General features: G+C 39.1%; 8 gene segments (V, D, J or C); all 8 read right to left on the bottom strand.

Annotated features, from left to right (window-relative positions):
* Positions 1-17,618: 17,618 nt before the first annotated feature.
* Positions 17,619-18,303, bottom strand: LOC122704634. The segment is given in 2 exon segments: positions 17,619-18,054; positions 18,213-18,303. Coding segments are annotated over 2 exon segments (399 nt in total).
* A 3,519-nt stretch (positions 18,304-21,822) lies between these two features.
* Positions 21,823-22,335, bottom strand: LOC122705826. The segment is given in 2 exon segments: positions 21,823-22,124; positions 22,284-22,335. Coding segments are annotated over 2 exon segments (354 nt in total).
* A 12,229-nt stretch (positions 22,336-34,564) lies between these two features.
* On the bottom strand, positions 34,565-35,917 carry LOC122704614. The segment is given in 2 exon segments: positions 34,565-35,001; positions 35,735-35,917. Coding segments are annotated over 2 exon segments (462 nt in total).
* A 5,206-nt stretch (positions 35,918-41,123) lies between these two features.
* On the bottom strand, positions 41,124-41,757 carry LOC122705825. The segment is given in 2 exon segments: positions 41,124-41,458; positions 41,627-41,757. Coding segments are annotated over 2 exon segments (399 nt in total).
* Positions 41,758-45,381: 3,624 nt separating this feature from the next.
* Positions 45,382-45,687, bottom strand: LOC122705824. The segment is given in 1 exon segment: positions 45,382-45,687. A coding segment is annotated over 1 exon segment (306 nt).
* Positions 45,688-54,290: 8,603 nt separating this feature from the next.
* Positions 54,291-54,862, bottom strand: LOC122705823. The segment is given in 2 exon segments: positions 54,291-54,610; positions 54,776-54,862. Coding segments are annotated over 2 exon segments (369 nt in total).
* A 5,519-nt stretch (positions 54,863-60,381) lies between these two features.
* LOC122704624 lies at positions 60,382-61,019 on the bottom strand. The segment is given in 2 exon segments: positions 60,382-60,781; positions 60,934-61,019. Coding segments are annotated over 2 exon segments (429 nt in total).
* Positions 61,020-65,718: 4,699 nt separating this feature from the next.
* On the bottom strand, positions 65,719-66,395 carry LOC122705822. The segment is given in 2 exon segments: positions 65,719-66,095; positions 66,268-66,395. Coding segments are annotated over 2 exon segments (429 nt in total).
* Positions 66,396-72,089: the final 5,694 nt, after the last annotated feature.

Below are 72,089 nucleotides of genomic sequence, written 5' to 3'. Positions count from 1 at the left end.
GTATGTACCTAAATAATATATATTGTGGGTTTTACTTACTTTTGTGAACATTTGTTATATTTCACAATAAAATTATTTTTAAACATTGATGGCTCAAAGAAATGGTTGATTAGAAACGATTACTACTGAAAAGGATGAAGACAGAATCAGTCCAGGAAAACAAGAGCAGAAGAGCTGAGATAAGACAAGAGAGGAGTCAGGTGAAGGGAGCAGGAGAGGAAGAAGAGAGAGAAGGAAAGAACCTTAGACCACAGAGCTGCCCATACCTGTTCTGCTTAAACTAGGGGCAAGATGTTTGAAATACAGTAATCAATTTTCAACAACACCCTCAACAGAAGCAAGGATAGTTACTAAAGTAGATTTTTACAAACTTCATCAAAACTCAATGTGGCAACAGAAAAAAAATTCAAAAATGTCCTACAAAGCAATGACAGAGTTCAAAACACTGAGGCAGCTGCAGATTTCAAGGCATTTCAAGTAGATGTGATTCTTCCAAACTCTAAATCCCAGTCCTCATTATTTAAATCCTCTTCTTCAAGAAGATAGATGACACAAGATTGTTCTTGTTCTCCAGTGTTGGTTGTCCACTTCCCATCCTTGTGTGGACTAATTGTGAACATGTTTTTAGCAACTTTGCGTGGGTCCCCAACTGACAGAGCTGGGAACACAGGTAGATAGTTTCCATTGCCTGAGATGATACTTCATACCCATCTTGTGATGCAATGGAGTGGATTTATCTCTCCTTACTTCTCCAGTGGCATCTCTCCCAGCCACATTGTTTTCTTTATATTTCTAGCACAGGCTTGAAGTTGACTGGACATGTATTCCTTACGTATCCAGTAAGCAACTGGCAAAAAGCATTGCTAATATTGAAATATAAATATTGAATAGAAAAGAATGCCTAGGTTGAAAATCTTAATAAGGAAAAATGAAAGAGATAGGAAAAAAGGCAAATATAGTATTTAAAAATCAGAAGAAAAATGAGTCATTCAAGATGTTGAGCCTGGATAGCTGCCTCAAAATAAACAAAAACTGAGAAAAACCGTTAGCTCTAACCTCAATCTCAACTCACATACACACACACATGCAAATTTAAAGACAAAACTAATCTGAGAGAAATTAAAGAAAATATGAGATAAAATTTTATCATTTAAGGTGCTACAGATTGTGAAGCATGAAATATATAACTCAGAATCCATAAAGGAATTTTTTCATAAATTTACTACATACTATTTTTAAAATTCTGCATAGCAAACATGAACAAAGTCAAAAAGATTGTATTAAACTTTTTAAAAGACATACATGACAGTTTATGACAACTTTCTTAACAGAGAATGTTCTTTCAAATCTATATTTAAATGACTCTAACACAGGTGTTGTTTTAGTTGCTAGGTCACATCCGACTCTCAGGGACCCTGTGGACTACAGCCCACCAGGCTCCTCTGTCCAGGGGTTTCCCAGGCAGGAATGTTGGAGTGGCTGCCATGTCCATCTCCAGGGCCTCTTCTGGACTCAGAGACTGAGCCCTCATTTCCTTCCCACGGAACCATCTGGGAAGCCCCATAACACAGTAGGGAATTGTAAGATATGTGAATAGAAAACTTACACAAAAACATGTAAATAACTTTTTTTTTTTTTTTGTAAATAACTTTTAAATGAAATGAAGTTCCATCTCATTCATAAACTTTAAATAATAAAAAAAAAAAAATTAAAGCCTAACTGATAAGCAAAAGTCCAAAACCTCAGTAATTCACAAAGTTTAGGGAAAACAGGTATTCTGCCTAGTCATAACTATTGGTGGTAAAACTTATCTAGAAGAAAATTTAGTTGAATCACAAATACTGTGGGTATGTTACTTTCTTAAATAATATTTTATTTCCCTAAAGTGAATACTTAATTATTATATTTAAAGTTTTTAATTATTTTGGCTTTCTTACTTAACGTGCCATTGCTCAATTCATCAATGGCCAACTTCCAATTTTCTGCTGGGTTCGGAAAGTGATCACTGCTTATTATACAGACACTGGTAGAGAACATAGGTAGTCTCTGCTTATATATTTTTAGTCCTCCTATTTTCAACCGTCACTCCCTGAATGACTTTGGAACACACAAACACACACAACGCGTCATCCACCATAATTATTCAAATGTAATTGATATTTCTGGTCTCTAAATTTTTCCACAAGTGTACAGCATGCTTCTTGTTCCTTTTTTGAATGGCCCCAAGTCTCACTATTTACATGATTTTACCCTGAAATTACTTTAATCCTGGACAAGGAACTATTGGTGTCAGACTCATTTGCTAAACTCACTAATGAGAGTTGGGTATGGGGAATCTTCACGTCTTGTTCTCAGGCCCCAGTCATTTGTATGACTTTTGTATCAACCAGAGGCTGAGAGACAGAACACCACAGACTGGGCCCCAGAGTGGATCAGTCAGACGCTCCGCATCCAGGCCCCGCTGCTGCTCAGAGTGAGCGTCAGCTCCCCCTGCAGTTCCCTTCTCTGTGTCGCTCAGAGCACAGAGTAGTACACAACCGAGTCTAACTCCTGGACTGAGGCTTTCTTTAAGTGGAAGGATTTTGATGTTCTGTGGTATGTGGCTTCAAACTCTTTGCTGATTCCTTCTCCTTGTCCTTCGTGGCTTCCAAGAGGAGCTGTGGACCTTCTCTTGAATAGTGAACATACAAAAAAAGAGTGGGGTACCCGGTGGCTGAATAAGTGCAAGTGATGGTCATGGCAGCCTTTTCTGAAAGAGTCACTTGGCCATCTAACTGGGTCACTGAGTCTCCACGGGTTTGTCCTGGGGAAAAATAAGAGAGTTCTATGTGATCTTAAGCATAAAGCTCTAGGATAAAATTATGATTAAAGGTTTTGTTGACATAACAGAAGAAAGACTCCACATTTTTAGAAGCATTTTGCTTATCCAGCAGGAAGAGTATTACAGTTACTAAGCCTGAAAAAGAGTTCATCTCTAGAGTATATCTCCTGAGTAACGTTCTTGATTCTTAAGATGAAGAAATGTTGAAGTCACAGTGAAATTTAGTTTCATGCAGAAAATGTGTCTGTGTTAAGAATCTGCACCCTCTGGTAGACAGGGACAGAAAAATGATGCATGTACCCTGGTCACCTCCGCAAATCAGAAAAATGTTATCCTTGACTGTATCCATGAGGCACATGTCAGTCTTCAGGTGAGGCTTGGAAACCTGATCAACAGCTGTCAACACCTCTCAGGTCTGTTTTGTTTTTAGGATACTACCTGACATGGAAGTTCTTTAACAAAGCATCCCAGGTATTTCTGTAGCTGAGAAGATGTCAATTTTCTTAAGCACTTTAATATGTTTTATGGCCTCGTGAATCCATGTGGGCCAACCTATAATCCACTGACTGTCAGAAAAGGGTTTTGTGGCTGATTACAGAGGAAGTAATAAGAAGTCAAGTCAGTATTTAATGAATCTCTATCTCAGCATTGTACCCAAATTTATAGAACAGTGACTTACATTTATTACATGCCCACTAAGTATTTGCTGTACCAAACAAAAATAATGAATAAAGGGTCTTTGATTGAGGAATCACTACTATTTGAAATATAGTATTTTATCATTCTTAAAATAATATCATATGTAAGAAATGCTAGTTTTTAATAAAATATTTTTGGGGGGTGGAATTCACACTATCCTATCAATAGTCGAATAACCTTGAATTTCAAAACCATCAAAATATGAAAACAAAAGAACTATCATAACTGAATTTATCAAATTCTTATAGAATGATCTGACATCAATAACTTATTCTACTATTTCCCTGATTTCAAGATAAGATGGCTCTTCCATCTGAATCAGCCAAGAGTAACCCCATACTCTTAGTGAAAATCTATCTTCAGGATTGATTCTCTTAGCACCCATCTGCCACATTTTGCTGCCAAACTTTAATCAAATAATTTTCCTCCACCAGGTTGGGAACCCTAAAAATGTGGATTTCTGGCAAAAGCCTGGAACACGAGTTAGGACTCTGTTCTTTCCCAGCTCTTCAAATTATTAAAGACATAGCTGATATTCATACAACAGCTGATAACAGAATCAATGTGTGGCTGATTTTAAAATAACAGATTCAGGAATCCCAACTATAACTTCATGAATTGTACTTTTCAGAATTGAGACCAAGAAGTGTAATTTTTTTCCTTGACCCCATTGCACAGTTTGTAGGATTTTAGTTCCCCACCCAGGGATGGAACCAGGGCCCTCAGCAATGAAAGAACAGACTCCTAACCACTGGACCACCAGGGAATTCCCAGAAAGTCATAACTTTTAAAACTCCCAGATGATTTTGTTGCAGTCAGTTCAATACTGGTTTATAAGATTTCTTTTGTAATCAGTGTCCTAGAGCAAGATGGTCATCAATGATCAGGGAGAAATACAATTTTTAAAACTGGTCTTTTGCTATGAAGTAGCAGCAGCAGAAACAAGCACTTCTTTAGCTTACTTTGTATGAATATTCATTTTTGAAAAAATAAAATAAAAAATCCTCAAGGCTATAAGGATGAAGTTCTGGAGTGAAACACACCTTCTGTAAAACCCTGTAACCATGCATCCCTAGACACATGTGCATGGGTGCTCAGTCGCTTCAGTCATGTCCAATTCTTTGCAATCCTGTGGACTGTAGCCTGCCAGGTTCCTCTGTCCATGGCATTCTCCAGGCAAGGGTTGTCATGCCCTCCTCCAGGGGATCTTCCTGACCCAGCAATCGAACACACAACTCATGAATCTCCTGCACTGCAGGAAAATTCTTTACCGCTAAGCCACAGGGGAAGCCCCACACTAGACACAAAGATAGAAGCTTAGCTCAGCCTGATTCCTGGAGTTCACTCTCCACAGATTTGTATCAAGCAGCTTCATCAGTCCAAAGTTAACATACAAATAATTTCCCTGTTCCAGATTAAAGAAATAAAATCAGGTTCAAGATTCTCTTTTCGGTTCACATAGTCCTTCCTTTCTCCTTTATTTTCCAACTCCGTTGTCAAAAATGGCCTCAAAACTATGCTAGGAAGAATTCTGAAAAAATTTGACACATTAAACAGAAAGCAAAAACTAAGTTTGGATGATGCTGGGTTGAAAATAAATGTATAACACATGGACACAGAAAGTTGCTATCCACACTTTTAGAAAAACATACAGGACAATGAGAACATAGAGGAGAAATATTTGGAATTCGGGTCACATTAGAAGACTCATGCAACATTGAAGAAAGACATTTGCTAAACTTGGATTTTTAATTGTTTTATAAATATGCAACATTCACAAAACTATACTGCACTTATTTTAAATAAACAAATTAATTAGATTTGACATGTGTACACATTTATTCCAATCTATATAATGAACAGTGCATCACCCAAAAAAGTTTCCTCACATCTATTTATAATCTTCTCTCAATCCTCTCCCCACCTCCTACTCCAATTTTCATGCAGCACTTCCATCATGAACTAGTTTGCATATTTTATATAATATAAATGGAATCATGTGTACTCTTTTGTCTACTTTCCTTCTCTCAGCATAATTAAGAGTCTTTCATGGTTGTAAGTATCAATGGTTCATTCCTTTGTAATGATGAAAAGTCTTCCATTACATAGATATAAAACAATTTGTTAATCTAGTCACCTATTAACAAACATTTATGTTAGTTCTAGTTGGAAGCTGCTATAAACAAAGTTGCTTTGAGCTTTTGTGTGTCACATTTTTAGTAGACATGTGCTTTCATTTTTCTCTTGGGTGAATATCTGGGAGTGAAATTAATGGAGCATATGGTAGGTGTTTATTTGACTTTAACTTTCTTATTTTTTCTAGTGGTTTTTTGTAGATGCCCTTCGATTTTATGTTCAGATAATTATGCTGTCTGTGATTAAAGACAGGTTCATGTCTTCCTTTTCAAATTGTGTTTTTTTCTTTCTTTCTCTTGCCTTTTTACACTGGCTAGAATCCCTAGTACAACACTAAATACAAATGGTGAGAGCCAAAATTCTTTCCCTAGTGCTGAAATTAGGGGGGGAAGCATTCATTCTTTCACCATCAAGTATGATGTTTGATGTAGTTTTTGTAGAGGTTTTTTATTTAGTTCAGGAAACTCCTTAGGTCTTAATTTGCTGGAAGTTTTTAAACACGAATGAATGCTAAATTTTCTTAAATGCTTTTTCTGCATCTATTGAGGTTATTCTTGTTAATTAATCAACTGATACTTGTCAGCCCCTGTAACTACAATATTGATAACTTGCCACAATAAAATGTCAAAGAATATATCACTCTCCCATTTTATATAATAAAACAAGGCTCACAAGTGTCTAGAAAGTTCATGGCAGAGTTAATAATTTTGAATAGAAATCTCTCTGATAGCAAACCTGATTCCCTGTTTTTTATACTATCGATAATTTTCAGGGGCTTCCCTGGTGGCTCAGAGGTAAAGAACCCACCTGAAATGCAGAAGCTGCAGGTTGGATCCCCGAGTTGGGAAGATCCCCCAGAGGAGGAAATGGCAACCCACTCCAGTATTCTTGCCAGGATAATCCCATGGACAGAGGAGCCTGGCAGGCTACAGTCCACGGGGTCACAGAGGGCTGGACATGGCTGAAGCAACAGACTGCATACGCACACAATACAGTCTGTGAACTACTTTCTTCTTTATTTCTGCATATTGAATAAAAAGTGACTAAATAATAGCAGATTTGACCCTTTCACCAAAAGAGGACAGCAACACATTGGAAAGAATATCCAAGCTGCAGTTCAGGAGCTGACTACCAGGTACTGCCTTGGCCATTCCTTTCAGATCAATTGTTAGGCACCTGAGGAGCAATGCACTATAAAAAGATGACAAATTTTTCTAAGTTTAGGTGAGCCCCCAGAGTACCAAAGTTTCGTTCACAGCTCCTGATCACTCACTTTCTCTAGTCCTTGAAACCGGCTTGTGATAAAGCAGTCTAGAGGAAAGCTGTTCAAATTAACTAGGATAAATATTTCTCAAAAATTTTAAAATAGAAGTGCCATATATTCAGGAATTCCATTTCTAATTATTTCAAAAATTGAAATTTTGGCACATGCCCAAAATACAGAGATATTTATATATCTATGTTTCCATCAAAAGGTGGAAGCAACCCAAATATCAACAAATGAATGATAGACAAAATGTTGTCTATACTTACACTAGGATATTATTCAACCTTAAAAAGGAAAGAAATTCTAAAACATGCTACAACATAGATGAAACTGGAGTACATCGTGATAAATGAAATAAGACACAAAATGACCAGTGTTGCATGATTCCACTTATACAGGCTGTCTGAAGTAGTCAAACTCAGAGAGAGTAGAAGAGTAGTGTCCAGGGGCTGGAGGGACAGGGGAATGGGGAGTTACTCTTTAATGAGCACAAATTTTCAGTTTTTCAACATGAAAAGAGTTCTAGAGATGAATGATGTTGCTGTTTAATAATAATGTAAATGTATTTAATATCACTGGATTATACACTTAAACATTATTCAGTTCAGTTCAGTTCACTCACTCAGTCATGTTTGACTCTTTGCGACCCTATGGACCACAGCATACAGGTTTCCCTGTCCATCACCAACTCCTGGAGGCTACTCAAACTCATGTCCATCAAATCAAATGATGCCATTCAGCCATCTCATCCTCTGTCATCCCCTTTTTTCCTGCCTTCAATCTTTCCCAGCATCAGGGTCTTTTCAAATGAGTCGGCTCTTCGCATCAGGTGACAAAGGAATGGAGTTTCAGCTTCAACATCAGTCCTTCCAATGAACACCCAGGACTGATCTTCTTTAGGATGGACAGGTTGGAGCACCTTGCAGTCCTCAAGAGTCTTCTCCAACATCACAGTTCAAAAGCATCAATTCTTTGGTGCTCAGCTTTTTTTTTTTTTTTTAATTAGTTGGAGGCTAATTACTTTACAATATTGTAGTGGTTTCTGCCATACATTGACATGAGTCAGCCATGGATTTACATGTGTTCCCCATCCCGATCCCCCCTCCTGCCTCCCTCCCCATTCCATCCCTCTGGGTCTTCCCAGTGCACCAGCTATTATTTTCTCCCAATCTGAGGGCTGTCTTTTCACCTTGCTTGTAGTTTTCTTTGTTGTGCAAAAGCTTTTAAGTTTCATTAGGTCCCATTTGTTTAGTTTTGCTTTTGTTTCCAATATTCTGGGAGGTGGGTCATAGAGGATCCTGCTGTGATTTATGTCGGAGAGTGTTTTGCCTATGTTCTCCTCTAGGAGTTTTATAGTCTCTGGTCTTACATTTAGGTCTTCAATCCATTTTGAGTTTGTTTTTGTGTATGGTGTTAGAAAGTGTTCTAGTTTCATTCTTTTACAAGTGGTTGACCAGTTTTCCCAGCACCACTTGTTAAAGAGGTTGTCTTTTTTCCATTGTATATTCTTGCCTCCTTTGTCGAAGATAAGGTGTCCATAGGTACATGGATTTATCTCTGGGCTTCCTATTCTGTTCCATTGATCTGTATTTCTGTCTTTGTGCCAGTACCATACTGTCTTGATGACTGTGGCCTTGTAGTAGAGCCTGAAGTCAGGCAGGTTGATTCCTCCAGTTCCATTCTTCTTTCTCAAGATTGCTTTGGCTATTCAAGGTTTTTTGTATTTCCATACAAATTGTGAAATCATTTGTTCTAGTTCTGTGAAGAATACCGTTGGTAGCTTGATAGGGATTGCATTGAATCTATAGATTGCTTTGGGTAGCATAGTCATTTTCACAATATTGATTCTTCCAGTCCATGAACATGGTATATTTCTCCATCTATTTGTGTCCTCTTTGATTTCTTTCATCAGTGTTTTATAGTTTTCTATATATAGGTCTTTTGTTTCTTTAGGTAGATATACTCCTAAGTATTTCATTCTTTTTGTTGCAATGGTGAATGGTATTGTTTCCTTAATTTCTGTTTCTGTTTTCTCATTGTTAGTGTATAGGAATGCAAGGGATTTCTGTGTGTTAATTTTATATCCTGAAACTTTACTATATTCACTGATTAGCTCTAAAAATTTTCTGGTAGAGTCTTTAGGGTTTTCTATGTAGAGGATCATGTCATTTGCAAACAGTGAGAGTTTTACTTCTTCTTTTCCAATCTAGATTCTTTTTATTTCTTTTTCTGCTCTGATTATTGTGGCCAACACTTCCAAAACTCTGTTGAATAGTAGTGGTGAGAGTGGGCACCCTTGTCTTGTTCCTGACTTTAAGGGAAATGCTTTCAATTTTTCACCATTGAGGATAATGTTTGCTGTGCGTTTCTCATATATAGCTTTTATTATGTTTAGGTATGTTCCTTCTATGCCTGCTTTCTGGGGAGTTTTTATCATAAATGGATGTTGAATTCTGCCAAAGGCTTTTTCTGCATTTATTGAGATAATTATATCGTTTTTGTCTTTCAATTTGTTAATGTGGTGTATTACATTGATTGATTTGCAGATGTTAAAGAATATTTTCATTCCTGGGATAAAGCCCACTTGGTCATGATGTATGATCTTCAGCTTTCTTAATAGTCCAACTCTAACATCCATACATGACTACAGGATAAACCATAGCTTTGACTAGACAGACTTTTCTTGGCAAAGTAATGTCTCTGCTTTTTAATATGCTGTCTAGGCTGGTCATAACTTTCCTTCCAAGGAGTCAGTGTCTTTTAATTTCATGGCTGCAGTCACCATTTGCAGTGATTTTTGAGCCCCAAAATAGAAAGCCTGTCACTGTTTCCACTGTTTCCCTATCTATTTGCCATGAAGTGATGGGACTGGATACCATGATCTTGGTTTTCTGAATGTTGAGCTTTAAGCCAACTTTTTCACTCTCCTCTTTCACTTTCATCAAGAGGTTCTTTAGTTCTTCTTCACTTTCTTTCATAAGGGTGGTGTCATCTGCATATCTGAGGTTACTGATATTTCTCCCAGCAATCTTGATTCCAGCTTGTGCTTCCTCCAGCCCAGCATTTCTCATGATGTACTCTGCATATAAGTTCAATAAGCAGGGTAACAATATACAGCTTTGACATACTCCTTTCCCGATTTGTAACCAGTGTGTTGTTCCATGTTCAGTTCTAACTGTTGCTTCCTGACCTGCATACATGTTTCTCAGGAGGCAGGTCAGGTGGTCTGGTATTCCCATCTATTTCAGAACTTTCCACAGTTTATTGTGATCCACAAAGGCTTTGGCATACTCAATAAAGCAGAAATAGATATTTTTTTCTGGAACTCTCCTGCTTTTTCAATGATCCAGTGGATGTTGGCAACTTGATCTCTGGTTCCTCTGCCTTTTCTAAAACCAGCTTGAACATCTGGAAGTTCACGGTTCATGTATTGCTGAAACCTGGCTTGGAGATTTTTGAGCATAACTTTACTAGCGTGTGAGATGAGTGCAATTTTGTGGTAGTTTGAGCATTCTTTGGCATTGCCTTTCTTTGGCATTGGAATGAAAACTGACCTTTTCCAGTCCTGTGGCCACTGCTGAGTTTTCCAAATTTGCTGACATATTGAGTGCATCACTTTCACAGCATCATCTTTTAGGATTTGAAATAGCTCAAGTGGAAGTCCATCATCTCCACTAGCTTTGTTCATAGTGATGCTTCCTAAGGCCCACTTGACTTTGCATTCCAGGATGTCTGGCTCTAGGTAAGTGATCACACCATCGTGATTATCTGGACATTAATATGGTAAAAAAATAAGTCTGTTAGGATGGTAAAATTTTTTTAGTTAAACCAATTTAAAACTTTTAAAATTAACTTTTACTGGAGTATAGTTGATTTACCATGTCAGTTTCCGCTGTACAGCAAAGTGAATCAGTTGTGCACACACAGTACATCCAGTCTGTTGAGAATTATATTCCCATGTAGGGCATTGCAAAGTATTGAGCAGAGTTCCCTGTGCCCTACAGTAGGGTTCTTATTAGTTATCTGTCTATATTATATACGTAGTAGTGTGTATATGACAATCCCAGCCTCCTAATTTATCCCTCCCCTACTCCCCCTCAGGAACCATAAATTTGTTTCCTATATGTGACTCTACTTCTGTTTTGGAATTAGGTTCATTTGTACCATTTTTTAAGACTCCACATATAAGTAATATATGATACTTGTCTTTGTTTGACCTCAGTCAGTGTGACAGTCTCTAGGTCCATGCTTATTGCAGCAAATGGCATTATTTCATTGTGTTTTATGGGTGAGTAATGGTGCATTGTATATATGTACCACATCTTCTTTATCCATTCTTTCCATAGACATATAGGTTGCTTCCATGTCCTAGGTATTGTAAATAGTGCTGCAGTGAACATTAGGGTACATGTATTTTTTTCAAATTATGGTTTTCTCCAGATTTACGCCCAGGAGTGGAATTGCTGGGTCATATGGTAGCACTATTTTTAGTTTTTTAAGGAACTTCCATACTGTTCTCCATAGTGCAGGAGGGTTCCCTTTTCTCCTTTTCTCAACACCCTTTCCAGTGTTTATTGTTTGTAGATTCTTTGATGGTGGCCATTCGGATCAATGTGAGTGAAAGTGAAAGTGGCTCAGTCGTGTGTGACGCTTTGCGACCCCATGGACTGTACAGTCCACAGAATTCTCCAGGCCAGAATACTGGGGTGGGTAGCCTTTCTCTCCTCCAGGGGATCTTTCCAACCCAGAGATCGTACACAGGTTTCCCACATTGCAGGCAGATTTTTTACCAGCCAAGCCACCACGGAAACCCAAAGATCAGTGTGAAGTGATATCTCATTGCAGTTTTGATTTGCATTTCTCTAATAATTAGTGATGGTGAGCATCTTTTCATGTGCCCTTTGGTCATCTGTAAATGTTCTTTGGAGAAATGTTTGTTGGATCTTCCCCTCATTTTTAATTTGAGTTGTTTGGGTTTTTTTTTTTTAAATATGGATCTGCATGAGTTGTTTGTATATTTTGGAGACTAATCCCTTGTCAATACAGTTGCAAATATTTTCTCTCATCCTGTGGATTTTCTTTCTGTTTTGTTTATGATTTCCTTTGCTATGCAAGAGCTTTTAAGTTTAATTAGGTTCCATTTGTTTATTTTTGTTTTTATTTTCATTACTCTAGGAGTTAGACCACAAAAAGATTCTAGTGTGATTTATGTCAAAGAGTGTTCTGCCTAAGTTATTATCCTCTAACAGTTTTAGAGTATCCAGTCTTACATTTAGGCCTTTAATCCATTTTGAGTTTATTTTTGTGTATGATGTTAGAGAGTGTTCTGACTTCATTCTTTAATTATACCTGTCCAGTTTTCCCAGCCTCATTTATTGGAAAGACTGTAAGACATTCCTTTGAAGATTTCTGCTCTACACAATTGCTTTCCAAATACAAATATAAGAGGCAGCTACTATACAAGATCACTTAGCAACCACTCATTACCATTCAACTTTTAAGACACTGAGAAAAAATGGGATTTGAAAAGGAGGAAATTGGAGATAAGGAATATTTGGGACTGTATAACAATGATTGAAAGCGAGGGCCTAGAGGGGTGCAAAATCAGCCACATGATGGTAAAAATGCTTTTGGAGGAGTGTGCAGTGAAAGGCAAGACCAGAGACAGAACATAATTCATAGAGTATGTCGCAAAATGTCCTTCTAAGGGCCACTAATTATTGATCTTTTTGTGGATAAGACTGAAGAGAGGCAGGGAAAACTTAGATTATGGAAATTGAGCCTTTCAGTGATAGAGGTGTTAATAAGAAGCAATGAGTATTAGCACAAAGTAGGCACCTTAGAATGTAAATAAAGGTACTATTAACTCAGCTAACAAAACTAAAATGAATGAATTTATTAAATGGTGTAAAACAACATGATATTCAAAAGAAGGAAAATCACACAGAGATTTCATGACAAAACAATACCTGTAATATAACATATAGTCAATTAATATTTAATGAATTGCTAGGAAAATTAAATAAATAGTCTTGTTTAGGCTTCAGAGACAAAGCAGAACAGGCCTCTGACCTTGCTTCTAACCTGTCTGGACACTGCCCTGACTGTAAGTTGACTGTGAGTAACTGCCTGCTGTGAGTGCAAGACTTCCAGCACCATGGATAAGATGGGGAAGGAATCTTGAGATTGTTGAGCTCCTAGAGGGATCCCCCAGCCTTAGCAACATTCCAAGTTTTACATGACTAAACGAACAGCATTAAGGAAACCAGAGCTGCAATTTGGTCACAGATTGATGATGATATCAGTTTGCAACTGCCCTGGGATTGTAAATGGGAGCCCTGAACTGTAATCTTTGAAGTCTTACCCATGGAGAGGACTCTTTTCATAATTGGGACTCCAGATGTGCTGTGACCTGGGATTTCCCAGTGCTGAAAACTCTCAAGTTTGGATGTTGACCTCCAACCACGTCTGGATGTTGGTCAAAACCCAATTTGGGGTTTATGTATCATCTGCTCTTTCTATTTCTATTTTCTTTTAATATTAGCGTGTTTAATGCTAATATGTTGAAAGTAAGCTAGATAATTCTCCAATAAACATCTATATTATTTATTTGTATATAACAAGTGGCTTATTTTGTTAACAAATCCTTTGAACCTGAGACAAAAGTGAAAACTTTTGGTAAAACATAAATAAATTGAAATGAAAATCCAACAATTCACACATATTTTTACTGATTTATAATTCAGACATTTCTGAATTTCCTTAGTCAATTCTTCTAGCTCATACTAATCACTACATGGCAAGGATTTTATGTGGCTAATTTTTGTCCTCAATACATAATTTTACATTTTTAATAAATACATAATTTAAACCTAAATTTTTAGGGATAAAGAATTTTTTTTTATGAATGATAGCTTTGAATATGGCCTTTGAACCTAGAGAACTATTTTCTTAGAATGAGTATCTTCTCTCTAACCCTATGCCTGTGCAACTGTAATCACTTCCTGTCTGTGCTGGCAACTCCCTGCCCTGGTCCCTACGGCAGGTGGAGCAGGGCCCTGGGTTTTGGTGCAGGTCCCTCCTCCACATGTCTCACTGTGGGCTCTCTCAGTGCACAGAAATACACTGCAGAGTCCTCCAGCTGTGAAGCTGAGATGACAAGTGTGATAGATTTTCTTGCTTTCTGGAAATTCAATGAGTAGCGACCTTCTGTGGCATTTTGCTGGTTATGAGAATCCTGACGAATAAGGAGAATCATCCCCCCACTGCTGGGCTGCTTGTACCAGAATAAACTATGCTGTGGATCACTGGTGTCATACTTGCAATCCAGGGTCACAGCTTCCTTCTCCTGCACTAATACTTGTGGTTGGTCCTGAGTTACCTTCTGGGCAATAATGGATCCTAAAGGAAAAAAAAAAAAAAAAAATAGAATCAGAACTTTAGGAATAAGTGGTGTAGAATGAAGAAATCCTATTTTAGACCCTACTATCCCTTCTTCTCAGGGTTCCCATAAGACTGCCTGTTCCCCCAGTCCTTAGGTCACAGAGGAGGCTCAGTTCTACCGGGACCATCCTTACCTAAATACAGTGAAGCCATGACCACTTTCAGTAGGCTGGGGAGAAGCATGTTTCAGCTCTCCGCTAGATGGAAAATATCTTCTTCAATGTCAAGGCTTTGCAAGGTGAGATGAGCCTGACAGGGTGAGGGAAGGATTGCTGGGTGTGTGCTGCTGCTGCCCCACAACAGGAAACAGGGGTTTCCTGGAGTAGCAAGTTGATGTGGCTCATGTCAACTTCTCTATGGACCAGGTGAGTGTCTCACTCACCCCAAACTTCCTTTTGCATTAACCCACTCTTCAGTTCAGTTCGGTGCAGTCGCTCAGTTGTGTCCGATCCTTTGCGACCCCATGAACCGCAGCACGCCAGGTCTCCCTGTGCATCACCAACTCCCGGAGTCCACCCAAACCCATTTTTAGTTGATACCAATTACATCTGAAAATAAACACAAGTCAAATTTGATATTGAAAGGAAGAGTGAAAATTTGACTGACTACTGTGTTCAGCTGTTGCATCTATGATGGAACTTGTTTCAAGATACTGCGTGTAATGGATTATGGAAACAACATAAGATGTAGTGATCATTTATCCTCATACCTACATATGCTTTCTCTCACTTAAGATAGAAATAAATTGCTTTATGAAAAGCAGACAAATCAGTTTGTGTTAATTACTGCAGCTTTCTCAACCTACATATCAATATAGCAATCACTGTAATTCTTCACCACATCTGTTCAGTTCCCTAACTTGGGACCTAATAGTAGGAGGAAAGATACTCTCCTTTTGCAGAAGCCTAGAGTGAATCTCGAAGACATGGAGTCCTATCACAGTGGTCCCTTTCTCCTCTCTATTTGTTCTGACAGTCCAGGACTGTTCAGAGAGGGCTAATAGATGCTAGATATTGGTCATCAGCTTATCAGAACTTTGAATTTATATTGTTCCCATTAATTCAGTTGGAACACTCTCAGCCAGGTCTGACTCTCTGCGACCCCAGACCTGCCAGGCTCCTCTGTCCATGGCATTCTTCAGGCAAGAATGCTGGAGTGGGTAGCCATTCCCTCCTCCAGTGGATCTTTCCAACCCCAGGATTGAACCCAGGTCTCCTCCTTTGTAGGCAGATTCTTGACCATCTGAGCCACCAGGGAAGCCCGAAAGAGCCTCAAAAAGCCTCTATATTCTGTGCACCTAGTTCTAAAGGAATATATCACAAGAGACCTCCATAGGACAGTTGATCATAAGACCACTATTGATTATAATATTTGTGTGAGAATGTGAAAGGAAAGCCATGCCTAAGAATATTACTAATCAACATGTTGTCAGCTACAAATTGGCACTTACCAAGAGTATTTGCCAGCAACTGAACAACAGCAAGGGCATTTGTCTTCTATCTCTACAGAGATTGAACCCTGTGCTGCTGCAGCTGCTGACTTTCAAAACCCTCTGAGGGTAATGCAGGGTGGACAGTGAGGCACTCTGTGCTCCAGGGAAACTGGTGAAACAGGTCTTTACATAGTTAGATATTTTCAGGAATTATTTCATGATCCCAATCCTTGCATCTCTTCATATCTAGAAAAGCACTAAATCCCTTCATGGTGACATCAGTTCCTTGGGACTAGCAGAAAATTTTTTGTAAAGTAAGCATTTGATTGCGTGGAATTCCCCCTTTACCAAAATCTTATATGTTGACGTTCCCCCACTACCTCTTTGGAGCAGTCTCTCAGAGCTATCTGAGCTTTGGTCTCCCCGGCTGCAGTCCTCATTTTGCCCCAAGTAAAACTTAGCTCACAGCTCTCACATTGTGCATCTTTTTAGTCAACAATGACAGACAGCAGAGAGCTGTTACCTACGGCCTACCCCTTAAAGTTGAACAGAACTTACCTTCCTATCTCAAGGTAATTACAGCCTCAGCTAAACTGGTTGAAGTTTTTTTCAGATCCTGCCCTGGAATCTCCATTAAATCTGATGGTACCACACATAGCACAAATTGTTCCCCAACCTAAAACACCCAACTTTTTTCTACCAATCAGTTGACTAATATAAAATATTAATTTCCCCTCAGGTTATTCAACTTTGTTACGCTTCTCAGTGAAAGTTTCTCCTGATAGTACGTCTGCTATTCAAAATGCCTTCATGTCCAGAACAGATTTTTTTAACACTCTCATACCAAATGTGAATTAATGTGTTTTAAAATAATCTTATCTTAAATACTGAAAAGAAACAATACCAGGCTGTCTATGCAATAACTATTCTAAACTCCTTTTTAAACCAATCATTAGCAAAAACGAAATTAACTAAGTAGATGAACTTGTGGATCTATCTTGGATACATTAAATTACAAAAAGTATACATACAGTGGTAGTTACAGGTTTTTAACACAGTTCACATATCATGCATGCCTGTTAAAGTGAAAGTGAAAGTTGCTCATCATGTCTGACTCTTTGTGACCCCATGGACTATATAGCCCATGGAATTCTCCAGGCCACAATATTGGAGTGGGTAGCCTTTCCCTTCTCCAGGGAATCTTCTCAACCGAGGGACTGAACCCAGGTCTCCCACATTGCAGGAAGATTCTTTACCAGCTGAGTCACAAGGGAAGCCCAAGAATACTGGAGTGGGTAGCCTACCCCTTCTCCAGCAGATCTTCCCAACCCAGGGATTGAACCAGGGTCTCCTGCATTTCAGGATTCACCCTTTCTTATTTCTTTAATAAACATCTACTGATAATCAACTATGTGAATGGGAAATGCTCAATTCAACATATAATAGTAAGTGAAAAAAATTATAAGCCTATTGTAACAATAATTTATTTAAAAGGTAAGCTGAATATTCACAATATTATGTGATTGCAGAATTATCAATATCATATTTATTGGATATCACACATTTCCCTATAATTGGCATGCAATATATAATCAGAAAAATAATAAATGGTGTTTTCAAAACACCGTATTAAAAAACCCATTCATAATAAGGATTGTGAATTGATACCAAGAGGTTATTTATAGAAAAGAAGTCTGAGTGGCAAATGTAAAGGCAATCTTACAATTTTGAAACAAAACAATGCTAACTCCCTTCAAGAATTCAGTAAACAGCAATTATCCATAAAACGTGTCATACTTTCTGGGTCATCTTGAACCTAACCTTCTTATTCTATGCTTGTCTAACACATCAGTTTCCACTTGCAGACAAACAATATGACAGATGCTACTTTGAAGGTTGCACCAGAGAAGGGGGCTGCCCGTCACAAGTATGAGTACAGGTAGCGGCTGCCTGGGCAGCGCTGTGTCCTTGCTGCACAGAAGCAGACAGCTGAGTCTCCAGGCTGGATGGTTGCGATGTGCAGGGAGAGACGTTTGGCGGTCTTATTCAATAAAACAGTCAGTCTCTGGTCTTTTTTTTCACCCATATTTGAATGAGTAGCTACAAGGAGCTGGGGACCTTTTCCAGGTTCTTGCTTATACCAAGGGAAAGACTCTGAAGCTGTGTCTGTGTAAGTGCAGGTGATAACAGCAGTGTTTCCCTCCTGGACACTCAGGGTAGAAGGACTCTGCTCCACCTCGTTTCCAAAACTGACACCTATGGAGAAAGCAGAAGTCAGAGAAAGAAGAAGAGTTGTCAGATTATTAAGTTCCACAGTTTACTTTCCCTTTTCTATAACAACCAGAATAAAGCCAGGCTTGGCATCTAACGAATAGCTACTAATACACTCTATTTCTCTTAAACCCTCAACTCACAGTCCAGTTGTAGCCATAAGAACGCGATTAAAGCTCCAATGGGCGCCTTCATTGTTTTTCCCATTTAGGATCAATTGTGGACCTGCAGTCTCCAACCAGGAGAGCTTCTTCTGTTACCAAGTGATCCCTTCTTTTCTCTGCTGGTTTCTTTCGTTGTCTACCCAGCCAATAAGAAAAAGGCTCTGCTTCTGCCCTAAGGCTATTCATTCAGAATCCACTCAAATGAACCCTCCACATGTTCTGATCAGCAGAGGTGCACCACCATCTGGTGGTCACATCTCTAACTACTGAACTCTCTGGTTAAATGTCCTTTTCATGGTTGTGCCTACGAGGGACATGCATAAAAGCAGCAAAGGTCAAACAAATTATGTCTCAGATTGAAATAATCTCAGTTCAGTTCAGTTCAGTTGTTCGGTCATGTCCGACTCTTTGTGACCCCATGAACCGCAGCACACCAGGTCTCCCTGTCCATCACCAACTGCCAGAGTCTACCCAAACCCATATCCGTTGAGTCAGTGATGCCATCCAACCATCTCATCCTCTGTCGTCCCCTTCTCCTCCTGCCCTCAATCTTTCCCAGCACCAGGGTCTTTTCCAATGAGCCAGCTCTTTGCATCAGGTGGCCAAAGTATTGGAGTTTCACCTTCAGTATCAGTCCTTCCAATGAACACCCAGGACTGATTTCCTTTAGGATGGACTGGTTGGATCTCCTTGCAGTCCATGGGACTCTCAAGAGTCTTCTCCAACACCACAGTTCAAAAACATGAATTCTTCATTGCTCATGCACAGTAAGAATGTAGAGATAGAGAATTTGACTGTTTATAAGCTGAAAAGAGGTGGATACTGTTGCTCTTTATTCATTGATGGGCCTGATATATAGTTTTTAAATTATAAAAGCACCATGATTCACTCTCCTAAACAAACAAACCAAAAAAAAATTATGTATATATATGAAACTATCAAGTTCGGCCAATATAACTTTTTTATTTGCCTGTTATGAAGGATAATTCTCTCTAAAAGGAACTTTTAAGCCAAAGATCAGAGTAACAGAGAGAAGATCATTTGACATTTCAACTGCCTGTTATCTCAGACTGTCTCCTCTAAGCTGGTTTTTAGTGGGCCCTTGCTTTTCAGAGAATTGACAGTAGAAACAGTTGAAATGTATCCTAAAATGCAGTTACTAAATGGCAGAGTTCTAAGTGTTGCAGTTTGTATTAGACAGCTTTTATTTGCTCAGCAACAAGAGTGTGGAAGAAGGAGATAGGAAAAGAACATTAAGGGGGGGGTGTGATGATATCCAGTTTATCCTCTACTTTCTACTGCTAGCTCGTTTGATCTATTTTTTAATTACACAATTTTTCATTCTGTCATCTTGGATCTAGTTTCTGTTTTGTAAAATGAGGTTGAACTAAACCCTGTATAAGGGCTCATCTAGCTCTAAATTCTTTTATACTATTTAGCAGAACAAATCTTTGAGGCCTGCTTATATACAATGTAGAGTGATGAGAGAGAGTGGGGAGAGACCCCTTGCACTCTGGAACCGCAACACCATTTTTGCATTTCATGCAGTCTTCGGGGGCTGCGGTTGCCACTAATTAACCCTAGGTCCTCTTCTGAAGCAGAGGCAGGGTCCTTAGAATGAATCCCTATCTGTGATTTCATTTCTCCTGTAAGATCAAGGAGAATATAAATCCACAGTAAAATGGTATAAAATGGGACGGGGCTCACTGAATGTAAGTGTCTTCACAGACAGTGAAGTCAAAGGGGTTTTGTGGCTGAATCGGTGAGAAGATGTTCTTCTGGTGATTCATTCTGTAAGTCTTATTTCATCTTGTAGGAATAAAAGAAAAAACATCTGCACGACTGGAGGACCCGAAGGAAGTCGATGAGTTGCCGACAGGTAAAGCAAGAGGCTCTTTCTAAAGCAACCAAATTGCTTTCTGGCTTCTGTCTCTCCGTGCAAGTGTAGGTGGGGATCACCTATATCATTTTTAGAACCAGTGCAAAATGAAAACCTGGAATCTTCTTTGCAAGAAGCAGGGTAAAGTCTCGTTAGGTAATGTTTCTAGTGGCTTCCCTGGTGGCTCAAATGGTAAAGAACTTGCCTGCAATGCGGGAGACCTGAGTTCGACCCCTGGGTCCGATCCCTGGGTCGGGAAGATCCCTTGGAGTAGGAAATGGCAACCCACTCCAGTATTCTTGCCCAGAGAATTCCATGGAACGAGGAGCCTGGCAGACTATAGTCCTTGGCAACGCATAGAGTAGGACAGGATGGACCTACTAACACTTTCACTTTCAACGTTTCTGGTGGCACCATTTTTCTAAAATGCTTTAACTCTTCATACAAATTAGCTTCATGTATCTGAATCTAATTTTTTGAGACTTTCAATCATTTTAGGTTCACAGAAAAATTAAAGAGAAGATGCAGAGGTTTCCAATATACCTCCCACTCCCACACTTGCATAACCTCTCTTCTTATCAACTTCCACATGAGACTGGTCTATTTCTCACAACTGATGAGCCCATATTAACACATTATAATTGCCCAAAGTCTATCGTTTACCAGAATTCACTCTTGGTGTTGTACATTCTACGGGTTTACACAAATGTACAGTGGCACATGTTCATCATCATAGTATCACAGAGAGTAGTTTCACTCCTAAAAATCCTCTGTGCTCTGCCCATTCATCCTTCCACTCCCCTCAATCCTTGCAATCACTGGTTTTTACTCTCTTTATAATTCTACCTTTCCCAGAATGTCATATAGCTGGAATCATATAGTAGACAGCCTTTGAGATTGACTTCTTTCACTTAGTAACATGCATTTAAGTTTCCTCTGCATTTTTAAGGCTTGACAGCCCATTTCTTTTTATTTTTTATTTTTTTTTAGCTCACTTCTTTTTAACACTGAATAATATTCCATTGTTTGGATGTACCACAATTTACTTATGCATCTCCTTGTTGAAGGACATCTTGGTTAGTCCCAAATGTTGGTAATTGTTAATAAAACTGTTGTAAACTCCCATGCTTTTCTCTCAGCTTGTGGCAACTGCCCCCAGTGTTTGGTGCCCCTTGGCTTTCAGACACAGTGCTCCAGTCTCTGCCTTGTCTTCACATAAAAAATCATTCTTCTTATATTTGTTATTACCAGGACTCAAAACTCTGAATACAAACTTTAAAAGCATTACACACATTTAATTCCCTTTTCACTTTGAAGGAACACACACATGCAGTTAACCAAAAAATTGGGTCATCTCTTTCTGTTTGTTGATCACCGTATATTTTTTCGAGCATTTTCCATCAGAGAAATTTATATGTAGCTTATATTTTATCTGTCAGGAGCACTACATTGTTTTAACAGGACATTGAATATTGGCATCTACATCAGTATGACAATGGCTCCATATTAGAGCTTTATATCCTCGAGAGATTTCTGGGATGAAGAAGGGTTAAAAAAAAAAAAGTGAAATGACAGTCCTAAAGGATCTGATCTTGGGAAGAAAAAAGTGCTGAAGTATGAATCTGGAATCCCAAAGAGGTAACTAGGTACTTGCACGGTGTAGCCCTGCGGAGGGGCGGGGCTGAGGCAGCTGCAGTTTGGGCACAGGCTTCAGATCACCAAGGAGCACTGTGCCTCCACCGCACAGAGGTAGGTGGCTGCGTCTTCCAGCTGGGAGGCTGCGATGTGTAGGGTGCTATACCGTTCCTTAAAATTCACTGTGGAACTCAGCCTTTCTTTCTGCTTTGTCCCTGAAGCTATGGAAAACAGCGTGGTGAGGCTGCCTCCGGGATTCTGCTGGAACCACTGCACATTGTTCACTGTGTCAGAAAAATTGCACCTCAGAGTAGAGTTGGCTCCTTCCTGGAGCTTCAAGACTGAAGGGCTCTGCTCCACCTTCACTCCTCTCACCCCTGCTTGGAAAGAGAAAAACAAACACATGTGATGTCACTGATGTCAGGAAGCACCTGAGGATGAAGGAGCATCTAGGAGCCCCAGTCAGCTCTCCCCCTCCTGCCCACTGACGGCTGTGGACACTCCCCAGCCCCCTCTCTGGGGTGACCCCGACTCACAGCAAATCTGGACCCACAGAAGCCCCAGCAGGGCTCCCCATTGTCTCTTCATGATCCCTTGCCCAGGTACTGAGGTGCCTTCACCCCTTCTCTGAAGGGTATAGAGTCCTGGGGCCAGAGAAGTGTTGTTCTTACTGTCAGTATGTTCCACCAGAATCACTGAGTACCAATCACATCTGAGGTGTGTCAGCTCACTTAACAGGAAACTCCACCCACAGCGGCCTAGTGAGACTGCAGTAAGGTCAGCGATTTCTCCAAACTTGAGGTTTGGGGGGACAGTGCAGAGAGGTAAAAGCAATATTTCCAATATGTGAAGTCATAAAGAATTTTTTTTTCTTAAAAGACTATATATAAGAGAAGATTGTGGGATAGTGTGTGAGGAAAGGTAGATGATATTTATAGAAGAATTGTGTCTTGATGGATTATGTAGAACCTTGAGGAATTATAGGGAAGGATGACCCATTTTTCAAACTGCATAGTTTGGCACAGATTTTGATAATTCGGTTATGTGAAAATTCTGATCAAGGAAAACTATCTGATACATGCACTGTGTATTGCAGAAGTAAATACAATTTCTTGAAATCATTTAGAAAGAGATATATAGTCAGCCTCTGCACAGATTCCAATAAGAATTTGGTTGTTGAAAAACAGGACATGCATATAATGTTCACTCTGCCCAAATTTCCACCTCTCCCTTCCTACTGTCCAACTCTTGGACTCCCTGTTGACCCACAGCTGATTCTGATCTGGTCACACTTTTTTCCTCAAATTCAATATTGTCTTTCTCCTTTCCTTCTATTTTTGTTCCTTATTTTTTCCTCTTTTTATTCTTGTTCTTTCTACTCTCGAGGAAATATGTGAAAAGGTAGGAAGTCTAGGGTATTGGAATAATTTCTGGGTCAGTGGGTTTGGGGAATTCATTCATAAAAATTTTAAAAATAAATACAGGTCATGCAGATGTTTTCTGCTGAGCTTCCATTCTCTCACAGCTCAGTAGTATCCCTATTTCCCTACCTCTGTGCAGAGAATCGTACTCACCATTGATTTACAGAGGTAAGGGCTACAGCTTTCCAAAGCTTGTATACAATGACAAAGCTGACATCTGAGATGAACTTTACACAAACACTGTTCCCCTCTCCCCACCTTTGCTGTCTATAATTTGACTGTTCCCCATGCTCTCTGGGCTCCTCTCTTAACTGTTCCATCTTTGGAATCATCAGAAAAGGTCTTCACGTCTTGTAAAGCCTACAGTGCCCCCTAGTGGGCTGAAACCATCAACAAAGACCCATTCAGACCAACAACTGCAGCATCACAAAACCCCGGTCCCATTCACTGCATGCTTCCTGATGAAGAAAGTAGTCAGAAAAAAAGTCACTGCCTAGATTGAATGGAGACTAAAAATAAACTGTTACTCTTAAAATGTCATTTCATGGAAATTTTTGCCTTAAAAAATTTGATAAATTTCATCTTGTGCTTTTTTTTTCATTTCTTTACTTTAGTTCAAAATAAATCCTTATTTATAGAAGTTGTGCTGTAAATACGGTAATTTATTAAAAAGAACAAAATGTTGCCATTTGCAGCAACAGGGATGGACTTGGAGGGCATTATGCTAAGTGAAATATGTCAGAGAAAGACAAATACTGTATGATATCATCTGTGTATAGAATCTAACAAACACAATAAACTAGTGAATATAACAATAAAAGCAGACTCATAGATAAAGAGAACAAACTGGTGGTTATTAGTGGGGGCAGGGCCAATAGAAGGGTGTGGGTGTGGGAGATACAAACAATTAGGTATAATAAGATAGGCTTAAGGATGTATTGTTATAACAGGGAGAATATAGACAATATTTTGTAATAACTACAAATGGAAAGTAACCTTTAAAAGTGTCACATAGCCATTGTTATGGCTACAGTCCATAGGGTCGCAAAGAGCCAGACAGGACTGAAGCGATTGAGCACACACATACACAAGTGAAAGAAACAAATCTGAAAAAGCTACACACAATATGTTTCCAACTATATAATATTCTGGACAAAGCAAAACTATGGTGACAGTAAGAACATCAGTGTTTGCAAGGGGTTACAGGGAAGAAGGGAAAAAAAATTTTACAGAACATTTTTAAGAAAAGAAAGGCTAACCAATGAGTAAAAGTCAAAAAGTTTAATAGTACACAAACTTGGGTAGCTCAGCTGGTAAAGAATCTGCCTGCAATGCAGGAGACCCCCGTTTGATTCCTCGGTTGGAAAGTTCCCCTCGAGAAGGGACAAGCTACCCACTCCAGTATTATTGGTCTTCCCTGTGGCTCATACAGTAAAGAATCTACCTGACCTGGTTTCAATTCCTGGGTTGGGAAGGTCCCCTGGAGAAGGAAATGGCAACCCACTCCAGTATTCGTGCCTGGAGAATCCCATGGACAGAGGAGTCCATGGGGTTGCAAAGAGTCAGACACAGCTGAAGTGATGAAGCCCAGCACGGCACTTACAAAGTTTGGGGGAATTTTCTGTGTTGTTCTCAGTTCATTAAAGACTAACTTCCACTTTTATGCTGAGTTTGCTGCTGCTGCTAAGTCACTTCAGTCGTGTCCAACTCTGTGAGACCCCATAGACTGTGGCCTACCAGGCTCCTCCATCCCTGAGATTCTCCAGGCAAGAACACTGGAGTGGGTTGCCATTTCCTTCTCCAGTGCATGAAAGTGAAGTCACTCAGTCGTGTCTGACTTTTTGCGACCCCATGGACTGCAGCGTACCAGGCTCCTCCGTCCATAGGAGTCTCCAGGCAAGAGTACTGGAGTGGGTTGCCATTGCCTTCTCTGTATACTATATAGAAAGTCATCATTGCTTGTCATAAAGGATTGTGGAGAGCACAGCTATTCTTTGCTTACAAATGACCTCACTCAGGTCTCCTGTTTTAGTGCTCCCCAAAGGCCTCAACACTCACACATGTGCACTTATCAGGGCAACACCATCTTTCTCAATTATTCAAAGATGATTGGTGCCGTGTTTTCTTAACCTTTGCACAGGTGCTCAGCACACATTCTGATGCGTCTCACACGAGGGCTAGGTTCCTTCTTCAACTATTCTACAAGACGAGTCTTCGTTCTTCCTTACACTTCTCATGCTCTTAAATCTGCTGACAGCACTCTGCACTGTTAACTCCTTTTCTGTTCTCTCTGTATTTTCAGGTGTATACCCTTTCTAATTTCTTAGACTTCCGGGGGATAAAGAGATAAATGTGAATAAAATCCTTTCCTCTCTTTCCACTGTTTCATTATGTATGAGATTTTGTTCCTTCTCCTTTCATCCCTTCTTTGTCTATTAAGAATGATAATTTTTGGAGGCTGTGGCTCTCCTATCACCTCTCATGCCATGCGTTGTCAGGAAGACATTGTGCATGTTAGCCATTTGTATGTCTTCTTTGGAGAAATGTCTGTTTAGTTCTTTGGCCCATTTTTTGATTGGGCCATTTATTTTTCTGGAATTGAGCTGCAGGAATTGCTTGTATATTTTTGAGATTAATCCTTTGTCTGTTTCTTCATCTGCTATTATTTTCTCCCATTCTGAGGGCTGTCTTTTCACCTTGCTTATAGTTTCCTTTGTTGTGCAAAAGCTTTTAAGTTTAATTAGGTCCCATTTGTTTAATTTTGCTTTTCTTTCCAATATTCTGGGAGGTGGGTCATAGAGGATCTTGCTGTGATTCATGTTGGAGAGTGTTTTGCCTATGTTCTCCTCTAGGAGTTTTATAGTTTCTTGTCTTACATTTAGATCTTTAATCCATTTTGAGTTTATTTTTGTGTATGGTGTTAGAGATAAAAAGATGCTCAACCTCACTCATTATCAGAGAAATGCAAATCAAAACCTCAATGAGGTACCATTACATGCCAGTCAGAATGGCCACTATCCAAAAGTCTACAAGCAATAAATGCTGGAGAGGGTGTGGAGAAAAAGGAACCCTCTTACACTGTTGCACTGGTACAGCCACTATGGAGAACAGTGTGGAGATTCCTTAGAAAACTGGAAATAGAACTTCCATATGACCCAGCAATCCCACTCCTGGGCATACACACCGAGGAAACCAGATCTGAAAGAGACACGTGCACCCCAATGTTCATTGCAGCACTGTTTATAATAGCCAGGACATGCAAGCAACCTAGATGCCCATCAGCAACGAATGGATAAGGAAGCTGTGGTACATATACACCATGGAATATTACTCAACCATTAAAAAGAATTCATTTGAATCAGTTCTAATGAGATGGATGAAACTGGAGCCCATTATACAGAGTGAAGTAAGCCAGAATGATAAAGACCAATACAGTATGCTAACGCATATATATGGAATTTAAAAAGATGGTAACGATAATCCTATATGCAAAACAGAAAAAGAGACACACATGTTCAGAACAGACTTTTAGACTCTGTGGGAGAAGGCAAGGGTGGGATGTTCTGAGACAATAGCATTGAAACAAGTATACTATCAAGGGTGAAACAGATCACCAGCCCAGGTTGGATGCATGAGACAAGTGCTCAGGGCTGGTGCACTGGGATGACCCAGAGGGATGGGATGGGGAGGGAGGTGGGAGGGGGTATCTGTATGGGGAACACATGTAAATATACAGCTGATTCATGTCAATATATGGCAAAAACCACTACAATATTGTAAAATAATTAGCCTCCTACTAATAAAAATAAATGGAAATATATATATATTAAAAAAGGAAGACATTGTGCAGACCACACCTCATCTGGCACACTTTGGTTCCTTGAAAGTATAGTGAGGCATAGCAATACCCACCTGGGTGACTTGGAACAACTTGTGGAAGCAGGATTTTTCAAGAATATGCAAAACACCACTTCATTGCTTATGTGGTTTTACCTTGAAATTACTTTGACCCTGGAAAAGGAACTATTGGTGTCAGAGAGTTTTCAGTTTTACTAGTAAAGAGTTGGGTATGGGGAATATTCTCTTCTTATTCTTATGCTTTAGCCATTTGTACGTTTTTTGTATCAACCAGAGACTAAGAGACAAACAACCACAGGCTCCGTTGGAACTACAGTGCATCCAGGCCCCGTCGCTGCTCAGAGTTTGTGCTCAGCTCCCCCTGCAGTTTCCATCACTGTGTCCCTCAGAGCGCAGTAGTATAGAGCCAAGTCTGACTCCTGGACTGAGGCTTTCTCCAAGTGGAAGGAGGTGGTTTTTGCATTGTATGTGGCTTCAAAACCTTTGTTGGTTCTCTTGTCATTGGCCTTCATGACTTTCAGGAGGAGTTCTGGACCTTCTCCAGGATACTGGACATACTAGAAAAGAAAGAGGTACCAGTTGGCTGAAAAAGTTCAGTTCACAATCAAGGTAGCCCCTTGCAAAAGGGTCACTTGGCCGTCCATCTGGCTCACTGAGTCTCCACAGGATTGCCTAGGGGAAAACAAGAGAGTTTTCTGTGATCTTGGGCATAAAACTCTGGGATACAATTACTCTTAAAGGTTTTGTTGACATAACAGAAGAAAGGATCCAAATTTTTAGAGGCGTTTTGCTTACCCAGCAGGAAGAGTATCACAGTCACTAATCCTGGAGAAGAGATCATCTCTAGAGTGTCTCCTGAAGAACGTTCTTGACTCTTAACATGAAGAAATGGCGAAGTCACAGTGAGGTTTAGTTTCAGTAAAGTTTAGACACACAGGAAATGTGTCTGCATTAGGAAACTGCATCCTCTGGTGGACAGGGACAGAAATGCGATGCATGTATGAAATAAAGTGAAAGTGAAAGTGAAGTCACAACTCTTTGTGACCCCATGAACTGTAGCCTGCCAGGCTCCTCTGTCCTTGGGATTCTCCAGGCAAGAATACTGGAGTGGGTTGCCATTTCCTTCTCCAGGGGATCTTCCCGACCCAGGGATACGAACCTGAGTCTCCTGCATTGGCAGGCAGATTCTTCACCAATGAGTCACCAGGGAAGCCCTGATTGATGTTTATTACATGCTCACTGAATATTTACTATACCAAAAAAAAGTAATGAATAAAGGGTCTTTGATTGTGGAATCACTACGACTTGAAATAAAATATTTTCTCAGTCCTAAAATAATATCATTTTTAAGAAATATTATCTTTCTAATAAAATTTTTTCAAGGGAAAAAATCACAGTGTCTCATCAATAATCAAATAATCCTGAATTTCAGAATCATTAAAATGTGAAAACAAAAGAAATATCATAATTGAAATTATCAAATCCTTGTAGAATTATCTAAGAACAATATCTTATTCTCCTACTTCTTTCTTGAACCTAAGAGGGTTGGCCTATGTAAATCAGACAAGTACTAATCCTATGATATATTCTTAGTTGATATCTAGCCTCAAAGATACTTTCTATTCTATCTGCCACATTTTGGTGCCAAACTTTAACCAAATAATTTCCCCTCAGGGTTTGAAACCCTGAAGATGTAGATTTGTGTCAAAAGCTCAGAGCATGAGTTAGGACACTCTTTCCCAGGTTTGAAATTGTTAAAGACCTGTCATCCAATATTCACATGACAGCTGAAAGTAGAATTAATGAGTGAATGACTTAAAATTACAGATTTTGGGCCCACCAATAACTTCATGAATCACATTATCCAGAGTTGAGACCCATGACTCTGTAATTTTTGAAAGCTCCTCAAGAAGTTGGGTCACAGCCAGTCTGATGTTGGTTTACAAGTTTTCATTTGGGACAGATATCCTAGATCAAGGTAGTTGTCAAAGATCAGGGAGCAACAGGATGTCCCCAGGACTACGTACATACTCAAAACTTCTCTTCTTGAGTGAAGGCAATAGCAACCCACTCCAGTAATCTTGCCTGGAGGATCCCATGGACTGAGGAGCCTGGTGGGCTACAGTCCATGGGGCCTTGAAGAGTCGGACATGACTGAGCGACTTCACTTTCACTTTTCACTTTCATGCATTGGAGAAGGAAATGGCAACCCACTCCAGTGTTCTTGCCTGGAGAATCCCAGGGACAGGGAAGCCTGGTGGACTGCTGTCTATGGGGTCGCACAGAGTCAGACAAGACTGAAGCATCTTAGCAGCAGCAGCAAAAACAAACACTTCTTTAGCTCTCTTTTCATGACCATTCTTTTCATAAAACAGAACCTCTGAGGAGTATCAAGATGAAGTTCTAAGAGGCATTCATCTTCTGTAAAGCCCTGTAACCATAGATCCCTAAACACACAGATGGAAGCTTAGCCCATTCTGTTTCTGGGAGTTCACTCTCCTCAGCTTCACATCAAGGAATTTCATGAGTCCAGAGTCAGCACATGAATCATTTCCCAAATCCAGATTTAAATTTAAAAAACCAGGCTCAGATACTGCTTGGATTCACATATCCCTTCCTTTCTTCTCCACCTTCCTAATCACATAGTGAGAAACTGCCTCAAAAATACACCAGAAAGAAATTCTGGAAGATCAGTTACAAACTTCTGTTCTCGTAGGTGGGTTTCCCTCGTGGCTCAGATGGTAAACAATCCACTGGCAATTCTGGTATATAGAAAGAATGCAAAATAGGTTGTAATGATGTAGGACTGAAAATAAATGTATAGCACATGGAGGCAGATAGTTGTTATCTCTACTTTTAAAAAAACATAGTTTAAAGCTAATGAGTACATATAGGAGAAGTATTTTTGCATTTCGGGGTCATAAAAGAAGACTTGTAGAACACTGAAGAAAAGCATTTGCTATATTTGGATTTTAATGGCTTTATTAATACATAGTTTTCTTTAAAATAAATTGTACCTCCTTAACTTAATAAGATTGATATATGTGTATACTCGTGAAACCATCACCACAATCAAGATAATGAATAATGCATCACCCCAAAAGTTTCCTCTTGTCTCTTTTTAGTCCTTTCAGCCCTCTCTTCACTTCTTACTCCCATTTTCAAGCAACATTTCTCTCATAGTTTGCATGTTCAGTCATTTCAAATAAATGGTATGATATGTGCCTTTGATAGCTTCTTTCATTCAGCATAATTATTTTAAAATTGGATTATTATAATCATGTTTCATTCCTTTGTATTGCTGAGTAGTATTCCATTATATAGATATGATTTACCTATAGGTATGTTTATCTATTCACTTATTGATGGACATTTAGGTTAGTCCTAGTTTGTGTCTGCTACAAACAAAGCTACTATGAACATGTGTGAATAAGATTTTTTATAGTCATACTTTCATTTCTCTTGGGTCAATATCTGGGAGTGGAATGACTGGAGCCTATGTTAGGTATATATTTGAATTTGTTTAACTTTCTTAGTTTTTCTAGTAGCTTTTTTGTTAATTCCCTTGGATTTGACACTCAGATAATTATGCTGTCTGTGACTAACGATAGATTCACTTATTCTTTTCCAAAATGTGTGATTTTTGTTTCTTTCTCTTGCCTTATTGCACTGGCTAGGACCCTTAGTACAATATTCAATACAAGTGGTGAGAGTCAAAATTCTTCCCTTATTCCTGAAATTTGAAGGAAAGCATTCAGTCTTTCACCATCAGGTGTATTTGATGTAGATTTCTTGTAGAGAAACTTTATTAAGTTAATGAATTCCCTTAAGTCCTAGTTTACTGGGAGTTTTTAATCAAGAATAGATACTGAGTTTTGTCCAATGGTTTTTCTGTAGCTATAGAGGTTACTGTCATTAATTATCTGTGACTTGTTAATCTCTGTGGATACATTACTGATAAATTGTCACAACAAAATATTAAAGGAGATATGACTCTATCATCTTATAAATAGTAAAACAAAGCTATCTAGAAACTTAATTTTAAAGTTAATAGTTTTTAACACAAACCTGTCTAATAGCAAAAATCTGTTCCCTTTTTTCCCCTATAGATTATTTTCAGAGAAATTTTGAGAGAGAAAGGGCAGCAAAATTACTACTGATATCTTTGAAATATTTTAAGACAGTCTTTTAATAGGTTCTTTACTTATGCAAAGTGAACTAATTAAATAATTATAGATTTGGCCCTTTTGCCAAAAGAGGAAAGAAACATAAAGAATACTCATGAACTTGGTTACAAAACAGAAACAGACTCACAGACATAGAGAACGAACTCATGGTTGCCAAAGGGGAAGGATGGGGGCAGAGATCATTAGGGAGTTTGGGATGGACATGTACACACTGCTCTGTTTAAAATGAATAACCAACAAGGACCTAATGTCTAGCACAGGAAACACTGCCTAATGATACATGGCAGCTTGGATGGGATGGGAGCTTGGGGGAGAATGGATACAAGTACCTGTATGGCTGAATTCCTTTGCTGTCCACCTGAAACTATCACAACATTGTTAATCAGCTATACTCCAATACAATATAAAATTAAAAAAAAAAAAAAAAAATTCAAGCCGCAATTCAGAAGATGACCACCAGGTAGTGCCTTGACCATTCGCTTCAGATTCCTACTTACTAGGCACCTGAGGAGCGATGCTCCATACCAGTGCACCAAACTCTTCTAGGTTTCTGTAAACCACTAGAATCCTGAAACCTCATTCATGACTACTGGTCACTCTATTTCTCTCTCCCTTGAAATTGGCATGTGATAAACTAGTCTAGAGCATAGTTTTTCAGACTAACCAGGATAAACGTTTCTCAAAAATTTAAAAACTGTACTGCCATGTGATCTAGCATTTCTACTTCTGATTATATTATATTCAAAACACTTGAAAGAATTTGAATGTATACCCCAAATACTGAGATATTCATATATCTATGTTTCTACCAAAAGATGGAAGGAACCCAAATATTCATCAACAGATGAATGAATAGACAAAAAGTAGTGTATGTGTGCAATGGAATATTATTCGACTTTAGAAAGGTATAAAAATAATCAACAACATGGATGAAATTTGAGGACATTATAATAAAAGAAATGTCACAAAATGACCAATATTTTATAATTTGATTTATATGAGTTGTCTAAAGTAGTCAAACTCATAGAAAGAGAAAGTAGAACAGTAGTGGCCATGGGTTGGAGGGACAAGGGAATGAGGAGTTAGTCTTTCTTTTTTTTTTTTTTTTAATTTACGTTTTTGTCTGCACATTGAGGCATGGGGAATATCAGTTCCCTGACCAGGGATCAAATCTGTGTCCCCTGCATTGTCAGCATGGAGTCTTAATCACTGGACTACTAGGGAAGTCCTGAGGAGTTTGTCTTTAATGAGTATAAATTTTCAATTTTTCAAGATACAAAGAGTACTAAAGATGGATGGTGCTTGCTGAACAACAATGCAAATGTACTTAATATCACTGCATTGCACACTTAAAATAGTTAAAATAGTAAAAATGAATGTCAAAATGATAAAAATTTAATTTAAAAAAATTTAAGGGAGTATTTTAAGAATTCTACTTTAAACATCTGCTTCCAAATGCAAATATAAGAGGGAGTCATAATACAAGACCACTTATCAATCATCCATTACCATTCAGATTTTAAGGCACTGAGAAAATGAGGTTAGAGGTAGGAGGAAATTGGAGACAAGGAGTATTTTGGACTGTGTTAACGCTGATTGAAAAACAGGGCCTAGAGGGTTGCAAAATCAGTCACATGATGGTAAAAATGCTTTTTGAAGAGTGGTACAGCAAAGGGCAAGAGCAGAGAAAGAAGACAATTCATACTCTTCTCCTTCACAATGTCCTTCTAAGAGCAGCTAATTATTAATCACTTTGTGAATAAGATTGATGGGAGGCAGTTAAACTATATTATAGAAATTGAACTATTTCATGCTAGAAGTTTTAATAATGCAGAATGAGTATTAGCACAAAGTTTGTGACATATTAAACATTATAGAAAGTAAATGAGAGTACATTGATTCCATTAATAAACCTAAAATAAACTAACTCATTAAATGGTATAAAACTGTGTTCAGATATTCAAAAAGAGGACTACCACAGAGAGATTTCACCACCTTCCTCATTCCAAGTAATGTCAGTAATATGATATAAATACAATAAATATTTATTGAACAAATTGATCTGTGGAAAATTCTTAAAGAGATGGGAATACCAGACCACCTGACCTGCCTCTTGAGAAATCTGTTTGCAGGTCAGGAAGCAACAGTTAGAACTGGACATGGAACGACAGACTGGTTCCAAATAGGAAAAGGAGTACGTCAAGGCAATATATTGTCACCCTGCTTATTTAACTTATATGCAGAGTACATCATGAGAAACGCTGGGCTGGATGAAACACAAGCTGGAATCAAGATTGCTGGGAGAAATATCAATAACCTCAGATACCGAGATGACACCACCCTTATGGAAGAAAGTGAAGAAGAACTAAAGAGCCTCTTGATGAAAGTGAAAGAAGAGAGTGAAAAAGTTGACTTAAAGCTCAACATTCAGAAAACTAAGATTATGGCATCTGGCCCCATTACTTCGTGGCAAATAGATGGGGGAACAGTGGAAACAGTGACAGACTTTATTTTGGGGGGCTCCAAAATCACTACAGATGGTGACTGCAGCCATGAAATTAAAGGACACTTACTCCTTGGAAGAAAAATTATGACCAACCTAGATAGCATATTAAAAAGCAGAGACATCACTCTGCCAACAAAGGTCCATCTAGTCAAGGCTATGGTTTTTCCAGTAGTCATGTATGGATGTGAGAGTTGGACTATAAAGAAAGCTGAGTGCTGAAGAATTGATGTTTTGAACAGTGATGTTGGAGAAGACTCTTGAGGGTCTCTTGGACTGCAAGGAGATCCAACCAGTCCATCCTAAAGGAAATCGGTCCTGAATATTCACTGGAAGGACTGATGTTGAAGCTGAAACTCCAATACTTTGGCCACCTGATGCAAAGAACTGACTCATTGGAAAAGACCCTGATTCTGGGAAAGACTGAAGGTGGGAAAGAAGGGGACAACAGAAGATGAGATGGTTGGATGGCATCACCGACTCAATGGACACGAATTTGAGTAGATTCCAGGAGTTGGTGATAGACAGGGAGGCCTGGTGTGCTACAGTCCATGGGGTCACAAAGAGTCAGACATGGGTGAGTGACTGAACTGAACTGATCTGAAAGGCCAATAATTCACACATATTTTTAACTGATTTTTAATTCAGACATTTTTGAATTTCCTTAGTCAATTCTTCTTGTTTTATCTAATCACCATACGGTAAAGATTTTGGTGGTTATATTTGTCTTCAATAAGAAATTTAAATCCAAATTTTCAGGGATAAGAATGTTTTTGATGAGTGGTAGCTCTAGACATGGTCTATGAATCTAGAGAAATACTTTCTTAGAGTGAGTGTTTCCCCTCTAAACCTACACCTGTGCTGCCGCAGTCCTAACCACTCCTGTCTGTGAAGGCAGTTCCCCACCCTGGTCCTACCGCAGGTGGGTGTATCATTAGAACTCTGGGTTTTGGTGCAGGACCCTCCTGCACGCCTCTCACTGTGGGCTCCCTCAGTGCACAGAAATACACTGCAGAGTCCTCCAGCTGTGAGGCTGAGATGGTAAGTTTGATGAATCTGCTTGCCTTCTGGAAATTCAATGAGTAGCGGCCTTCTGTGGCATTTTGCTTGTTATGAGAGTCCTGGCAAATGAGGAAGGCCATCGCCCCACTGCTGTGTTGCTTGTACCAGAACAGACTGTAAGTTGTAACACTGGTGTCGTATGTGCAATCCAGGGTCACAGTTTCTTTCTCCTGCACTGACATTGGTGGTTGGTCCTGAGTTACTTTCTGGGCAATACTGGATCCTAGAGGGAAAAAACAGATAGAAGTAGACGGCAGCCATGAAATTAAAAAGCACTTGGTCCTTGGAAGGAAATCTATGAATAACCTAGACAGTGTATTAAAAAACAGAGACATCACTTTGCCAGTAAAGATCTGTATAGTCAAAGGTATGGGTTTTCCAATAGTCATGTTTGGATGTGAGAGTTGGACCAGAAAGGAGGCTGAGTGCTGAAGAACTGATTCTTTCAAATTGTGGTGCTGGAGCAGACTCTTGAGAGTCACTTGGACTGCAAGGAGATCAAACTAGTCAATCCTAAAGGAAATCAACCTTGAATATTTATTGAAAGGACTGATGCTGAAGCTGAAGCTCCAATACTTTGGCCACCTGAGGCAAAGAGTGGACATATTGGAAAAGACCCTGATGCGGGGAAAGACTGAAGACAAAAGAAGAAGAGTGCAGCAGAAGATGGGATGATTAGATAGTATCACTGACTTAATGGACGTGAATTTGAGCAAACTCTAGGAGATAGAGAGGAACAGGGGAACCTGGCGTTCTGCAGTCCATGGGGTTGCAAAAAGTCAAACACAACTTAGCTACTGAACAAAAACAACAGAGATTTAGGAATAGGTGGTGTAGAATAAAGAAATTCTACTTTACACTCTGCTAGGCTTCCTTCCCAGGGTACCCTTAAGACTGCCTGTTCCCTTGGTCCTTAGGTCACAGAGGAGGCACAATCCCACTGGGACCATCCTTACCTAAACACAGTGAAGCCACGACCACATTCAGAAGGCTGGAGAGAAGCATGTTTCAGCTCTTCCACTAGAAGGAAAGTATCTTCTTCAATGTTCAAGGTGAGATGAGCCTGACAGAGTGAGAGAAGAATTGCTGGGTATGTGCTGTTGCTGCCCCACAACAGGAAACAGGGGTTAGTTGATGTAGCAAGTTGAGTAGCAAGTTGATGTAGTTAGTTGAGTAGCAAGTTGATGTGGGTTACATCAACTTCTCTATAAACCAGGTGAGAGTCCTACTTGTTCTGCCCGTAGTCCAAGTCCCTGGTCGGGAAAGAAGACTCCTTGAAACAATGCAACTTGCAATAGGGGAATTTATTACTGACTCGAGCCAGGGCTTCCCGCCCTCACCAAGGGTGTGAGGATGAAAAGGCCCCGAGTCCCAGTTCTCTCGGGTATTTATTAGGTCAAAAAAAGCAGCAGGTAGTTGGTGCAAGCAGATTGGTTACACAGCGGGTAGTTGGCGCAAGCGGATTGGTTACACAGTTGCAAGGCAATTTTTGTTGGCCCAACTTGGGGCTTTCAGCTTTCCCTTGATAGGTTCCCTTTTTCTTGCTAGGCATATGTTGATTGGCTAGCTCCAGGAGGCCTGATAATTATGTTACCCAGGGAAATCGGGCCCACTCCTAATCTAGGCTGTCTGTCATGGCATTAGCCATGACAGCCTCACACTACTCACCCCAAACTTCCTTTTGTACTAACCAACTCTTCGACTGGTAGCAATTACATCTTAAAATAAACACAAGTTAAATTTTATATTTCAAGGCAGACCCTCCCCCACCACACACACCCACAATTCTGTGTTGGGTCATTGCTTCTTTGAAGGAAATAAGTGAGCAGCTCTTATTTAAAACTATTATCTGTAATGTATTATGGAAATAATATAAGACATACTAACCATGCATCTTCACATCTGTGTTCTGTTCTTCCACCTAAGGTAGAAATAAATTACTTTATGGTAAGAAGACAAAGCACTTTAGCTCTTCTATTGTATCTCCCTTCAGTTCAGTTTAGTTGCTCAGTCATGTCCGACTCTTTGCGACCCCATGAACTATAGCATGCCAGGCCTCCTTGTCCATCACTAACTCCCGGAGCTCACCCAAACTCATGTCCATCGAGTCGGTGATGCCATTCAGCCATTTCATCCTCTGTCCTCCCCTTCTCCTGCCCCCAATCCCTCCCAGCATCAGGGTCTTTTCCAATGAGTCAGCTCTTCGCATTGGGTGGCCAAAGTATTGGAGTTTCAGCTTCAACATCAGTCCTTCCAATGAACACCCAGGACTGATCTCCTTTAGGATGGACTGGTTGGATCTCCTTGCAGTCCAAGGGACTCTCGAGAGTCTTCTCCAACACCACAGTTCAAAAACATCAATTCTTCGGTGCTCAGCTTTCTTCACAGTCCAACTCTCACATCCATACCTGACCACTGGAAAAATCATAGTCTTGACTAGACAGACTTTTGTTGGCAAAGTAATGTCTCTGCTTTATAAAATGCTATCTAGGTTGGTCATAACTTTCCTTCCAAGCAGTAAGCGTCTTTTAATTTCATGGCTGCAATCACCATCTGCAGTGATTTTGGAGCCCCAAAAAATAAAGCCAGCCACTGTTTCCACTGTTTCCCCATGTATTTCCCATGAAGTGATGGGACCAGATGCCGTGATCTTAGTTTTCTGAATGTTGAGCTTTAAGCCAACTTTTTCACTCTCCTCTTTCACTTTCATCAAGAGGTTTTTTAGTTCCTCTTCACTTTCTGCCTATTGTTACAATAATGTTTCTCCTTACTATCAATGTTTTCAGTTGCCCATCTTGGGGCCAAAGCAGGAAAATCTAATCACCCTTTGCTAAACAGTTTAGGCTGAGGTTGCAGAGACTGACTCCTGTCACAGAAATCCCCTTTTATTCTCTACTAATTTTGACAGTCCAGCTCTGTTCATGAAAGTCAGATTAGATACCTTAGTTTTGTCATTAGGTTATCAAGCCTTTGAACTTATATTCATCCCATTAACTCAACTGGGACCATAAACAAGCCATACCAAACTGTTATATATCCTATATGCCCATCACTAAAGGAAATACATAGCAGTTGATCTCATACACCTCCATAAGACAGCTAACCATAAGATCACCACTGATTCCACCCCCAACCCTACACCTGTGCTACCACAGCCCTAACCACTTCCTGTCTGTAATAAATCTTTGTTTGTGTATGAATATAACAGGAAAGCCATGCCTAGGGATATGACTCAACACAAAGGCAAAGAACAAAGACCCACTACCTATCACAGCCTACTTCTTGATACATTAGCCAAAACTTATCTTCCCCTGATAGCTCAGTTGGTAAAGAATCCACCTGCAATGGAGGAGACCCCAGTTAGATTCCTGGGTTGGGAAGATCTGCTATAGAAGGGATAGACTACCCACTCCAGTATTCTTGGGCTTCCCCTGTGGCTCAGCTGGTAAAGAATCCACCTGCAATGCTGGAGACTTGGGTTCGATCCCTGGGTTGGGAAGATCCCCTGGAGAAGGGAAAGGTTACCCACTCCAGTATTCTGGCCTAGAGAAATCCATGGACAGTATAGTCCATGGGGTCACAAAGAGTCAGACATGACTGAGTGACTTTCACTACACTGTTCACTTCACATCTTCCTGTCACAGTAATGACAGCCTCAGCAAAATTGTTTGAAGCATCTTTAGATCTTGCAGTGGAATCTCCATTAAGTTTAATGGAACCACATACAGTAGGAATTGTTCTCTAATTTAAAAACACCCAACTTTTTTCTAACAACTGGTTGACAAAATATGAAATATCATTTTCTCTTCATATTATTTAAATCTTTTAAACTTCTCAGTTAAAGGATCTCATGATTGTATTCTGTTACTCAAAATACATTCATACCCAGAACAATTCTTTGGACAGTCTCATATCAAACTCTGAATTTATACTTTTTAAAATTTTTGATAGGAGTTAAGTATGGGCAGGGGGTGCTTCCCTGGTAGCTCAGCTGGTGAAGAATCTGCCTGCAATGCAGGAGACCCCAGTTCAATTCCTGGGTTGGGAAGATGCCCTGGAGAAGGGATAGGCTACCCACTCCAGTATTCATGGGCTTCCCTGGTGGTTCAGTCAATAAAGAATCTTCCTCCAATGCAGGAAATCTGGGTTCGATCCCTAGGTTGGAAAGATCCCCTCTTGGAGGGCATGACAACCCTCTCCAATGTTCTTGCCTGGAGAATCCCCATCCACAGAGGAGCCTGGGCGGGCTACTGTCCGTGGGGTCGAGAAGAGTCAGACACAGCTGAGTGACTAAGCACAGCACAGCACAGGAATCGGGCAGTTTGTCTTCACAAAAGGGGAGCACAGGGCATTCTGGGGAGCAGTGAGGCTGTTCTGTGTCAGGATCTTGTGATGGCTACGTGAACTCCACAATGGATTAAAATTCAAAATAAACAGAAATATAAATAAAAAATAGTCCATTTTTCTATGTAATTACTTAGGAATTAAGATTTCAAATACTGATCTTTTCACCCTGCCAAAAAACAATTTTCACAGTCATATTCCAAGGGAGCTTTGAGAAGTCCAGAAATCCAGCAGAGAAGTTCCAGCACACCGTCTGACATCAGACACACTGCAGAGGGTTAGGGGAACAATTTCCCATTACCTTCATCACCCCTCCCTCACAGCACACAGCTGGGCTCCAGAAGAAACATTCTTGACCTGCGATTTCTCCCCAGAGGAAAGTGAAAGCCTGTGAGTGAGCATCTGCTCTCCAGCTTTGGGAGAACCTACAGAGAAGACTCGCCCCTTTCTCACCTCACCCAGAACACTTAGGTGTGCTGCTCAGCTGGGGAGTGGGGAGCCCCTGGGAACGGCAGCCAGGTCTCCAGGAGGGCAGTAAAGTGGACAAGTTTCCTACTACCAGGGCACTGGCTCCATCAGGGCTGCCCACCAGTCGCCGGGGATGCCTTGCCTGCCAATCATCAAAAGTGGCCCAGGGGTACAAGCCATCACACGACATCTGACTCAAACACCACCCCACCCTGTCACTGATCCCAGGGCACAAAGAGCAGCCAGAGTGAGGCTCTGCAGATGCCTCCTGAGCATGGGCAGTGGCGGCCCCACCCTGCTGGCCTGGAGGAAACAAGACAGATGTGAGCAGCCAGCATCCCCCTAAGGAAAGGAAGAAACATGGAGGCTATCGACACCCAGAGTGGCCTCCTAATAGCAAGAGAAGGCCATGAAATTTGCAGTAAATTGTCCACAGACAGGAGAAAGCAAATACACCATTTGATTTGCAATCATTTGAACATGACATTTTCAAATCACTTTCTATCTTACTTTTCCTCAAACACAAAAAATATATACTGTTACTGGGCACTAAAGGAAAACACACGTCACATTTTCTCAATAAGAAAGTGGTCAATGCACATAAAAGGGATGTCAACCAATGTAAATTGATATTTACTAATATTTCTCATAGAGCTATTTCAAAGCTGATGTTTGGGAACAAGACAATGAAATGAGGAATGCTCAGTTCAATATTTAATATTAAGTGGAAAAAGATACTAATTAAGATAGGAATTTATAAAAAGAGTAAACAATATTAGTGACATTGTGTGATCATAGAATTGTCAATATCACATTAATTATATAAAGCATTTTCTTATATTTGACATGTAATTTGTATAATCAGAAAAATATGCTGTTTTCCAAGCACAATATTTTAAAAACTCATTCATAATAAGGATTATGATATGGATAACAGGGGGAGTATTTATGGAACAGGAGTCTGAATGGCAAAATGTAAAGTTGGTCTTACAATTTCAAAATAAATCAGTAAATTACTAACTCTCTTCAAGAATTCAGTAAGCAACAGGTATCCAACAACATGTTCTAACCCTTTCTAGCTACCCTTGAGCCTAATATTCTTATCCAATACTTTTTATGGCTTCCCTGATAGCTCAGTTGGTAAAGAATCACCTGCAATGCTGGAGACCCTGGTTCGATTCCTGGGTCTGGAAGATCGCCTGGAGAAGAGATAGGCTACCCATTCGAGTATTCTTGGGCTTCCCCTGTGGCTCAGCTGGTAAAGAATCTGCCTGCAATGCGGGAGACCTGGGTTTGATCCCTGGATTGGGAAGATCCCCTGGAGAAGGGAAAGGCTACCCATTCCAGTATTCTGGCCTGGAGAATCCCATGGACTGTATAGTCCATAGTGTAGCAAAGAGTTGGGCACAACTGAGTGACTTTCACTTTCTTTCACATGTTTTTTACGACTAGCACATCAGTTTCTACCTGCAGACAAGCAATATAACATTTGTTATATTTGAAGGTTGCACCAAAGGAAGGGAGCTGCCCCAGTCACATGTTTGAGTACAGACAGAAGATGCCTGGGAAGCACTGTGTCTTTGCTGCACAGAAGTAGACAGCTGAGCCTCCAGCTTCAGTGGTTGCGATGTGCAGGGAGAGATGTTTGGCCATCTTATTCAACAAAACAGTCAGTCTCTGGTCTTCCTTTTTGTCCTTATTTGAACGAATAGCTATAAGGAGCTGGGGACCTTTCCCAGGTTCTTGCTTATACCAAGGGAAGTAGTCTGAGTTACCATCTGTATAAGTGCAGGTGATAACAGAGCTGTTTCCCTCCTGGACACTCAGGGTAGAAGGACTCTGCTCCACCTCGTTTCCCAGGCTGACACCTATGGAGAAAGCAGAAGTCAGAGAAAGGAGAAGGGTTGTCAGATTATTTAGCTCTAGAATTTACTTCTCCTTTTCTACAATAACTAGAAGAAACCTGAATAAAGCCAGTCTTGGCATCTAAAGAATATCTACTAATACACTCTATTTCCCTTAAACCCTCAACTCACAGTCCAGCCGCAGCCACAAGAATGTGATTAAAGCTCCAATGGGTCTCTTCATTGTTTTTCCCATTTAGGATCAATTGTGGGCCTGCAGTCTCCGGCCAGGAAAGCTGCTTCTGTTACCAAGTGATCCCTTCTTTTCTCTACTGGTTTCTTTCATTGTCTACCCAGCCAATAAGGAAAAGGCTCTGCTTCTGCCCCAAGTCTACCTATCCATTCAGAATCCACTCAAATGAACCCTCCACAGGCTCTGATCAGCAGCGGTGCACCACCCTCTGGTGGTTACATCTCTAACTACTGAACTCTCTGGTTAAATGTCCTTCTCATACCTGTGCCTATGAGGGACTCTGATGCATAAAAACAGCAAAGATCAAGCAAATTACATCTTAGGTTGTAAATTTAAATGCACAGTAAGGATGTAGAGATCAAGGTTTACACCTCTGCACACAACTGAGTCATTTTTAGTAAGTTAGAAGGAGGTAGATGCTGTTGCTCTTTATCCAATGATGGGCCTGATATTAGTTTTGAAATTAGAAAAGCACCATGATTCACTCTTAAACATAAAAATATAAAACCTTCCTTTTCAGCCCGTATGCCATGTTCTTTTGTCTACTATGGGGAGAAAATCTTTCTAAAAGGAACATGTAAGCCAAAGAAGAGTATAAGAGAAAAAAGATCATTTGATATCCCAAATGCCTATTATCTTAGATTGTGTTCCTCTAAGCTGGTCTTGCCTGTTAACTGTGACTATAGTTAACAATACGGTACTTTTCATTTGAGAGTGGCTAGGAGTGCAGACCTTAAATATACTCACCATAATAACAACAAGACAAAAACCCTGGTAATTATGTGCAGTGAAAGATGTGTTCACTAACTTTATCAGTGTTATCACTTCAAAATATATATATCAAATACATATATCAAATCATTATATTAGACACCTTAAACTCACACATATCTTAAAAGCAGTGAATGACTCAGAGCCTTAGTGGAACTTCCTCCAGAGGATGAATCAGTTCTATTGGCATGCTTCTGCTGCCTTGGTCATTGCTGGCTCAGCATCTATATTCGATTATTTTTCTTCCAAACTCCACTACAATGTTCTTTTCCCAAGACAATGACATTGACATTTCCCCAATAAAATGTTCTTTACCCAAGACACTTCCCCTTAACTTCCATGAGTTTCCAGAATTATCTTCCTCTGCCAAAACCACTTTAATTACTTAGAATTTTCTGGTTACCTCTGTGAGAATAAACCTAAGAAAGCCTCAATACTGCCTGTGTCTTCTAGAGAAATAGTGCAAATAGAAGACTGACCCTAAAGAACCTGTCGTAAGAAATGGTCCCTGGGCAACCAAGACTACTTCATTTCCAGAGGTAGAAGCCCCTCTCCTGTGACTTGGATTCTCTGGCCCTGTGGATTACAAAGAATAAATTTAACCTCTGTTCCATATCTCATATCTTTAAAATTTTACACAGCTGTGGTGAAGAATATCTACTCAATATGTAAATATGTATATTTATTAAAATGTGCTGGTTTTATGTGTGTTAAACTTCTTGCATTGCAGGCAGATTATTTACCATCTGAGCCACCAGGGAAGCCCAGGTAATAGACAAAGTTTGGAACAATTTTGTGTGTGATGTTCTTAATTCATCAAAGACTAACTTCCACTTTTCTTCTGGATTTAGAAAGCAATTATTGCTTGTCATAAATTCCCTGGTGGCTCAAATAGTAAAGAATCTGCCTGCAATGCAGCAGACCCAGGTTTGATCCCTGGGTCAGGAAGATCCCCTAGAGAAGGGAATGCCAACCCACTCCAGTATTCTTGCCTGGAAAAATCCCATGGACAGAGGAGCCTGGCAGGCTACCGTCCATGGGGTAGCAAAGAGTCAGACACTACTGAACGACTAACACTACTATAAAGAATTGTGGAGAGCATTGATGTTCTTTACTTATAAGTAATCTCACTCAGGCCTCCTATTTTAGCACCCGCCAGAAACCTTCAACCCACACATACACAGGCACTCTTGAGAGCAACACCATCTTTCTCAACTATTCAAAGGTAACTGGTCCTTCTCTTTTAAACTCTTGCACAGCTCACATTGTGACACCTCTCACACTGAACCTAGGTTTCTTCTTCGTCTAGTCTGTAACACAAGCTTTAATTCTTCCTTACACTTCTCACCTTCTGACATTTCATTGACATAACTATGTGCTGTGATCTCCTTATCTATTCTTTTTGTGTTTGCAGGTTTATACCCTTTCTGATTTCTTTACTATCTTAGAGATAAATGTGTATTATTAATCTACTATGTTTATACAAGTTTCAGAGAAACCATTTTATTGCACAACATTTTGTATTGTTTGAAGTATATTTTGACATGCATTTTATTTATAGAACTTTAAAAATAAAATTTGCATTTAAACCAATTTAATAAAAATTAACTAGATTTAAACCAATGATGCATAGCTGATATATACTACATTTAAATCAACAGTGCATAACAAAAATATATTAATGTTATGACTATAGCTCATTCACAAAGCCTACAAATACAGCCTTTGAAAAAAGTAGAAGAAAATTTTCATGAATGTGGAAGAATGAAGCCAAGAAAAATATTTTAGAAGCAGCAGGCATTTCAAGGTCAATAATATTTTTAGTCATTCTTACCATAATAGCCACTGCAGAACCAGAAAACATATGTTGTTCACTTCTGTGCTTAAAACTTTCTCCCTAGCAGTGAAAGTACTCCTAGTGTGCCAATAAACTGATGTTAATTAAATAGGATTGCACCAATATTTGCAAAGACCAGCAGTATATTTGCAGTGCAACACAGAGCTTGATTGCTCTATTATTCTTTTCAATACACCATCTTCTCTTACTTCCTTATCTCTCACAGTTTCAAGATTATGACAAAATACTCAATATTTTGCAGTAACCTATAAGGGAGAATCTGGAAAGAACCCATACACCACGTGTGTCACACACTACACTTGTGCACATGACGGTGACTCTGCTGTGCACCTGACACTGACACAACGCTGTGTGTCAGCTCTACTTCAATCTAAAAATAAAGGTTTTTACAAAGTCATGGTTTTTGGAGGCTGTAGCTCTCCTATTACTTCTCCTGCATGCTCTGTCAGGAAGACACTATGCAAATGACACCTTCTCTGGTGCACTCTGGCTCTCTAAAAGTATATTGTATACTAAAAGTATGATAAAACGCAGTAAAGCAAAACCCATCAATTTGGCCTGGAACAACCTGTGGGGCATGGATTTGACTGCAAGGATGAGCAAGGGACTATTGCATTGTTTATGTGGTTTAAACTTGAAATTACTTTGGTCTTTGATAAGGAACCATTGGTGTCAGTTTTTAGCTTCACTAATAAGAGGCTGGGTAAAGGAAACGTTTCCCAGTGATGCACTGATAAAGAATCCGCCTGCAATCCAGCAGACCCAGGTTCGATCTCTGGGTCGGGAAGATCCCCTGGAGGAGGGTATGGCAACCCACTCCAGTATTCTTGCCTGAAGAATTCCATGGACAGAGGAGCCTGGCGGGCTACAGTCCATGGGGTCCCAAAGAGTCGGACATGACTGAAGTGACTGAGCACTCACACAAGGGAGTGTTTACTTCTTGTTTTTATGCTCTAGACATTGGTATGATGTTTGTATCAACCAGAGACTGAGCGACAAACCACCATAAACTCTGCTAGGACCAGAGGGAGTCAGAGACACTCAGCATCCAGGCCCCGCTGCTGCTCAGAGTTTGTGCTCAGCTCCCCCTGCAGTTTCCGTCACTGTGTCCCTCAGAGCACAGTAGTACACAGCCGAGTCTGACTCTTGGGCTGAGGCTTTCTCCAAGTGGAAGGAGGTGGTTTCTGTATTGTATGTGGCTTCAAAACCTTTGTGGCTTCCCTTCTCGTTGGCCTTCGTGGCTTTCAGGAGGAGCTGTGGACCTTCTCCAGGATACTGGACATACCAGAAAAGAGTAGGGTACCCGGACGTTGAATAAGTGCAGTTTATAGTCACAGAAGTCCCTTCTGAAAGAGTCACTTGGCCATCCATCTGGGTCACTGAGTTTCCATGGGTTTGTCCTGGGCAAATTATAAATAAAAATTTTGTGTCACCTTGGGCATTTTTTTCTGGGATAAAATTATGGTTAGAGATTTTGCTGATGTAATAGAAGGAAGAATCCATGTTTTAAGAGGCGTTTTACTTACCAAGCATTAGGAGTATCACAGTCACTAAACCTGGAGATGAGCTCATCTCTGGAGTGTCACCTGAGTAAAGAGGTGACACCTGACACTTCTTTTAAGAGGAAGAAAGGTTGAAATCACAGTGAAGTGACAAGTCGCAGCCTACTTTTCACACAGGAAATGCGTTGGTGTCAGGAAGCTGCACCCCCTTGTGGACAGAGAGAGGAATGGGATGCTTGTGACCTAGTCTCCAGAACATGTTCCCATCCCCAGCTTTATTTTTGAGATATATACCAGTCTTCAGATGGCACTTGTAAATCTGAACAAGTTGCTCTAACCTCCTAGGACTAATTTGTTGTTAGGTCTCTACCTGACAGAAATCCTTTAACAGAACATCCCTAGGGTATGTCTGTAACTGAGAAGATACCAATTTCCTTGAGCATGTTAAAACAGTCCTTTACATCCTCATGTATTCAATGTGAGCTAGCCATAATTCATCAAATACCAGAAAAGTGTTTGGTGTTGAACTTAGAAGAAGTAATAAAAAATCAAGTCATTACTGAGTGATTCTTTTTTTCAACACTGTACCCTAATATGTAGAGCAGTAAACTGAGATTATTACATCACAAAATATCTGTCCAATTAAACAAACATGATGAATAAACAATCTTTGAGGAATCACTACTTTTTGAAATGCACTGTTTCCTTGGTTGGTTGATTCAGTCGCTAAGTCTTGTCCAACACTTGCAACCCCATGGACTATAGCCTGCAAGGCTCCTCTGCCCATGGGACTCTCCAGGCAAGAATACTGCAGTAGTTTGCCCTTTCCTTCTCCAGGGGATCTTCCTGACCCAGGAATCAAACCTGGATCTCCTGCTTTACAGGCTGATTCTTTACCAACTGAGCTTCGAGGGACCAGTCCTAAATAATATCAATTGTAAGGAATTCTATCTTTTAATAAAAGCTTTTAAGGGGGAAAAGTCACATATAGTACTAATAATCATATATTCCTGAACATAAAAATCGTTTGAAAATGAAAATATGAATCCTAGTCAGAAAGAAACACCATAATTGAATTTATGAAATTCTACTTGATGTTCTGATATGAATATCTTATTCTCTCACAGTTTCAAGCTGGCTAAGTATTAGTCATTTAATCTTATCTGATTCTTTGTGACCCCACTGACTGTAGTTCGCCAGGCTCCTCTGTCTATGGAATTGTCCAGGCAACAATACTAGAGTGGGTTGTCATTCCCTTCTGCAGGGGAACTTCCCAACCTGAGGATCGAACCTGTGTCTCCCTCATTGCAGGCAGATTCTTTCCTGTCTGAGCAACAAATACTAATCTTACTAAATCCTACTAATAATACACTTAGCAGCTATCTAATCTCAAGTACACTTTTTATTACTTAATGTAATAAGTAATAAGCAAAATGTTATACCAACATTTTGATGCCAAACTTTAACCAAATAATTTTCCTCCACCATGTCTGGAACCCTAAAGATGTGAATTTCTGTCAAAAGCCTGGAGCTTGGTTAGAACTGTTCTTTCCCAGCTTTTCAAATCATTAAAGACTTATAAATTGATATTTATACAACAGTTGATGATAGAATCATTATGTGCATGATTTAAAATTACAGATTCCGAACGCCCCACAAATTTCATGAATCATTTTTTTTCCAGAATTGAGACTTGTGAATTTGTAATTTTGAAAGCTCCCTAAGAGGTTTTGTTGAAAACAGTCCAACAAAATTTCATTTGTGATCATTGTCTAGACAAAGGTAGTTGCAAAGGTTCAGGGAGAAAGCTCTGGGCTCAGAATGGAAAAATGTTTCCATGACTATACTGTGCTAAGTCGCTTCAGTTGTGTCAGACTCTTTGCAACCCTTTAGACTATAGCCCACCAGCTTCTCTGTCTATGGGATCCTCCAAGCAAGAATACTGGAGGGCATTGCCATATCCTTCTCCAGAGGATCTTCCTGACCCAGGGATTGAACCCACGTCTCTTATGTCTTCTGCACTGGCAGGTTGGTTCTTTACCACTAGCGCCACCTGGGAAGTCCATGACTCTACAAGTTGTGTTAAATGATCCTTCTCTGTAAATTACCAGCAGCAAAATGAAGTCTTCTTTAGCTCACTTTTTTTTTTTTGATGTTCAGTTTATTTTAAACAAATTAAAAGAAACCAAAAATCCTGAGGGCTATCAGGATAAAGTTCTGGAGAAGGAAACAGTCAGTAAAGCCCCTGTAATCATTAGTCCCTAGACACATAGATGGGAGCTTAGCTGTTTCTTTCAGAGAGTTGACTCTTCACAGTTTCAGATCAGGGAGTTCCATGAGTCCAAAGTCAACATGTGCCTGGTATCCCAGATCCCGATTAAGTAGGAAAAGCAGACTCAGATACTGGTTGGCCTCACATATTTCTTCCTTTCTCCTTTGCCTTCCAAATCACATTGTCAGAACCTGCCTCAAAATTATGCTAGAAAGGAATTCAGGAAAAGCAGCTAATAACTTTTATTCTGCTATAAAGGGGGAAAACCATACAGGTTTGATGATGCTGAGTTGAAAAAATAAGTATAGAATGAACAGATACAGAAAGCTGTTATCCACGCTTTAAAAAAAATATATTTTAAGGCCAGTAAGAATGTAGAGGACAAATATTTGCATTTGAGTCACGGGACTGCTGTCTATGGGGTCTCACAGAGTCGGACAGGACTGAAGCGTCTCAGCAGCAGCAGCAGCAGCAGAAGTCTTGTACAACAATGAAGGAAGATATTTCTTAAAATTTGGATTTTAATGCCATTATTAAAGCATAATTTTCATAAAAATATACTGCACTTATTTAAAGTAAGCTTTCATAAGATTAGACAAATATGTATGTACATATATATGCATAATTGTGAAACCATCAAGTTAATGAACTGTGCATCACCACCAAAAGTTTCCTCACATCTCTTTGTGGTCCTCTCAACCCTCTCCCCACCTCCTACTCCCATTTTCATGCAAAACTTGTTATTAATTAGTTTACATATTTTATAACATGATATAAATGGGATAATATATACTTTTTGTCTGGCTTCCTTCATTCAGCATAATTATTTTAAGATTCTTTCATGGTTATAAGTATCAGTGGCTTATTCTTCTGTGTTGCTGAATAGTATTTCATTATATGGATCCAAAACAATTTTCCTATTTATTCACCTGTTGATGTACATTTAGGTTAGTCCCAGTTTAAGGCTGTTACACATAACATTGCTATGAATATGTGTGAATAAGTATTTTTTTATAGACATGCTTTCATTTCTCTTGGGTAAATATCTGCGGTGAAATAGCTGGATCATATGGGGGGTGTATATTTGACTAACTTTCTTATTTTTTCTGGTAGATTTCTTTCATAGATCCCAATGGATTTTATACTCAAACAATTGTACCATCTGTGACTAAAGATAGGTTCATTTTTCCTTTCAAAACTCTTTGTCTTTTGTTTCTTCCTCTTGCCTTATTGCACTGACTAGAACCCGTGGTACAATATTAAATACAAGTGGTAAGAGCCAAAATTCTTCCCTTTTTCTTGCCTTTATTCATGAAGCCCAGTCCTTCCTATACAATTACTTTATTTAAACCGTGGTTTGACCTCTACAGAATCATCATAGTTGTGAGACTTCCAGAAGATTATGAGAGGTTTATGGACAGAAAGGAGAATAATTTTCAGATGCACTCCAGAAATCTGAAGCATCTATACATCTCATAAATTTGAACCACAGTTACTATCCCAGCACCTTCTAGAGTAAAACTTGGAGCCCCTCACAATAAAAGACAAATACACAAGCAGTAAGTGGAAGCCAAGACTTCAATATAAATATGGTTGAGAAAAACTAATCATTTTTTTCTTATACACCACAGAAATAACCTAAATGCAACAAGGAGGTTAAAGAAAAGGCATAAATGCTATATTTATAATTTCAATCAAATTAGAGAGGAATCCAAATATTTGTAAGAACTACCAAAATCAGATAAGCTTGCACAAATACATATGTTCTGGACAGCCATAGTGAATGAATCATGCCAGGTCGAAAGAAAATCTTTCCAGATCAAACCCAACAATACTTCCAAGTATTAGAATAATCCCTTTCAAAATGTCAGATTATGGTTTTATTATTGATTTTATTATTTTCCCTTGATCAGCCAATTTCTGCTTTAATTCCTTACTTTTGATTTCTTTCATTTTGTTTTATTGTTCATACTAATTTCTTGAGTTAAATACTATAGTTATTTAATCTAAATAACATTTTTGTACCTGGAAGAAAATTAAAAATAAATATAAAAAGGAAAGTTAAATTAACTGTGTATAGAGACATGAGCATGTAGGAATATAGAGTGGGAAATTTGTTTGAAGATAAGGTAAAAGCTAAAATATAAAGAAAAATATTACAAGTCCTTTAAAAACCGAGAAAAATTGCATAGTAGTCACCTTAGAAAGTAAATATGAGTACCATGGACTCACACCAAACAGACCTAAATCAAACTAATTCAGAAATAGTATAAAACAGCTTGGTCTATAAAAAGAGACATCATTCTGAGAGGACCTTCATAATTGAAAACCATGCCTATAACATAATTGAAGGAAACCAGAATATGTCAACCCAAATCATGCCTCTTTGAGGATCACAAGAGACTATTATCAGCAACTATATGCAAATAAAATGACAATTTGGAAGAAATTGACAAATTCTTAGAAAAGTACAACTTTCCAAAATTGAACCAGGAAGAAATAGAAAATCTTAACAGACCCATCACAAGCACAGACATTGAAACTGTAATCAGAAATCTTTCAACAAACAAAAGCCCAGGACCAGATTGTTTCACAGCTGAATTCTACCAAAAATTTAGAGAAGAACTAACACCTATCCTACTCAAACTCTTCCAGAAAACTGCAGAGGAAGGTAAACTTCCAAACTCATTCTATGAGGCCACCATCACCCTAATACCAAAATCTGACAAAGATGCCACAAAAAAAGAAAACTACAAGCCAATATCACTAATGAACATAGATGCAAAAATCCTTAACAACAACAACAAAAAAATCCTTAACAAAATTCTAGCAAACAGAATACAGCAACATATTAAAAAGATCATACATCATGACCAAGTGGGCTTTATCCCAGGGATGCAAAGATTCTTCAATATCCACAAATCAATCAATGTAATACACCACATTAACAAATTGAAAGATAAAAACCATATGATTATCTCAATAGATGCAGAAAAAGCCTTTGACAAAATTCAACATTGATTTATGATAAAAACTCTCCAGAAAGCAGGCATAGAAGGAACATACCTCAACATAATAAAAGCTATATATGACAAACCCACAGCAAGCATTATCTTCAATGGTGCAAAACTGAAAGCATTTCCCCTAAAGTCAGGAACAAGACAAGGGTGCCCACTCTCACCACTACAATTCAACATAGTTGTGGAAGATTTGGCCACAGCAATCAGAGCAGAAAAAGAAATAAAAGGAATCCAGATTGGAAAAGAAGAAGTAAAACTTTCACTGTTTGCAGATGACATGATCCTCTACATAGAAAACCCTAAAGACTCCACCAGAAAATTACTAGAGCTAATCAATGAATATAGTAAAGTTTCAGGATATAAAATTAACACACAGAAATCCCTTGCATTCCTATACACTAAAAATGAGAAAACAGAAACAGAAATTAAGGAAACAATACCATTCACCATTGCAACAAAAAGAATAAAATACTTAGGAATATAACTACCTAGAGAAACAAAAGACCTATATATGGAAAACTATAAAACACTGGTGAAAGATCAACGAGGACACAAACAGATGGAGAAATATACTGTGTTCATGGATCAGAAGAATCAATATAGTGAAAATGAGTATACTATCCAAAGCAATCTATAGATTCAATGCAATCCCTATCAGGCTACCAATGGTATTTTTCAGAGAACTAGAACAAATAATTTCACAATTTGTATGGAAATACAAAAAACCTTGAATAGCCAAAGCAATCTTGAGAAAGAAGAATGGAACTGGAGGAATCAACCTGCCTGACTTCAGCCTCTACGACAAAGCCACAGTCATCAAGACAGTATGGTACTGGCACAAAGACAGAAATATAGATCAATGGAACAGAATAGAAAGCCCAGAGATAAATCCACACACCTATGGACACCTTATCTTTGACAAAGGAGGCAAGAATATACAATAGAGAAGAGACAATCTCTTTAACAAGTGGTGCTGGGAAAACTGGTCAACCACTCATAAAAAAATGAAACTAGAACACTTTCTAACACCATACACAAAAATAAACTCAAAATGGATTGAAGACCTAAATGTAAGACCAGAAACTATAAAACTCCTAGAGGAGAACATAGGCAAATCACACTCTGACATAAACCACAGCAGGATCCTCTATGACCCACCTCCCAGAATATTGGAAAGAAAAGCAAAAATAAACAAATGGGACCTAATTAAAATTAAAAGCTTCTGCACCACGAAGGAAACTGTAAGCAAGGTGAAAAGACAGCCTTCAGAATGGGAGAAAATAATAGCAAATGAAGCAATGGACAAAGAATTAATCTCAAAAGTACAGAAGCAACTCCTGCAGCTCAATTCCAGTAAAATAAAAGACCCAATCAAAAAATGGGCCAAAGATTTAAACAGACATTTCTCCAAAGAAGACATACAGATGGCTAACAAACACATGAAAAGATGCTCAACATCACTCACTATCAGAGAAATGCAAATCAAAACTGCAACGAGGTACCATTACACACCAGTCAGGATGGCTGCTATCCAAAAGTCTACAAGCAATAAATGCTGGAGAGGGTGTGGAGAAAAGGGAACCCTCTTACACTGTTGGTGGGAATGCAAACTAGTATAGCCACTATGGAGAACAGTGTGGAGATTCCTTAAAAACCTGGAAATAGAACTGCCATATGACCCAGCAATCCCACTGCTGGGCATACAGACTGATGAAACCAGGATTGAAAGAGACACGTGCACTGCAATGTTCATCGCAGCACTGTTTCTAAGAGCCAGGCCATGGAAGCGACCTAGATGTCCATCAGCAGATGAGTGGATAAGAAAGCTGTGGTATATAAACACAATGGAATATTACTGAGCCATTAAAAAGAATACATTTGAATCTGTTCTAATGAGGTGGATGAAACTGGAGCCTATTGTACAGAGTGAAGTAAGCCAGAAAGAAAAACACCAATACCATATACTAATGCATATATATGGAATTTAGAAAGATGGTAAAAATAACCCTGTATGCGAGACAGCAAAAGAGACACAGATGTATTGAACAGTCTTTTGGACTCTGGGAGAAGGCAAGGGTGGGACGATATGGGAGAATGGCATTGAAACATGTATATTATCATATGTGAAAAAAATCGCCAGTCCAAGTTCGATGCATGAGACAGGGTGCTCGGAGCTGGTGCACTGGGATGTCTCAGAGGGATGGTATGGGGAGGGGGGTGGGAGGGGGGTTCAGGGTATGGAACACATGTACACCCATGGCAGATTCAAGTCAATGTATGGCAAAACCAATACAATATTGTAAAGTAAAAAAAAAAAAAAATTAAAGGGCAAATTATGCTTCTTTGACATAAAAAGTATTTTGAGTAAATGCAGGAAAGGATTCCTTTTTTCTGCCTAAAAGCAGTAAATTAATTCTTTTTTTGAAGAGAGATTCTATAATGGCACCAAGGACTCTTTGTATTCAAGAAAGATTAGGATACACAGGGGGTAAGTGGACTATCACTAACCCGTGGTCTTGTCAGTTCTTCACAGATTTATTATTTCTTCATCCAAGAAGTATAAAAACTATTCCTGCTCTGGGTGCTTCTTCAGATCTTCATTTTCTTGTGAAGGCTCCCATGTACATGTACAAATTTAACAAAATTTGCATGCTTTTCTCCTCTAATCTGTCTTAGGTCAGTTTAATTCTTAGGCCTAAGCAGGGACACAAAGACGGTAGAGGAGAATTTTTCTTCCTCCACACAATATATAATCCATAAATATTTATTGAAAAACTGATCAGAAAAACCAACAATTCACACATATTTTTACTGATTTTTCCATCATATGTTTCTGAACTTCCTTAGCCAATTCTTCTAGCTCTATCTGGTCACCAAATGGCAAAGATTTCATGTGGCTCTTCTTTCTTTCCGATCTTTAGCTAAAAATGCTATATGTCTACCTTCAAGACATATATCAGGGTGCTTTTTTTTTTTATCAAGACAGGGATCAGGGTGCTTTTGATGATACCTCTGAACACAGTTTATGAACCTAGAGAGATATTTTCTCAGGGTGAGTGTCTTCCCTCCAACCCTACACCTGTACTTTCGTCCTAGCCACTTCCTGTCTGTGCTGCCAATTCCCTGCCCCGGTCCCTAGAGCAGGTGGAGCAGAGCCCTAGGTTTCGGTACAAGCCCCTCCTACGTGTGTCTCACTGTGGGCTCTCTCAGTGCACAGAAATACACTGCAGAGTCCTCCAGCTGTGAAGCTGAGATGACAAGTGTGATGGATTTGCTTGCTTTCTGGAAATTCAATGAGTAGCGACCTTCTGTGGCATTTTGCTTGCTATGAGACTCCTGACGAAGGAGAAAAATCATTGCCCCACTGCTGGGCTGCTTGTACCAGAGTAGACTATAACCTGCATCACTGGTGTCATACTTGCAATCCAGGGTCACAGCTTCCTTCTCCTGTACTAACATTGGTTGTGGGTCTTGAGTTACCTTCTGGGCAATAATGGATCCTAAAGGAAAAAAATAGAGTCAGAACTTTAGGAATAAGTGGTGTGGAATAAAGAAATCCTATTTTAGATCCTACTACCCCTTCTTCCCAGGGTACCCATAAGACTGCCTCTTCCCCCAGTCCTTAGGTCACAGAGGAGTCACAATCCCACCGGGACCATCCTTACCTAAACACAGTGAAGCCACGACCACCTTCAGAAAGCTTGAGAGAAGCATGTTTCAGCTCTTCCACTAGATGGAAAATATCTTCTTCTTCTTCAATGTCAAGGGTGTGCAAGGTGAGATGAGCCTGACAGGGTTAGGGAAGAATTGCTGGTATGTGCTGCTGCAGCCCCACAACAGGAAGCAGGGGTTTCCTAGAGTAACAAGTTGATGTGGGCATGTTAACTTCTCTATGGACCAGGTGAGAGTCTCACTCAACCCAAACTTCCTTTTGCATTAACCAGCTCTTCAGTTGATATCAATTACATCTGAAAATAAAAACGAGTTAAATCTAATATTGCAGCGAAGATTGATGACCCCACCAATGTTGTGTTCAGTCATTGCATCTGTGAAGGAATTGACTAGGTAGCTCTTATTTTAAAATATTAGGTGTAATACATTATGGAAACAGTGTAAGATACAATAAGCATGCATCCTCACAGCTATGTATGCTGTTCTTCAATCTAAGGTAGAAATAAACCATTTAATAATAAGAAGGGAAAGCTGTTTGGACTAATTATTGTAACTTTATGGTTCTTCTTGCTGTTAAGACACTATTTCTCTTCACTATCAATGTTCAGTTGCCTGTCTTGCGGTCAAAAGCAAAAATATCTAATCACATTTGGCTGAAGAATTTAGGCTGAAGCTGCTCAAATTAAGGGGCTTCCTGGTGCCTCAGACAATAAAGAAACTGCCTGCAATGCAGGAGACCCAAATTTGATCCCTGGGTCGTGAAGATCCCCTGGAGGGGGGCACAGCAACCCACTCTAGTATTCTTGCCTGGAGAATTCCTTGGACATAGAAGCCTGACATGCTACAGTCCATGGGGTTGCAAAGAGTTGAACATAACTCAGCAATTGGCTTCCCAGGTGGTGCTGGGGAAAAGAACCCATCTGCCAATGTAGGAGACTGGCAGGCTACAGTCCATAGTGTCACAGAGGTGGAAGAGACTGAAGTGACTGAGCACACCCGCACACTCACACTGAGTCCTATCACAGAGGTTCCCTACTCTTCTCGGTTAGTTTTTACAGCCTAGCTCTACTCATTCATAAAGGCCATTTAGACACCAGAGTTTCGTCATCAGGTTATCAAATCTTTGAAATTACATTTTCCCCTTTACTTCAGTTGAAACCCTAAATGAACCACAGTAAACTTCTATATTCTGTATGCCCATTTCTGTGGAGAACATATCATGCTGCTACTGCTAAGTCGCTTCAGTCGTGTCCGACTCTGTGCGACCCCATAGACGGCAGCCCACCAGGCTCCTCTATCCCTGGGATTCTCCAGGCAAAAATACTGGAGTGGGTTGCCATTTCCTTCTCCAATGCATGAGAGTGAAAGGTGAAAGTGAAGTCACTCAGTTGCTTCTGACTCTTCGTGATCCCATGGACTGTAGCCTACCAAGATCCTCCATCCATGGGATTTTCCAGGCAAGAGTACTGGAGTGGGTTGCCATTTCCTTCTCTAGGTGACCTCATATACCTACAAGGGACTGTGATTGCAGTATTATTGACGGTAATGAAACTTTTTCTCTGCATATGTATGTTAAAAGTAAGGCCATGCTCTAGGAATATTATTCAACATCTTGGCAAATAACAAAGACCCCTGGCCTATTATTCTACCTCTTGATACAGTATCCAAAGATTATCAGCCTTGTCTCAAAATAACAGCAGCCTCAGCTAAACTGGTTGAAGTGTTATCACATCTTGCTCTAAAATCTCCATTAAATCTGATGGTACCACATGCAGTACAAACAGCTCTGCTCTCTGAGTTATACACTGTAACTCTCTGAAAACACCCGACATTTTCATGTCAGTTGGCTGAATAAATATGAAATACTATTAATTTCTCCCCCCATTATTCAACTATAATCTATTTCTCAATCAAAGGACTCTTATGATTGCACTTCTGCCATTTAAGAAGTGTCCATGTCCAGAAAAGATCTTTCAGACATTCTCATATAAAATTCTTCATAATAAGTATTTAATCTTAAAAATTGAAAGGGACAATATCAGGCTGTTTATGCAATAATTACTCCAGACCCCTTTATAAAACTCAATCCTTAGGGGAAGTATAATTAATTCAAGTAGCTGAACTTGTGCATCTCTCTTGGGCAAGTCAATTTACATTATATTCAGTGTTGGTCAGTAGGTTTTGAATGCAGTTCATAGCTTCCAAATACAATGGAGACAATGAGATTTCCTAAATCTCTGATTTTTCTTAGTCTTGGTGTATGTCTTATGCACTCCAATTAAAATGAACACTAAATACATGAATTATTTGATGTCATCATGGTACTCAAAGAAATTTTGTTATAAAGACAAAGTCTCTCAGCACAAAAGATTCTGCAGAGTGTGGGGAAAAAATGATCGAGCAGATTATCACATTAAACGTAACTTTCTGAGTAAAGTCCTTATGCAAGAACCTCTTCTAGAACATAATGGCAACTCCACAGAAAGGCTCAAAAATTTCATCTTAGGTTCAGAATGCCAGACCCTGATTTTGTAAGGAATGACTAGGAATGATTGATTTGTTTGATCCATGAGGACAAAATATATCAAAGCCAAGACAGCTGTCTGGTGAAGCCAAATGATCTCCATTGAACTCTTATTCAAATCCTTGAGATATGACATTGGGGAAAGATTGGCTGTAACATTTAAAAAAACATTGTGGGAAAACTTTTCTAGATTGGTAGATACTGGGGTCAGCTCATGCATTTCTTGGAACCCACAAAATCCCAGAAAACTTGTAAAGGTCGATTATAAACTAGAATACTATACCAAGGAAATATTTGGGTATTTCCAAAAGAAATTTAAACAGTTTCACATCTCCATAGGTTATGAGTATGTACTAGTAACAGTTTTTATTCTTCACATGGCTTGAAGCAACCTTTTGATAAATCACAGCACTCACCATAATTAAAAATGAACTTGATGCATTGTTTACTACCTGTGTCATTTCAAATTGTATCTATATAAGGAAGCAAGTTTCTCTGAGATAGTTATATAAAGCTTTGCTCTCACTCAGAAATTTTACCACTCTTATTGTCCCTCTATCTTCTGAAGAAGTGGAAAGAACAAATGAAATATTAGAACTTAAATGAATTACAGTATTAGACACCCTTGAACTACTGTGGCCTAATACATTATTAATTAGTCTTGGCCCACATGGCCCTGCTTTCTTCGCTCACAAAGTCACACGTTGTCTCACTACCAGCTGGTCCCTGATATGCCCAGGTAATTCACAAGGGCCCAAATCACACATATTCCAATCCTTCACCAACTGAACTAAATAAATAAACCCATTATAATCAGTCCCTTCATCACAGGCACAGGTTGATTTCCTAGCCTTTCATTTAATCAGTTTTTTCATGACAACCTAGGTGACTGAGTGCTGGCAAAATACCCAGAGGAAAACTGCCATTGAACTTGTGGAAATGACTTTAATATGTTCTATTTGTTATCAGTTCAGCAGGTAAAGTACAAGAAATTGATCCTTCATTGCATGTGTACCAACTAATATAACATCATGCACCCCTCATTGACAAGAATTGTAAAGTTATTTACATTAGAGATATTAAACTGAGGTACTCCAGAGAATGATCAGAAGCAGATAGTCCACAGAAGATGGGGTTGACCCATGACCCTTGAAACAAATATACAATGGCCTAAAGTGGATATGTCCATCCAAGACCACAGGAGAATTCTCTAAGATGTCTGGAACCACTGTTTGTCACACTACCCTTCGCATTCTTCTATTTTTCATCTTTTTACTGGTACTTGCCCACTTTAACACTAGTGTGTTATATATTTATGATTTCCCCTACTTTATGATTTTCTCCTACCAATAAAATAACTTACTAACATATTGGCTTCACTTGAAGCAGTAACCATCCTAATGCTATACTTTGGTTCAACAAGCCCATTGATTGTGCGACAATGTTAAAGAATTGTTGGAGATGTTATTTAGTGTCAACTCCTGTAAACACCAAATAATAATCATACCCCAATTAGTACTGCTAAAGTGAAATTTGATCAGTAAAATTTGTCTTAAAAATATTAGAAAAATTCATAATGCAGTTGGTACAGTTGGCTTTGCATGAAGAATATGTCTTAACTTGATTATGAATTGGTCCAACACTCCAGTGAACCTGCTCATTATCAGTTACCATAATGTTTCTTTTGTAGAAATACAAATAAAATTTCTAAAGGAATTTAAACACTTGAAATGATGAGTTATTTATGTAAAATAACTTAAAAGTTCAAAACATCTGGGTTAAAAAATAGAGCGGTGGCAGGGAAAGTGATCATACACATGCCTAGTACCATGTGCTCCACCTGACGAAGATGCAGACTGCTCAAAAGGTTTTTTTATTGTATGACTTTATTCGTACAGGGCTTCCCTCATAGCTCAGTTGGTAAAGAATCCTCCTGCAATGCAGGAGGTCTTGGTTCGATTCCTGGGTCGAGAAGATCCCCTGGAGAAGGGATAGGCTACCCACTCCAGTATTCTTGGGCTTCCCTGGTGGCTCAACTGGTAAAGAATCTGCCTGCAGTGCTGGAGACCTGGGTTCAATCCCCAGGTTGGGAAGATCCCCTGGAGAAGGGAAAGTCTACCCACTCCAGTATTCTGGCCTGGAGAGTTGGACAGAACTGAGCAATTTTCACTTATTCATATAAAATTCCTGAAAAGATAAAAATATAAAATCAAAGTTTGCATGGAGTTAATATAGGTCAGGGTGTGATTACAAAATTATACCACAAGGGAATTTGATTAAAAGACATAACTCTCCCTTCTAACTTACATGAGAGTAAACGTGAACACTAACAACATTTTGAAAAGAAGAATAGATTTGTGAGCCTAATCTTCAAATTATATTCTTGAATAAATCACTTTCTATTTTGATTTCCCTCAAACATACAAAAATATATATGTTCCATCACTGGGCTCTAAAGAAAACCCAAGTCACATTTTCAACAAGAAAGTAGTCAGAATATATAGAAAGGACAGTCCAATTTTGCCAGAAATATAGAAAGAAAATTTTAAATATAATTGTGAAAAAAATCTCTCATGAAGCCATTAAAAAGTAGTTGCTAGAGATGAAGAAAATGAAACTGAAAATGCTCATTTCAAGATATGATATTAAGTGAAAAAAATCAGAATTCTAATCATACTAGAACTTAAAAAGAGAGTAAATCAAATATTAGCAATAAATTATCTGGGTGCAGAATTATAAACTTTACATTTTTGTATTAGACATGTTTTCTACATTTAGAATATAATTTTTACAATAAATGAAAAATAACATACATAATTTTTTAAACACAAGCATTAAGAACCCATCCATAACAGAAATGTAATATTGTTCCCAAGCTTTCATTTATAGAAGAGGAGTCTGATAGCCAATATAAAGGCATTTTTAGAGCCTGAATTTTAAAATAAAACCTAACTCCCTTCAAGAATTCAGTAAGCAATAGTCATCCAACAGAAGGTGTTTCAACACTTTCTGCATCATATCAAACCTAATCTTCTTATTCTATGTTTTTCACGTCTGATACATTAGTTTCCACTTGTAGACAAACACTATGACAAATGCTATAACTTGAAGGTTGTGCCAAAGGAAGGGGGCTGCCCCAGTCGCAGGTTTGAGTACAGATAGTGGGTGCCTGGGAAGCACTGTGTCCTTGCTGCACAGAAGTAGACAGCTGAGTCTCCAGCTTCAGTGGTGGTGATGTGCAGGGACAGATGTTTGGCTGTCTTATTCAATAAAACAGTCAGTCTCTGGTCTTCATTTTTACCCATATTTGAATGAATGTCTATAAGGTGCTGGGGACCTTTTCCAGATTCTTGCTTAAACCATGGGAAGTAGCTTGAGGCAACATCTGTATAAGTACAGGTGATAAAACAGCTGTTTCCCTCCTGGACACTCAGGGTAGAAGGACTCTGCTCCACCTCTTTTCCCAGGCTGACACCTATGGAGAAAGGAGAAGGGTTGTCAGATTATTTAGCTCTAAAGTTTACTTTTCCTTTTCTACAATAACTAGAAGAAACCTGAATAAAGCCAGTCTTGGCATCTAAAGAATATCTACAAATACACTGTATTTCCCTTAAATCCTCAACTCACAATTCAGCTGTATCCATAAAAACATGATTAAAGCTCCAATGGGTGTCTTCATTGTTTTTCCCTTTTAGGATCAATTGTGGATCTGCAGTCTCCAGCCAGGAGAGATGCTTCTGTTACCAAGTGTCCCCTTCTTTTCTCTAGTGGTTTCTTTCATTGTCTACCCAGCCAATAATAAAAAGGCACTGCTTCTGCTCCAAGCCTATTCATTCAGAACCCACTCAAATGAACCCTCCACATGTTCTGATCAGCAGAGGTGCACCACCATCTGGTGGTCACATCTCTAGCTACTGAACTCTTTGGTTAAATGTTCTTCTCATACCCTGTGCTTATGAGGGGCTCAGATGCATAAAAACAGCATGAGATTAAACAAATTAGGTGTATATCAGAGAGTAAATGCACAATAAGAATGTAGAAATTAAGATTTAAATCTCTGCACAGGATTGAGTCACTGTTAATAAGTCGGAAGAAGTTAATGCTGTTGACATTTATTCAGGTTTGAAATCAGGAAAGCACCATGATTTACTCTCTCAAACAAAGAAAATGTAAAATCTTCCTTTTCAACCAAATCTAACATCTCCATTTGTCTGTAATGGAGAAAAAATCTTTATGAAAGGAACATGAAAATCAAAGAGCAGAGAAGATCATTTGATATTTCAAAGATCTACTAAATCAACCTCTGCTCCTCTAAGCTGGTCTTGCCCAAGACCTTGCTATTCCCAGAGAATTGACAGTACCATCAGTCAAAATGTGGAAACTTCCTTCAACAAAGATTGTGATGAGGTAAAGGACCAAATCTCAATGATAAAGCAGTAGGAGGAAGCTCTATGAGTTAGGAAACAGTTCAACCTGTAGATTGTGTTGATTTACAATGAGAAATCGGACATTCTTTAAGAAATCTATTCCTATCCTTTATGTGGATTATATTCTGCAAAGTATTGAGAGAAAATAAAAATCCTCATAAAACATCAAGCTGCAGATTCAGAAAACAACCATATGTAAATTTATACTACAGATGTTTTTACTCTCTGATATCAAAAGGTATGAAAGTGAAAGTTGCTCAGTCACATCCAACTCTTGCAACCCCATGGACTATACAGTCCATAGAATTCTCCAGGCCAGAATACTGGAGTGGGTAGCCATTCCCCCACAGGGGATCTTCCCAACCCAGGGATCAAACCCAGGTCTCCCACATTGCAAGCAGATTCTTTACCAGCTGAGCTACCAGGGAAGCCCATCAAGAGGCATGGCCTAGCCTAAGTGCAATGACTAACTCACATCTTAATGAAATTTCCTCTAAAATATATACCAACTCTCAGGGCATGAATCTCTGCTGCCTTGGCTTTTGCTGGCTCAGTTTCCAGGCTCTATCATTTTTCTCCCAAACTCCACTACAGTTTTCTTTTCCCAAGACCTTAATAAAGTTCTTCAATTCTGTAAACTTCCAGAATTATCTCCCTCTCCTTTGTCATCTACTTTAATAACTTGGCATTTTCAAATTACCTCTGTAAGAAAAGAGAAACAAAACAAAACAAAACAAAACTGAGGAACCCTAAATATTGCCTGTGTTTACTATGGGAGTAGTACAAACAGGTAACTGATCCAAATAGGTTAGGTAAAAATAACTGACCATGAAAAGTGAAAGCAAGATTAACTCATTTATAGAAGTGAAGGCCCTTTTTTGTGATCTGGACTCACTGGTCTTCTGGAGGTATGAAGAATGAATATAATCTCTCATTCACATTTGCACCCTTAAAGATTTAAGGACAGCTAAGATAAAGAATCAGAAATCAACACATAAATTTGTATGTAAATGCAAAATGTATGTTTTTACATATATAAACTGTTTCTATTCCAAAGTGAAAGTAGCTCAGTCATGTCTGACTCTGCGACCCCCATGGACTGTAGCCCACCAGGCTTCTCTGTCCATGGGATTCTCCAGATGAGAATACTGGGGTGGGTAGCTGTCCCCTTCTCCACGGGATCTTCCCCACCCAGGTTTCGAACCCGGGTCTCCTGCACTGTAGGCAGATTCTTTACCATCTGAGCCACCAGACATCCTCTATTCTTTCTACCATTCTCCATAGGCTATAATTCCCTAATAATTTATAGGGAGATTTGTCCTCTTCTAAGAGACAGAGAGACTTTAGGTCAGTGTTTTCCCTTTCAAGTTATGGTATCCAGGACAGAATAGTATAGTTTGAATATGCTCTGCTCAGCACAGTGTTCCACATATTAAAGTTGAGTACAGGTACAGCCATCCCCTGGGCAAAATTTACTGCCCCCAAAATATTTCGTTGAACATTGCCTGACTTACCATAAAAAGATGTTGATCTGAGAAGGCTTTTTCTAGTATCTTCATGGACTGTCAAGCAGAATGAGGACAATATTCCCCCATGGTCTTTAGATCCAATAATCATTTTTATAACAATGTATTAGTGATGCTCTATAGTTATATCTTGCCTTCAAGAAATCCCCCTGAAATAATGAATATAGCTGCTATTTCTAGGAAAGTTCTTAAACTATATCTGAGTGTTGACATGGCACATTTACTTTTGGCTTTATTACTACAGAAGCCTGTGAAGGATGGACTGGTCTGCTGGTAACAACAAAGGCTCAACCTGAGGCTCCTTTCCTGCCCTAAGTGTCAAATATTCACATAAATTGGGATTCTTCATTCAGGTGGTCAAATAGGTTCCCATATCTAAACCTACAGTGACCTAAGTGGCTGACCTTACATTAGTTTCTCTTTGCTCAGAAATAAGACCCTACAGGAAGAAAACAGGGGAAAAGATGCTAAAGAAGAAGTGAGAAAAATCCAATTTCTTTCTTCTCCCGAATCAGTTAGTATCTAATTGCTTTCTACTGTCATCTTGGATTAGTTTCTGTTTTGTAAAATGAAGTTGGATTAAAGAATTTCCAAAAGCTCTTCTCTTATACTATTTAATAAAGCAAATATTTATTGAGAACCCGTTATATGCAATGTAGAGTGACACAAGAGTGGGGAGAAACCGCCTGCATCATGGAACCTCAAGACCGTTTTCACATCCCCATGCAGCCTCGGGAGACTGAGATTGTCACAAAGCAACACGGGGGTCTCTTCAGAAGCAGATGCAGGGTCCTTGGGACCAGATCAGATCTGGCTTTTCACTTATAAGATCAATGTCAGATCAAGGTGAACCTAAATCTGAAGTAAAATGGAATAAAATGGGACTTCACTCACTGAGTATCAAGATCACCACATGGATGAGCCATAGGTAAGCAGGGAACTTGTTTCCAGAGACATATTTTTTTAAAAAATCTATAACATATCACATATTTCTTACTAAAAAAAAAAAAAACAAAAAAAAAAACAACAATGAAAGAAGGGGGTGGAGGAACTCACTCACAGGTAAAGCAAAAAATTATTTCTCAATCAGCCTAACTGCATTCTGGCTTAGAGCTCCCTCCTCTCAAGTCTGACTTGAGTACTCAAGATTCCCAGGTAGGGATGGCTGTAGAACTTGTGGGACTCCATGCAAAATGAAAATCTGAGGCCCCTTGTTCAGAAAAACAGAAAAAAGTGACACTAAGAAAATATAAAGATCTTCAAAAATATTTTCTTACTTAAAAAAGGCAATAGAGTTTATGCGTGCATGAGTGCTAGGTTGCTTTAGTCATGTCTGACTCTTTGTGGCCCTAGGGAATGTAACCCACCAGGCTCTTCTGTCCATGGGATTTTCCAGGGAAGAATACTGGAGTGGGTTGCCATGCCCTCCTCCAGGGGATCTTTTGCACCCAGGGACTGAACCCATGTGTCTTACATCTCCTGCATTGTTAGGCAGGTTTTGTATCCCTAGCACCATCTGGGAAGCCCAGTAGAGTTTATAATGATATATTAAATAACAACATAAATTGAAAACTTGCAAAAAATATTTTGGATCTTAATTCTATATAAATTAATAACAAATACTTTATAAATATCATATCTTGATAATAAGATTTGCCTGGCTTGCTTTTCTGCAAATTAATTCATTAGGATATAAAAATTATAACTTTAACAATTTAATTTCAATTAATATAGTTGAAAGCAATGTCAGTTGCTATTGGTAAATGCAAGACTGTAAACAAAATTCTTGATAATTTTTAATTTTGAGAATATTTCTGTTGATGTAACTGATACTAGAGCTCTTGAGTATTTTGTATGCTATAACAACATAATATAAATATCTGATAAATTCGTTTGAAAGATAAATTCTAGTAAATCCAGAGTTTATGTCTCTAGTGGAACAATTTTTGTAGAAATGACTTAATTCTTCAAACCAATCAATTTCATTCTGAATTTAATGCCAAATATAAATTTATACAGGGACATTTTAATGTTTTCACTGACATTCTCTGTAACTTGTGGAGGGCATATAAGACTAAAACTGGCTTCATGACTTATTTATAATTAAGTGCTTATTTATACATCACATCACTGTTTAATTACAGAAGAAGTGAGTATAAATTATTTTCTATGTTAATAATTGTTTTGTTGGGTTAATTCAAACATGAAAATACTATTCTGTTTCATTGAAACTATTATCACATGCAATTTCAATTTCTACACATATGAAAATTTGCTTTCCAATGTAGCAGCAATTTTCAAAACCATAGTTTCTTATTTTCAGAGAATTCTAATATCTCTCCCACAAGCATTATTGTGATGTTGACATATAAACTTTTATTTTGTAATAATTGACTGACAAAGTTTACTGCTACCCACTTTAGGATCCTGCAGAGTCAGAGACTGACTCAACCTTGCTATCAAAGGCTACTGTGGAGACACGTGCCAGCCCACGGAGGGGCGGGGCTGAGGCAGCTGCAGTTTGGGCACAGGCTGCAGGCCGCCTGGGAGCACTGTGCCTCCACCGCACAGAGGTAGGTGGCTGCGTCTTCCAGCTGGGAGGCTGTGATGTCTAGGGTACTATACAGCTCCTTAGAATTCACTGTGGAACTCAGTCTTTCATTCTGCTTCGTTCCTGAAGCTATGAAAAACAGACTGATGAGGCTGCCTCCAGGATTCTGCTGGAACCACTGCAGAGTCCTCACTGTGGAAGAAAAATTGCACCTCAGAGTACAGTTGGCTCCCTCCTGCAGATTCAGGACTGAAGGCCTCTGCTCCACCTTCACTGCTCTCACCCCTGCTTGGGAAGAGAAAAACAAACACATATGTCTCAGGGGAGTCATGGATGCAGTTTCCAGGCCTGAAACTATCTCAGGAAACACCCATGAGGATGTAAGACCATATAGGAGCTCTGGGTCAGCTCACCTTCCCTCCCTCCCCAGCTGCACTCTAGGACAACCCAGACTCACAGCAAAGCTGGACCCACAGAAGCCCCAGCAAGGCTTCCCACCACCGCTTCATGACTCCTTGCTCAGTTACTGGGGTACCTCTGCCCCCACTCTGGAGGGTGGAGAGTTTTGGGTCCAGAGAAGTTTTCTTCTTACTGTCAAAATGTTCCAGTTTTACTGGAACTCACCAGTATTACTGAGAACCAATCACATCTGAGCTCTGTCATTCACTTAACAGGAAGCTCCACCCACAGCCACCCAGGGAGATTGTGCAGTAATCTCTCCAAAACTGTGGTTTCAAACAGTGCAGGAGGGTAGGAACAATATTTGTAGTATATGAAGATATAAGCATTTTAAAAACAATTTATGTAAGAAAAGTTTGTGCAAGAGTATGTGAGAAAGGGTGGATGTTACTTCTGAGAGGATCATTGTCTCCACAGAGTTAAACCAAGCCTTGAAGAATCATAGAAAGAGTGAGCTCGCTCCCAAATTACTTAGAATGAGAGAGCATTTAAGAATTCAGTTGTACGACAATTAAGCCTGTAAAAAGAATAAAACATTGCCATTGGCTACAATATGGATGGACCTTGAGGGCATTATGCTGAGTGAAGTAGGTCAGACAAAGACAAATACCATATAGATACTCCACTCCATGTGGAGTTTTTGGTCTTTTTTTTTTTTTTTAATTCAAGCTCATAGATGGAACAAATTAGTGGATACCAAAGGCAGGGATGAGGGGTGGAAATGAAATAGATGAATGGGGTCAAAAGGTACAAACTCTAAGATATAAAATAAATGTTGTGGGGGTGTAATGTATGGCAAGATGGCTATAGTTAATAATACTGTGTTGCATATTTGAAAGTTGCTAAGAGAGTAGATCTTGAAAGCTCTAATCATAAGAAAAAAAAATTGCAACTCTGTATGACACATTACTAGATTTGTTGTAATGATCATTCCACAATATATATAAATATCAAATCATTGTGTCATATACCTGAAACTAATACCATGCTATATGTTCATCATACCTCATTTTTAAAAAATAATTCAGTTAAATGTAAATTCTAATAAAGGAAAACTGATACAAGCAGTATGTATGAAGACGGTGATACATTTTCTTGAAACTGAGAGCTCTAGAAACCCAGAAAGTACAGCTGTCATCTGCACAGAATATTATTCTAGTAAGATTTCAGTGAATTAAAAGAAACACAGGATATATGTATAATGTCCATTCTGACTTAACTTCCACCTCCCTCCTTCTCCTGCCCAACAGGCAGACAGATGTGCTAAACAGCTGATTCTGAAAAGGATACACATTGCTGGTCAAATTAAATATTGTCCTTTTCTCTCCTCTTTCTGTGTTTCTTACTTTTTAATCCTTTCTTCTTTGCTCCTGAGTATTCCTGCGTCTTCTAGTCTCAGGGGAAATATATGAAAACTTCCTAGGTCCATGGAATTGGGAGAATTTAATCACAACATTTAAATATTGACAACAGGTAACGGAGATGTTTCCTGTTGGGCTTCTATGCTCACAGAGCTCGGTAATATTAATATCCTCATTCCTCTACCTCTGCTCAGAGAATCATCCTCATAATGGACTTAGAGAGGTAAGGACTCCAACTTTCCTAAGTCTGTAGAGAAAGACAAAGCTGAAACTTCAGATAAACTTTACACAAACACTGCTCCCCTCTCCCCACTTCTGCTGTGCATCATCTGACTGTTCTGTGCTTTCTGGTTGTTGCTCAGTCACTTAGTCTTGTCTGACTTTGTGGCCCCATGGACTGCAGCACAAGAGGCTTCCCTGTCCTTTACTGTCTCCCAGAGCTTGCTCAAACTCACGTCCGTTGAGTCGATGATGCCATCCAACCATTCATCCTCTGTTATCCCCTTCTCCTCCTGCCTTCAATCGTTCCCAGCATCAGGGTCTTTTCCTTTGAGTCAGCTCTTCACATCAGGTGGCCAAAGTACTGGAGCTTCAGCTTCAGCATCAATCCTTCCAATGAATATTCAGGACTGATTTCCTTCGGGATTGATTGGTTGACCTCCTTGCAGTCCAAGGAATTCTCAAGCGTCCTCTCCAACACCACAGTTCAAAGGCACCAATTCTTTGGCGCTCAGCCTTCGTTATGGTCCACCTCTCACATCCATCCATACATGAATACTGGAAAAACTATAGCTTTAACTAGACAGACCTTTGTTGGCAAAGTAATGTCTCTGCTTTTTTTTTTTTCCCCATGCAAGTAGGTTGACTTTATCAGTATCAATTTTCTTTTATGGTACACACCCAAGTTTTGACAACTTGTTTAGCACAATTTAGCTGCAAGCACTTAAAATAGTCTTTTTTTCCTCCTTTTCTTTTCTTTTTATTTTTTTATTGAAGGATGATTGCTTTACAGAATTTTGTTGTTTTCTGTCAAACCTCAACATGAATCAGCCATAGGTATACATATATCCTCTCCCTTTTGAACCTCCCTCCCATCTCCCTCCCCCTCCCACCCCTCTAGATTGATACAGAGCCCCTGTTTGAGTTTCCTGAGCCATACAGCAAATTCCCATTGGCTGTCTATTTTACATATAGTATGTAAGTTTCCATGTTATACTCTTTCCATACATCTCACCCTCTCCTCCCCTCTCCCCATGTCCATAAGTCTATTCTCTTTTGTTTCTCCACTGCTGCCCTGAAAATAAATTCTTCAGTACCATTTTTCTAGATTCTGTATACATGCGTTAGAATGTGATGTTTATCTTTCTCTTTCTGACTCATTTCACTCTGTATAATAGGTTCTAGGTTCATCCACCTCAACAGAACTGACTCAAATGTGTTGTTTTATGGCTGAGTAATATTCCATTGTGTATATGTACCACAACTTCTTTATCCATTCATCTGTCGATGGACATCTCAGTTGCTTCCATGTTCTAGCTATTGTAATAGTGCTGCAATGAACAATGGGATACATGTGTCTTTTTCCATTTTGGTTTCCTCAGGGTATATGTCTATGAGTGGGATTGCTGAGTTATACGGTGGTCATATGGTGGTTTTATTCATAGTTTTTTTTAAAGAAATCTCCATATGGTCTTCCATAGTGGCTGTATCAATTTACATTCCCACCAAGAACATTTACTTTTCTCTACACCCTCTCCAGCATTTATTGTTTGTAGACTTGTTGATGATGGCCATTCTGACTGGTGTGAGGTGATATTTGTAGTTTTGATTTGCATTTCTGTCTCTGCTTTTTAATATGCTGTCTAGGTTTGTCATAGCTTTTCTTCCAAGGATCAAGTGTATTTTAATTTCATGGCTGTAGTCACCATCTGCAGTGATTTGGGAGCCCAAGAAAATAAAATCTGTCACTATTTCCATTGTTTCTCCACCTATTTGCCATGAAGTGATGGGACCAAATGCCAAGATCTTAGCTTTTTGAATGCTGGGTTTTAAGCCAGTTTTTTCACTCTTCTCTCTCACCTTCATCAAGAAGCTCTTTAGTTCCTCTTCATTTTCTGCCATAAGGGTGATGTCATCTACAGACCTGAAGTTATTGATATTTCTCCTCACAATCTTGATTCCAGCTTGTGCTTCACCCAGCCCACCATTTCACATGATGCACTCTGCATATAAGTTAAATAAGCAGGATGCCAATATACATCCTTGACATACTCCTTTCCCAATTTGGAACCAGCTTGTTTGTTCCATGTCTGATTCTGACTGTTGCTTCTTAACCTGCATACAGATTTCTCTGGAGATGGGTAACGTGGTCTGGTAGTCCCATCTGTTTAAGAATGTTCCACAGTTTGTTGTGATCCACACAGTTAAACGCTTTACTATAATCAATAAAGTAGACATAGATGTTTTTCTGGAATTCCCTTGCTTTTTCTATGATGCAACGGATGTTGGCAATTTGATCTCTAGTTCCTCTGCCTTTTCTAAATCCAGCTTGAACATCCCGAAATTCTCAGTTCAAGTACTATTGAAGCCTTCCTTGGAGAATTTCGAGCATTAGCTTGCTAGCGTGTGAAAAGAGTGCAATTGTGTTTGAACATTTGCTCTCTGGGCTGCTTTCTTCGGAACATCTGGAACAATCCGTCTTTACTTCTTGTAAAGCCTACAGCGCCCCCTAGTATGCAGAAACAAAGCTCACCAACTAGTTGGTGATGGACAGGGGAGCCTGGCATGCTGAAGTCCAGGGAGTCACAAAGAGTCGGACACGACTAAGCGACTGAACTCACTCACTCAACTCAACATTACATAACCCCAACTCCATTCACTTCCTGTTTCTTGGTCAAAGAAATGCTGAGGGTCAGAAAACAATATAACTGCCTGGATTAAATGGAGATTAAAAATGAACCAATCCTACTTTTAAGATGGAATTTCATGAAAATTAATAACATGAAATAATTTGACAAGTCTCATCTACTGCTCTTTGATTTTTTTTTACTTAGTTCAAAATAAATGCATAAATTTTTACTAAAATTCTACTGTAAATGAGGTAGTTTATGAAATTTTAAGAATATGTAAAAGGGATGAGACAGCATTTTACAGTCCACTGAGTAAAACAAAAGTAAACATAACTATACAAGAATCAAAGAGTAGGACCGTAAGAGGAAAGTACTGAAAGCTATATGATCCCAGAGGAAAGAGAAATATTTCACTTGATGCAGATGAACAAAATCTTATTAAAAGGAGATTGCTTTCTCTTTCCCCCATTCTTATGAGAATATAGCAGAATATGGATACAATTTTGGGAAAGCTTTTATAATTTTATTAAGTTTAACATTAAGAGGAATTCATGAATCTATGGAGGATTAAAATAATGAAACATTATATATAAATTAAAATTCTCTTTGATTCTTCATTTCCAAATTTGACTGTTTTGATCATTCATAGATTTAGAATTGATGCCTGAAGGTTTACTATAGGTTTATATACAGTAAGTCTCCTACATATGAACCTACAAGTTGAGAGCTTTCAAAGATGCAAACATGGGGCTTACTAATGAAGATCTGAACTGAAGGCCCAGAGTAAGGATGAAGAGAGAAGAGAGGAAGAAGTAACTAGAGAACCAAAGAGATTCACAAAGCAGGAAATGGCCAGGGGACTTTCTTTGTTGGAGGAGGCACTGTTCGTTTCTGAGGCAGAGGACCGGAACGTAGAACAGTACACAAAGTTTGCAGCGGTTGTTCAGAATGCAGTCCAGTGCTACTGTGTCTTTTATGATGAGAAAAAGAGTTACCACCCAGACAAGCCCTGGATCATTTTTTTCAAGAGGGTAGATAGAATTGAATCTGGCAAGGAAGCAGAACGTATGCCGTCATCATCAGGTGTGAATGAAATCACAGTCTGCCCTCCGTCTCCTATTGCTGATGACCCTTCAGCTGTACCATCTCCCACCTCCTCTCCCTCCTCCATCAGTAACTCTTCCTGCCTCTTCACTAGATGTTAATCCCTGTATGTCAGCTGTTGTACTGTACTGCTGTACTTTTCAAGGCACTGTACTGTGAGATTAAAGGGGTTTTCTTTACTTTTTGTGTTTGTTTGTTTGTTATATATTATTGTGTGACAAAGTATTATAAACCTAATACAGTACAGTACTATATACTCAGTTGTGTCAGTTGGGTACCTAGGCTAACTTTGTTGGACTTACGAACATACTGGGCTTAATGAACAGGCTCTCAGAACAGAACTCATTCCTATGTAGGGCACTTACTGTAGGTAAACTAAATATACAAACCAATAGAAAATATATAGCATTTTTAGTATTTTATTTAGTTTTTATTTAATACAAAATGATACATATTGTGATACATTTCTGTAACTTGCTTTATGGACTCAATAATAAATCTTGTAG

This window comes from Cervus elaphus, chromosome 12 (genome assembly GCF_910594005.1).
Source record: "Cervus elaphus chromosome 12, mCerEla1.1, whole genome shotgun sequence".
NCBI classification, from domain to species: Eukaryota; Metazoa; Chordata; class Mammalia; order Artiodactyla; family Cervidae; genus Cervus; species Cervus elaphus.
The sequence above is the reverse complement of the archived record's forward strand: the minus strand, read 5'-3'. Positions and strand labels throughout refer to the sequence as shown.